Below are 72,089 nucleotides of genomic sequence, written 5' to 3'. Positions count from 1 at the left end.
GCTGTTTAAAGGGGGAGGGAGCATTAGAAAACCCCTAACTCACTCAAAAGTGACTTTTAGAAATTGGTTGCCTTTTAATGCAGTTTCTGAAAAATCCAAATATTTAATGTATGTGTGTGTGAATGTGTATATAATTCCTCTTGCACTGTAATTGATGGAATATAGTTGCATACACATTCTAAATTCCTATTTTTACATGGATTTTTTGACCTGTAATGAGAATCTACAGGACTCTCATAATGACATATAGCCATGGATGCTTTTCTTGCCCTTCCACTTGCCTCACAGCTGATTTGGAAATCTGAAAGGGCAGAGAAGGAAAAATTATAATCTTCCTGAAAGCTGCATCGGGTATAATATGTGGTGTGACTGTGAGAGACGCCATCTCCTTCCTGCACTCCCACTATTTAAATGACACTCATGGGGCTGGTGAAGTCGTGGTATGTTCCAGGAGATCAGGAAAGGAAGAAGGCCAGATTGCCAGCCTGCCTGGAATGGGGAGGTGATCAGAGAAAGGACCAGGCCTTGCTCCTGATGCATGGAAAGAGTGATCTGTCTGGGGTAAACATGTCCTCCTCCAGTCATCACCCTTTCAGTTTTCCCTTCCTTCAGCACCCAGAAGAATATCAGGATTGCTCTTTCCTGCTCCCTTTGGCAGCCCAGATCTCCCCCATTATGAAACAGTCCAGTTCCCCACTTCAAAGGTTTGTGAGTCCTGTGTCTTCCCTCCACATGTGTATGTCTATGTGTTACCCAGCGCGTGAGTGTTTGCATCCTTCCCCCAACATTTGTGTGTATGTTGTCCCCAGCTGCATATGGCTGTCTCTATAACTTGTAGTGTATATGGCTGGAAAGACCAATAATTGACTACATGTATAATTATAAAAGATGAAGTATGTCTGGTCCCAAACACTCATCTGTATATGGACCTGAAAGCCCAAGAAACAGTTGGGATTCATGGAAGGTAAATTCTAAGCAAACACCATTCGTGACATGGCACAACTTCATTGCCTATAACCAGGCACATCAGGTAAGTCATGAGCCTTAACTGGATTCTTGGAATTTAGAACAACATAAGAGAGCATTCATGCTGGTCTTTAAAGTATTAGTGAAAAAATGGAAGTTAACTATACTTTGTTTATATAAGTGAGCTTCATAAACCCTCTTTATCTATTCTCTCTTTTTCAGAGGAAAGAAATTTGTACTATTCACCTCCCTGTCTATGAAAAGAGCCATGCAACGCATCACAGGAACAATTTACTGCACAGTATTTTTGAGCTAGCCAAAGATAGTGGGTGCTCCTGTGGCCATTCCTAAAATAGCCCTCCTGCAAACATACAAAACATCCCGTTCATCTTATGATAAATATTTCACCTGTATTACGAACCAATCTGTTGAGTTTGTTTAAGCCTTCAGAGATCTTATGTAAACCTGATGCTGATCACTCTTCTGATCATGAGGTGTGGAGAACAGATGTAACTTTTAGATGATTAGCTCCTTTTGATGGACGTGCATCCTGCTTGCTACATTTTACTTTATTATTTCCACACCTTTTTGTTGGCAGATCAGCCTACAAAAGACCAGCCAAGTTATTTGGAGTCTATGAATTCTATTCACACAGAGAGGTTACCATAGAAATGAAAGACAGAGCTCATTTACACATTTCGGCAGAGCATCTTCTGACAACTGTGGTTGACATATTTGATAGCAAAATTTCTGAAAGGTCTTTCTTCCAGAGAAAGTAAATCAAACATAGCTCTAGGTAAAGGCAGGAAATGATCACCTAGCTTCTATCTTTCGTCAGCTACCCTCACCAGCTCCTTAACTACATTAGAGGCTGAAATTGGATATCATATTCACATCACTGTCCAGGATCCTGAGATATCAGGTACCTTCCCCACATGTAGGCATCTTTTTTAAAGCCCAGCAAAATTTTGTGGTACCTAATAATTGTCATCTACAAAAGTTTGTGCTACTTCTTGCTTTTAGATTGATTACCCTTTAAGGTGCCACGGGACTGTTTGTTGCTTTTGGTGTAATAGGGAGAAATGGTGTAATGGGGAAAGTTGCGCAACGTAAAGAAATGCTCATTTGTTTTGTACAATTCCCCGTTCAACTGCACTCAATGTTCTTGTCTATATACATCAAAGAACAATGGCAAGAACTTGCAGAAAGTGAGAGAGATGAACATTAACTTGAAGCCCGGAGAATCTGAGAGAACCATCATCTGTTTATCCATCTAAATACAGACCAAAACTTAAAATCACAAGCACAATAACAATACAAAGCAGGCACCAGAAAACTCATCACAGTAGATAAAAATAGATCACTTTAAAGAGAGAAACAGAGGAATAAAGATGCACAGCATGAAGCCTTTTTAAAACAAGATGCAGAGGAGTAAAACTGACTGAGCTACAACAGTAATGGAACCTCAAAATGCTTTAAAAGAGCTTCATAAATAAAGAAAAGGTATTTTCTTGGTGTCAAAATTGCATTAAGGTAGGCACCTTTTCTGAAAGACTTTTTTGGAAGGTTATTGTGCACTGGAAGCCATGACTGAAAGGGCCTTTCCACTCACAGCCAGCAGCCATACCTTAATAGGGACACTTGTAGAAGGGCTTTAATGATGAATTCGTATTTTAGAATGGTTCATGTGGAAGGAGAAATTACTCAGGTTTTATGGGCCAAAGCCCTGAATGGTTTTAAAGGTCAAACTGAAGTTAAACCAGACCCATAAATGTACTGGGAACCAGTGTAGATGCAGAAACATTGATTAATATATTTGTTGCATTATAGTCCACTTCCCCCAATCCTATGCATGAGATCTTTTCCCTTTCCATTTGATCATCCCAGCAACCCTGTGAGTCGTTGACTGGTCCAAACTCATCCAGTGAGCTTCATGGTCAAGTCCCATCTTGAATCTTGGTTTACTCAATTCTAGTCCAACATTCTCATTAACTCTTAATCATGTGATGCATTTATTTCCCAGTTAGCAGTCTAACAATTCTATTGTTACCAGGATTTTTTTAAGCAGTCCCATATACAAGGCTCTGCATTAGTCTGCAATGCACACATAGCTCAGTCAAGGTTGCTAATGCTGGCAGATTGGCATAAGGTGTTTTGCACCACAAAGGCCACTCATTTCCCTAGGGCAAAGATGGACCATTGAGCACAAGGGTGGCCAAAAAACTGACTTTATTGTCTAGAGTCCTCTGTTAGAGGACATTCTCATCTTTGAAGGTGTTCTTGAAGGGCTTTCTGGTTCAAGTCAGATTTAAGGCTAAAGAACTAAAAGAAGTGAATGTAGGGCAGTGTTTTGAATTTTCTCATCCAGAGCTAGTGTCTGATAGCAGACTCAGCAGGCTCGCAGGTGGATGCTGTTGTCATTGTGGTTGTCGTTGTTGTTATTTTATTATTTACATTTCTATGCCACCCACATGTCTCAACAGTACTGAGAGTGAAAGGGACCTTGGAGTTGTTGTAGACAATAAGCTAAACATGAGCCAGCAGTGTAATGCAGCCTCAGAAAAGGCAAACACGGTTCTGGGATGCAGAAACAGAGACATCACTTACAGAAATAGAGAAGTACTCACTCCCCTCTACTCTGTAATATTCAGACCTCGCCTGGAATACAGTGTTCAGTTTTGAGCACTCAGGTTTAAAAAGGCTGCTGATAATCTGGAGAGAATTCAGAAGAGGTCAACAAAGATGATACAGACCCTGGAAAATAAGTCTTATGAGATGCTGAAAGAACTGGGCCTGTTCAGCCTTGAGAGAATTACAAGGTGACATGATAGTACTCTGCAGCTACCTCAAAGGCTGTCACAAAAAGAAGGAAAAGACTTATTCTCACTAATCCCAGATTGTAAGACATGGAACAATGAACTTAAAGTACAGAACATCAGGTGCAGGCTAGACACAAGAAAGAATTTCCTAACTGTGGGAGCAGTACAACAGTGGAACAGGCTGCCAGAAGCGGTTGCCAGAAGCAAGCCTCCACACTAGAGGCATTCAAGAAGCAATTGGACAGTTATCTGATTGGGATGGTGTAACTGGCATCCAGGGGTTGGACTCAGTGGCCTTTCTGGCCACTCCCAACCCAACTATTCTGTGATTCTGTGATTATCCAAACATGGTGAATGGAGTTGGAGTGAATTGTGCAAAGTGACCTTTTATTTCCCTGGGGTAAAGGAAAGAAAAATATCAGTTTTTCTAATTGATATATCTTCTAAGAACATTTAGTTCAGCTCTAGTTATTCTTCAGGGCTCTGCAGCTGTCTCAGAATTTTCCAAACATTAGATTTCTGAGGGTGATTGTTGACATATCTGTTGGGAATGAATGGGACAGTTATTCTTGGTCTGTGTAACAAGGTCAGGCAGATTCAGACGTGTTAGCTGAGGAGGGGCCCTGAGATTCAGAATTCTCAGATGTTGAAATCAAAGGTGTGGAGGGGCTTATCTCAAGGGCACACCTCTCCAGTTGTTCAGGTGGATGTTAGGATTCATAGCTGCAGGGACAGTGTGAGAGAAGAACTCCTACAGCCAGCCAAACCAGGCATGTCTCTTGACCCCCTGACTGACTAGAGGGCTGATGGACAGAGAAGAGAACTGCCTGTCTCCCAAAAGGACACTCCAGAGGGAGGGGCTCCTCAAAAAGAGGATACCTGGAAGTAGTTGCTAGATTGGATTCAAAGGACCACAAAGTGCATGCTCAGGAACTGGTCCTGAGTCAATGCTCGTCGTCCAGTTTTTTTAACATTCCCGTCCCCTATGAAAGAAGCATCTCTATTTCCATCTCATTCTCAGAGCATTTGATGATTTCTTTTGAATTGCTTTGGATGCTGCTTTTCAGCTTACTTAATCCCTTTGAGGTGACCAATGGTGTTATGTCTGGTTTTGTTCTGCTTTTCCGTTCTATGATGCAGCTCTTCATTTATTCTGCAGCTTCTAAGGTCATCTGCATGTCCTGATCTGAAAATCCCTATGGGAAGAATGTGCTTAGTGCTCCTTGGCCACCTTAAAAATAAGGTAAGCACAAGAGCCCTACACTCAGCCCAAGAGAACATCTCCAAAATTTTCTTCTCTTTCAAAACTTCTTTAAAAAAAATCATTTATTTTCTATCCAGTTGAAAGATAATGGCTGGAAAAGGTGGGAGAAATTTTCAGCACAGCATAATTTATTCTTTGAATGCTGTTCACCCCTTCACTCTGTTTCTGTGATGTATCTTTTCCCTTCAATAAAAGCCAAAGCTTGTATGCCTCTCTGCAAAGTAGAACAGATTATCACAATAGCAGCAATGGACCTGCATTAATGCAAATAGCAGAGTGGTGCATTTTTAATAATTCACAAAGCCCTTTGCAAGGGTCACCTCTATAATTTTCTTCTTTTCCCAAAGCTAAAAGTAGATTTCCTACGCTATAAAGCAGAAATATGATGGTTTATCCCAAACTCTTCAAAGACTGGACACAAAATTTTACAGTGCAGTGGTGAGGATTTGCATATCAGTTCTCTAAATGAAAAGTCTGCATTTATTTGATGTAAATATTGCACAGTAAATGACACACTTGCTTTGTCACACTGTCAGTATGTGTTCTAGTTTTACACACAGCAATTACCATCAAATTCAAAACCTTTCAAATTCACTCAGTATTGTTGTTGGAGTGATGTCTTTAGTCAAGTCGAGATTCCAGAGTTCATGGAAGAATGCAGTATTCAATGTTGCATTAAGAATGTTGGAATAATAACCCATTCAGCAATGGAGGCCTGTTCTGAAAACCATATGAAGGACTGCAAAGGGTGAAATAAACAGTATTTTCTTCATGCAAATCAAATGTAAGCCTCTTTCCCTCCGCATATGCTAAAATCCATGTGAATTAAAATGTTTTAATAAATAAATAAATAAATAAATAAAATTAAGCATAGTCATTGAATGTTGTCATCACCACAGTTTTCTCTTTAACAAATAAACACAGAAACATTAATTTGATTAATTAATTTGACCATTTTGTTAAAAGCAACTTCCTTATGGATGCAGTGAAATAGTATGCTCTACTAGATAGGTTTAGCTATAGAAAAGTGGCAACACATTAGGCTGGGAAAGGTGACATTATCATTATGTAATTTATATTTCTCAGAATGCCGTCTGCCAGTAAGGAATAAGGCAGGGGCACCAAACAGCAATTTCTAATTATGCTAACCACTAGCACCAGGTGCAAGTATCTCCCTTGTTATAGCAGCTTCACTGGCTACCAGTTTCCAGACTAAATTATAAGAGCAGCTATGATCTATAAATCCCTATATGGCTGAAGAGCAGGCTTCCCAAAGGATCCTCTTCTTCTTTATGACATCTTCAGAAGTTCTTGACATCCTCAGAAGAAGCCCTTCAGAGGTACAGTTCATGATGACCACAGACAGGGTCTTTTTGGTGGCAGCTCCCAGGCTGTGGAATTCTCTTCCAAAGTGGGCTGTTCTTGTTCCCTCTCTGCTGCTTTTCCACTGGCAGACAAATGCTGCTTTTGAAAAGCAAAGCTTTTGACAAAGTGCCACATGACATCCTGATTAGCAAACTAGCTAAAAGTGGGCTACAGAAACAGAATTCAGTCCTAGGCCCAGGGCCTTTTTATATGGGAACTTTTTCTCCCCACCACACACCCCAAGTTTTTATAATAGTGTGTATTGTGCATTGTATTTTAATCGATTGTTGTAAACTGACCAGAGAGTTTTGGCTAAACAATCAAACCAACAAACATTGTCCCTTCCAGCTCTACTGTTTGATACTTTACTTAAGAAGTACTTTGGTCCAGGTATGTGAGTTGAATGTTCCTATTTTTTATAATCATATTTTTTTTTACATTGTAATGTGCTTTGTTATGTCTTAAAGTATTCTAAATTGTTTTTACCTTAAATCCCATTGGTTCAGTTGGATTATGGGTTAGACATCAAATAAATAAATAACGAATAAATAAACATGGCTGATGGAAAGTCAATGGAAAGTCAGTGAGTGAAAGATTCAGGGCATAAGTAGACAGAGTATTAAATTAATGACTAACAATTAAATAAAACCTTTAAAAATAGTATCAAGCGTGAGTGTGTTGATTGGCTGCTAGTAGCATTGCAGCATATGGGGCAGGAAGGTTTAAGCCTTTTTTCCCCTCCAGTGGCCATCTTAGGGAAACTCACCCCCACAATGGCAATTAGCACTTGGAAAAAATCTCCCATTGGCGTCAATGGTAAGCATGTTCCTAATGCAAATGGAGGAACAGCTGGTGAGGAAGGGCTTAACCACCTTCATGAGCCTCAGCTAAAACCCCTTACCTCATATTTCTGAAGCATTATTGTTAATCACACCATTGATGCCCCATGCCCTTAGTTTCAGTAGGAGAGTAAGGGGGATTCACAAGGATCCTCTCATATAAACCTCATTCACCCTCGTTCCTTCATATTCTTCTCATTGGAGAGTGAAATTAGGCTCACTTTGGTTGCTAGGCTGGAATTCCTGACTTACCGAGCAGTTTCTGACCTAGACTATATGTCATATACTATTGTAATTGGAGAACCATTCATTTCAGCATTGCGAGGATCTTTGTGGACTTTGTGAAGGTAGTTTTTAGTGGCTTGTAATTAGACTGAACCTTCCCAGGCATGCCAAACACATGGTGAATAGTATCACTTATTTAAGTATGCTGCAATGACTGGCTCTATTGTTCTGTGGATATAGTCTGGGCCCAAGTCCAGAGTGTAATATTTAATTTCTCCTATCAAATGTCATTATAATATCTATACTCCACACATCACAATACTAATCGTTTGTGTAGGGGTATACCAAAGCACATATGATGAAAACATGTTTGCTTTTCAGTGAATTCTTATTTTCTCATTTTGGTTCATTGCAGGCTATAAACTACAGTACTTCATCAACCACACATCACAAATGGGTGATGTGGGAATTTCACAACACTCAACTATGAAGTGCGTTGCATCAGCAAATTCTTCTTTTTTCTACTTCAGTCTATAAAGTTATATTCTGCTGCTATCCTTCACACACAGTTGACACACTAGGAATGTGTCATTCTGCTTTTCAATTTACAAGCTACCCAAACATTGCATTCTATGGAAAGAAAAGAGTTTCTCCTCTGACTTCTCACAGAGATATATTGGTATACATTTTCAAGGAAGAATTGTTTGGGTGGTATCTGGTGCAGACATCTGTTGACTGGGGATGAACAAAAGTAATTGTCTTCCAGGACTGCTTGAAACAATGATAACAATAGGAATAGTGCCTCTCTTGGAACTGGGACAGGGTAAGATTGAAAAGGTCCCCTTGCTTTCTAAAGTCCTCCCCCCCACCTCTCTCTCTCACGCACACACACACAGAAACACAGAGAGAGCGGAGGGGCATGCTCAAAACAGTTATAATTGTATGGAAAAGACTAAACTGATATACTTCACACATTTTGCAGGAAAATTCACAACACTAACCTGCAGTAAAATGCAATCACAGTCCCATGATGCTGGCTGTGTGTACTAAAAGAACCAGTGTTGGCTCCAGGTTTCTGAAGGCTGTGGCGTAAGAATCCCATCCTGGGTCCTCCCTTGGTGGCTTTACCTTCTTGCTGCTGTTGGCCCCAGTTTCTATTGCTGCTCCTCCAGGGACCTGGGTTCTAGTTCCCGCTGGACAGGAAGCTCACTGGGTGACTTCAGGTCATCACTGACTCAAAATCTAACCCATCGCACATGTTGGTTGTGAGGATGAAACGGAGAAGAGGACCATGCAAGTCACTTCAGGTTCCTTACATAAAAAAAGGTAGGATATAAATACAGTGAAGAAATCCTCCTTTCTCAGGAAGTGGCAAGGAGTCATGGAGCAGCAACATCTGCTGTTGCTTGGGCCAGAGCGACATGCAGGCACAAAAGCTGGCTGCCATGATGATGAAGAGGAGCAGGTCCAGGTGGCTCTTGGCAGTGATGGAGCACAGCCACTCAACAGGTTCCTGGCCAGGCCAGTCTGGAAACGAACCAGTGCTGCAATCTTCTGTAGAACTTCCTGAGGACAGAAAGTACCAGAGGGTATAACATTTTCTTCCAAAGGTAAACAGGAAGAAAAGGCAACTGGGTGAGGAAATACTTGACCTTTCCTTTGCATTCTTATGCAAAGGGCAGTGGTTTATCTACCAGTGAGAACCTCCAACTCTCTAGAATGGCAAGGACCACCATGCGGGGAAGCTTCTGCAGTTTTTTACAGGGAAACACCAGCAGAATATAATATTTCCAACTACCATGGCTGCTTGTTTTAAGTGGATTCCTAGCAAGCAAAATCATGATACCTTAGCACATTCATGCAACTAAACACGGGATGCTAAAGGAGCGATGTGGGATCATGGCAGGAGTTCCTACTCATGATATCTGGATTTACTGACTCTTCTGAGAAGAATTTGCAGGTTTGTGATACACACACACACACACACAGGTTCTTTGGCAAAGATTGATGAACCAGAGGATGATATGGGCAAGACCAGTGCTGCACACTGTCCAGACATGCAACATGTTCTGTGGCCTTGTGAACAAGACTGTTTTATTTCCTATTACTGCATGTTTCCAGTGATTTTACTTCTTGTGGCTACCTGGACAGAGTGGGGTCAAATTGATGATCTCCTTACCTATACATTTTACAAGGCTGAAGAGAGGATTCCACTAAAGTTAGGGGTAAATGCTGGCTGGGCCTGTGAATTTCAGTAAAGGGCTTGAAGCTCTTCCCCAGTAACTTTAGCACTAGAAGGAAGGGATTAATTTTAAAGAATTAATGCTGGACGTGGAAATTAGGATAAGGGTATGTTAAAAGATTAGAACCACATGGAGGAAGGTTATACATTAGAAACAAATTATTTGTAGCTTTCAGAGAAAGGACATTAAAATAAAACCCTCTACTCAAATTTTAGTAATTTACAGTGCAGTGAAGTTTCCAAGAACATTTTAGTATGCTAAAGTCTTTAAAAAAGTGGTTGGATCTGGAGAATTAAGTCTCCCTGAATTGCAAAACAGGGCAAGAGGAAGGAAGGTAACAATCCATAGAGGAACATATTTCAGTTTTGAATTTTTAATGGGCTCATTATAACATAAAAGCTGTGGAGAAAGAAACCATTTTAAAGTAAATTAAACTACCTTGACAATATCAATTGAACTTTGGCAGTTCAGTCAAGCGATCCAATAATAAAGGCTTTGAATAAAAAGCGATAAAAACAGAGGACATGTTTATAAATATATGTGTCATTTGGGTTATGGGATCATTTTGCCTTCTGGGGAATTAACATGTCATGTTCACCTGAATGTGTCATAGATCATCCATTATGAAACCATTCTTATGATTTTATGCAGTCCTTGATCTTTTGTCAAGAACACAATGAGAAAAATAATTGTTCACTTAACCAGTACATTTAGAACTGGAGAGTATAATACATGGAATGCTTCTGGAGCATTCCGGTCATCCTCATTGCCCATAATGCATTTCTGGACAAGTTGCATCCTTAAGTGATAGCAGCTGGGGTGGGGTGTAGGTGTAGCAATTGATCCTTTTTAAGATGTTCCTGAAAAAATTGCAATACAATAACAACTATAATGCTGCTTTTGATAATTTGTAGTTTTTTTCATTTGTTTGAATCCCCATTTAAATGTATTTATTTACTTGCTACACTTCTGTACCACCCAATAATCAAAGTTTTCTGGGTACTATACATATAAATATTACAATAATAAAATTTTAAAATAAAACAACCATAAGATCTCAAGCAAATTTAAACAACTGCAGAATAAGAGCTGTATAAAAATAACTCCAGAAGACAATGGCACTTTTAGGATCTAAAAAGCAAAGCACTTTTATGACACTAGTATCTACTCTGGCTTATACTCTGGGAATATGATTGAAGGATACTATAAAATACCAGCAACAAACAAATGTAAAAATGTAACCCTATTTGTGCCAGTAGATTAAGCAGATAAATAAGGCTAATGCTCACACTCTTACTTGGGAATTTAAAGCACTTTAATGGTATTTAGTTGCAAAATAATGCTTTTAATTGCAGTATCCTAAGTGGTATCTTTGACTAAATTTGCTATTATCGAATAAAGAAATTATGTTGTGGCTTTGCCCTTTTCATTTTATTCTGGAAAATGTTAAACTTTTGCTTTTTAAAAAGCTTTCCTGATTTTTTATTTTATTTTACTTTTTAATGTTGGCCTTCTGCCTGCTAATGAACTACAATTATTGGGAACCTAGCAGCTTCTCATGGATTACATTAAGATGCAAATGCTTGATTTACTGACTAAATTACAAGGAATGATGGATTAACCCTCCTGGACTTTATGAAGGTAATTATTAAAAACATGGTGTGTGTGTGTTTAAATGCCTTTTCAAATATTTCCCTTGCTGTAGTTAAATGATATAATGAAGGCATGCTTGGTAGAAGAGGTCAACAGCTATGGAACATGATATAATAAAGTAGTGAGGCATAAGGACCCAACAGGCATTGGCTGGACACTATTTTACAACACAGTAATGGAAGGTGAGAGCAACCAGCTGGAAAAGTGTTAATACCAAGATATCGGTAGTTACCTCCAATCATTCTTCCTGCCTCAGGCATGGAATTTGGGGTGGGAGTCCAGACCATCATGCCTTTGGATATACCTGCAGTCTTGTCTCTTTCTTTTGAGTCGTTCCAGACTCCTTGCCAAAGGACCCCAGGGCAGGTGAATGCAGAAGAGACCCTCTATTTTCTTCCGAGGTGGCACAGAATAATTCCTTCTCCTCTTTCCAGGCCTGGTCTTCTGCTACATCCCATAACTTAATAGTCTGCTCTGGGTGAGCTCCAGCTGGCCTAGCCTAACCTCACTGACTGGAAAGCCCTCTGAGGCAGCCTTCCCATTCACCTTTATCCTCATACCTGGCTGGTTAGGAATTCACAGCCAGAGCATGTGGATGATGTGACTCAATGAGTCCTGGAATTCTCTTAAACATGGATGGAGCATGCGAGAAGTTGGTTGTTTCTATACTGTGCAGCCACGTAGCAAGGTGAGCCCCTCACTCCCACTCATTCACAACTGAAGTAAAACATAATACTGGTTAAAAACACCCTGACAAAATAAGAACGTACTACAGCAGCTGGCTTCTTAGATACATTTGCCTCAGTCTAAGTTTATATGCTCTGATTACATGGCAAATATTTGCCTGTACCTGTATGCACATGTATCCTTGGCATGTGCATAGTACATATACCTACATGTGCTTGTACAGATTCAAAACAAAATTCCAGTTTTAGAGTACTTGATGCACTAAGAAGCCATTGCCTTGAGTAGTCAAATGATGTTTTCCATTCAGTTCTTCATCTTTTGTCCATGTATATATTTGTGAAAAATCCCAAGGAAAGGGGACATTGATGTGATTGTCTTAGCTCTCCCCATGCTTGTATAAAGATTCATTGTTTGAATGGCTGCTTGAATGTGGGGGCTGAATGGCTGTAATTTATCTACTTGAATGCTGGAAAAGGGAAATTCGAGTAATCTCTGTTGTGCTGCTGATCCGCATTAACGTGTACTTACTTTTTACAAATGGAGGACCAGAACAGGCAAGGTTGTTTTTAGGGTAAAGAATTGCATAGATCTTCTTTGGCTTAAAAAAATTCCCAGAACAAGCTTTCCAATTAATTCAGTCCAATTTCCTATTAAGCTGTGTACTGTAGATAGACATATTGGTCCTTTTATAAGCTTCATTATAATGTTTATCATTTATTTGTTCATTACAATTTTTTGCTTCTCTCAGCATTTGAAATGCACAGAGATGTTTCTTTTAATCTAGGGATATTAAATTTTGAATTACATTTACAGGAAGAGTCGGCGGAACTTCTAAAGACTACGGGAGTTTTGCTCCCAAGAATACATATTGCTGATAATCTTTAAATTCATTGAAGGTGCCTGACTATAGGGTGTAATAAAATCAATTGTAGAAAAGGAAATTGACTGCAGCATTACACAGAAATGTTTGTGCTTTAAAAAACCTAGATTGTATTGTTTTGCTCGGGGCAAGAGCTGCTTTAGATGTGCTAGTTCTGGGCTGCATCAGCTTGAATAATTTGCTGTGAACCTAACACTGCTAGTGATGCTTTTGACTTTTGAAGAAGCTTGTACTTCTCCAAGACAAAACCAAAACTACTTGCTCGCTGCAAGATCCTTGGGTTCCTCTTCAAAGTGTATCCATGGCCTGTTATAAGCACTTCGAGAACAACTTCAGTTACAGTATGACCCTCTTTAGGACATGCATTAATCTCTCTGTGTTCAGAATGTAACATTATGTCCATGAATGGCCAAAAGTGCTGCTTGGTATGGGATGGTCGAAAATGAGGCTGAACCAAGGTATCTGCAGCCTTGCTAATTCTGGTCTGACATTACTTCAAGTATCTTGGACCTTTTCATTGTCTTTATCTCTACTTGAGCTCATATGCAGGCTCATAAAAACAGGGTCAGATAAAACCATGGCCTGAGCTTGATGTTGCCCGTGTACGGTGAAGATGCCAAGGTGTTGCTAATCAACACTTGTGTAAATGTTGTGTAAGGATTGCACAAGTGGGGTGGGCTAAAAATCTAATAAACAAATAAATAAACGGCAAACATTTTCTTTCTTGTATTCTTTCTTGTAAGATGTATTGGCATATCTATGTGGTAATAACATGGATTTAAAAAAAAGCAATGGTGATCCTGTATCAAATGATAACACAGGCAACAGTAAGTGATAAAATGTGAAAGTCATTAATAGGCATGGTGGATTTATCAGAGGAAAGAAGACTGGTGTGATTCATACTGGCTTATGGGCAGGCACCTTTTTGAATATTCAAGCTGTGGCAGGTGGTTGCTGTGACAAATCTTGTGGTGAAAGGGTCTTAAGCAAGGCTTAACAACCTTCCATAACTCTGAACAAGCCCTGACCACTGGGATATGCTTCAAACTGCCATGGCTTAAACAAGCTAGAGTGGGCTACACTAATAATCCAGACCCAGTCAATAAAGTACTGAAGTGGAACAGATTCAAATAGTCCGCCCTTTTCTATTTAAAAGTCAGTATCAACCAAACATTTGGTTGTCCATCTTCATAAAAGTACCTGAAACCAAGTAAAAGAATAGTGACATTACTAAGCTAATTAACTGAAGTTATACTAAACAAAACTGCTAAGTCATAGCATAAGATTTTTGAGTAGCATGGGAGAAAAGATGGAACCCTGAGGGACTTTAAACACAATGTCATGAGGTGAAACAGAAGTTCTAACCCTCCAGAAATGACCTGAGCTACTGTAACACCAATTCTTAAGATTCATCCCAAGAAGATATCCTAGAAGGATATTAAAGTACTGAAAACTGCTGAGAGATTCTGGAGAACTGACTGGATTTCATTCTTCCTGTATATACTACTACTCATTAATTGACAAAACCTTATCAGCCTTATACAAATTGCAAGCTCTGTTTTGCAAGATGTTATCCAATACTTCTTGCTTTTTCCTTTCAAATATCCAAACAAGGGAGTTTGCTTCCCAGGCCACTACTCCACTTGAATCCATCACCATCACACTTTTATACCACTCATACCCAAAGCTCTCAGGGGAGTTTACAACAATAATCATAGAATGATACACTCAAGTCACCCATCCAAATTCTAACCAGACCTGACCCCGTTTTGCTTCCTTTCCAGCACTGTAGCAAGCAACATTTTAGATTTGCGATAGCAGGTGTAGTAGGATTGGCATCAAGGCTGTTGGAATAATAGAGTGGATACCCAACATAAGTATTCCCTCCTGCCACTTTGGAACATTTAACAAAATCAGCACAGTGTCTAAACTGAAAACAGGCCAACCTATATTCAAATTGTACATGTTCATTGGTCTGTTAGGTCTACAGAACCATATGAACAGGACATTGTAAGCTGTTATTCCTCAGTTGGCTGCTGTCACCTAATGAAAATTAAATGCTTCTAAATTCTCTTTAGGACAGTTGACATATGTGGTTCAAACTGTTGAAAGCTACAGGAGTTAAAGCTGCTTTATCTGAGCTTGGTAGTTTCCTATATCTTGTTAATCTTGAATTAAGATGTATTCTATTAAGGTGTGTTTAAAGAAAACAATGAAAACTGTGAAAATTAATAAGCTGCTACAGGTATTTATTTCAATAGAGTTGAGAATTAGTATGTTCCAAGCTCTTTTTAAACTATGAAGAATACTCTGTCTGAGGCTCCATATACGTAAGCGGTTTATTGAAACCTCTCAAAATAAGGAAAATAAATGTCTGTTTCTGTGTAAAGTAATGAAAAGGTTACCATCTGGTCCCATCAACCTTAACTCAAAACATATTCAGACAAGTTATTTCAATTATATGCTACTTTTGGATACAGAACTCCTATTGAGGAAATGCTGGGATCAGGTGCCAGTGGGAACAATAAGCAAACTATGCCATTAAGAACACCAGTTCATAAAACAGAAATAAATTTTGCCTAGAGATTTTTATTTCTTTCCTTTTCTTCATTTTTGTCTTCATCTTTCACACTGTAATATTCAATTGTGTGTTGCGCTGTACCACTTTGCAGAATCTGTGCTATCCTTTTCTCATGATAGACTTCCGGCCTTTATTCATATGGCTCAAGCAAAAATAGCTGTTGGTGAATAGAACATAATATCACAAAACCACTATTCATATTTTGTTCCACCAGCAGTTATTGTGTCTGAAAGCAATATATTAATTCTAATCTGACCATTTATGCCTACCCTGAAAATAAGACAACACATCAAAGACATTTGGAGTTATATTTAGACTTTATCCTACAGCTTTTTGCTCCATTCCTTAAAACTATAGGGTTCTTTTAAATGTTTTCATGCAAATTGTCAAGAGAAACACCACTATAGGTGACTTAGATTCCCCAGAATTGCCACAACCCCTGAAGCAACTGATTTTTCCCCTGGACAATTCCCCCCCGCCCCCACTGCCTCCTGCAGAAGCAAAGTCTGATGCTACAGAATGCATGTAATTGGAACATGGAATGTGAGAGGTATTGAGGCCAGCTGGAAACTGTGAAGCAAGGAATGGCTAAAGTTCACTGAACATGATGTGAGTTAGGCAATATGCTTACCATCAGGTCTAGCTCTTGGCTCTGGTCTTCCTGTGATACCATATGCATGTCTGGCTTCTTGGACAGTTTTTCTTGGTTGTCGCTGCCTGCTTGTATAAACTTCTTCCAGCAAGATCTGAGGGCACACCACAATCACTTTCTCCTCGCACCTGGTCTTAATCAGCCATGTATGCTATTTTCCAGTTAAAGAATAGCTTCATATTCAAGACTCACATTCATTCTAAAACATCCCATACCAGTCTGCACAGTGACTCACATATCAACTATCAGATCTTAACTGTCATTTCCCAACTTCTCTTTTCCAGCTAGCTAGAAATCCTAGCCAATACTTGATCCAGGACCCTTCTAACAATATCCAGAGTGACTCTCTCTCTCTCTTTCACTCTCTCTCTCTCACTCTTCATAGGCATCTGCCAGTAACAAAACAAGGTCTTAGGCATGCACTTCTGAGGAAGCTGTTAGCAATGAATGCATAGAGTGGCTTTATATTTTCAATCATATACAACTCCTGCTATCGTCATATACCAAATATACATAATGGGCAACATCCAATGAGATCTCAATAAGCCAATGCTTGTGCACTGTCTATAACACTTGCTAGGAAGCCGTCTCACCAGTAAGCAGTATGTGCATTGCACTAAGGTCTTAGGATTGGTAAGAACAATGGATGACATTGCATGAGGTTCACCTCTGATGTGTCATCTTCCACGCTCAGCACCACGGGTGAATTTCACAAGAGGGATGCTAAACCTGGACAATTAATTGTACCGAAAACTACCACCTGAAATTATATTTCTATTGGGAATGACCTTATGAGAATATATATTGCTCATAGGAAATGTACCAGCTTTGCTGGACAGTCCCTTCTTGGACATTAGGCGAGATAACACTGGTTGGGTCTCACAAAAACCTTCAAAGAGTTTCTCAGTGCTGCCTGTCTACAAAACAAGTGCTATAATTTAAGGTCTAACCTCTAACCTGCTCCCTAATTCAGGCATACACATGTCTCTGGTTGTCCAATGCTGGACAATAAATAAGGAAGTTATGGCACACCATTGAAAATAGAGGATTCTGAGGCTTGGTTTTAATCACAGCTATCCCTGATTGATGGAGTTTCCTTTGTAATTTGTTCTACTGCTAGACTATTCTCATGATAAGTTAATAGCAGAACAAGTAACCATGGGAAGTAATGGAGTCCCTCAGAGGAAGTTTCACTGACTAGGCTACATTAACATCTGTAAAGTACTTGTGTTCCTTCCCAAAGCCAGTGAGTTATTCAGTCTTAGACTCCAAGGATTTATAACATCTTTTGGTTTGGGGGACATGAGCATTTGTATTGCAGCTATTAGTTATGGCTGTTTCCTGGAATCAATTGTATGGAGCTGCTCTTTCTGAATTTTCTCTGTCTCATATTATCCTTGCTATTCCAATTATTAATGGATGTTTCTGAGATAATCCAATATCTGCTGTAGCCTTGCTTCTGTGACTTGTTCTAAAAACATCAGTGCAAGTTGAACATTAAACAAAAATTGTATGGTAGAATTAATGACTTGTCAATCTCTTGATTTGAAGGTGGATATTAGATCCTTTAATGTTGAGCTCTGAAGCTGTGTCCTCACTATGTCCAAATACATGAAATTCACTTTGAATACCTGTCTAGGCTATGCCACTGCAAATGGATTTTTTAAAAGAGATTCAGTGTGGCACACTGGTTACAGTTCCGGACTGAGACTTGGGAAAGCCAGATTCTAGTTCCCACTTGGCCATGGAATTCATTGGATGGCTTCTGAGGTAGACACTGACTCTCAGCCTTACCTACCTCACAGGCTGTTGTGATGATGAAATGGAGAAGGTGGAGGATCATGAAAACTATATTGGCTTCTTTGCAAGAAGAAAAAGGTAGACTAAAATTTTAATAATAACATAGGGAAGAAGGAAGCTAAAGTGTTAGCATGTCGACAAGGATTGTTTGAGGTTCTTCTGAGGGTATGGGTGCAGTCCTAAAATACAATAACAACATTACACATTATGTCAGTACATAAAAAATACAGGTTTTAAGGATTCTGAAATCATGAGTAACTCCATTATAAAAAATGTTTGCTGGTGTTTTTCCACCATCATTATCATTATTATTATCACTACCATTTTTAATTTCATTTCTATACCACCTGTAGCTGAAGCTTTCTGGGTGGTTTACAGCAAAGTATAAAAAAAAATGCAACAGATAAAAAATAAGAATTAAAATTAATTTAAAATGACATAAAAGAACATCAAAAGACAATAAAAATACAACCAAAAAGGCCTGCCCAAGGGTAAAAGAAAGGCTAATTGGCTAACCTGGCTAATTGTTCCAGGCCCCTGAGTGACCTGGGAGGCCTTTAAGGCCTCCTCAAAGAGATCTGTCTTAACCTGGCACTGAAAAGATGGCATATTTGGTGCCAGGTGGGCTGCAGTGTGGAGATTGTTCCAAAGACGGGAGAGGCTCTCCTACAGAAAAGGCGCTCCTCCTACTTCTCAGAGAGAAGTGAGAGGTTGGCACTTGGAAAAAGGCTGAGCGTAGACAGGGGTTGGGGAGACGGGTATTTCAGCCTCAAGCTGTGTAGGGCTTTTTAGGGTAAGTCCAGCACCTTGGATTGGGATTGGAAGTATACAGGCAGCCAGTTCAGCCAGGCCAGAACTGTTCTCATATGGTCAAACCTGCAGGTCCTAGTTATTAATCTGGCTACTGCATTCTGCACCAGATGCAGCTTGTGGTCTGCCTTCCCACCGAGAGTGCATTGTAGTAATCTAATTTAGAGATCACCAGAGCATAGGTTACTGAAGCCAGGTTATCCCTGTCCAGTGGAGGTGCACCACCCAAAGTTCATAGGAAGTACTCTGAGTCACTGATGCCACCTAAGCCTCAAGCGACATCGGCTCTTCAGGAATGCAGGCTGTCCTATATTAAAGCAACTGGAAGCCCTGAGCTATTTACACTTAATAGCATCTGATCATGAGAAATACATTTCATACTCTTCATTATCTAATGAATGCAAATAGAACATTACTGGACATTTAGCGCTGATAACAAGATTCTTTATACATTTATAACATTTAATACATTTATAAAAATATGGAATTAATGAAGCTGTTACCGAACATTCATAAGGGAATCATAGCTATGTTATAACATTACACAATGTACAAAACCAGAACCATTTCTTTTGAGCTTTCTTGAATGTAAACATCAATTTTATCATTAAAATCAGTAAGTTGCAATTTATCATTTTCTAAGCAGAGAATGCTTATATCAGGCCATCTATCTTGGGACATTGTTGACTGCAGATCATTCATTATCCATTTTTAGTCTAGAACAGTATCTGTCACCAGTACAGTTAGTAACCTCTAAACACAGGAGCAATCTGAAAACTGTTTCCACATTTGAAAAAGCTGCCCAATTTTCTCCTGGGATATTACTTGATACATATCTCGATGCTTGAAATTTTCTTCTTCAGGGTGAGCTTGTTTGACATACAGGTAGAAGCGCAAGAGCTCATCGACTAGACTAAGGTCAACATCCTTTGGACACTCTTGCACCAACATCTTGATGTCATTATAAATCTGTTCCTGGCTTGCTTGCAGGTTCACCAAAAATGAAAAATTGCCAGCCACATTCCTATATACTGTTGCTCTTCTGTCTAGGTTGGCTTCAAAAACATCCATGACAGGAATAAATGACTTTACCCTAACTTGTCTCTTGGAGATAAGGCTTTGGGTGGTGTCCCATAATTGTGTTTTTTTTTTAAGGTACTCTCTGACTTCTTTTGACAGCTTTGTATTCTATATCTGTTAGAGTAAATTTTGCCTGATGTTAAATTTCATCAAAATTAGCCTGAATGTTTGATATGAACTGCAATAGTGAGCTGTAAATATTTGCACATTTACTCAATGAAATATGAGAGCTTTGGAATGGTTTGCTAACTTTATGAAATTGGTCTAGGATGAAAGGTTAAGCATGAAAATGAATTCAAATTCTTCTTTTTTTGCAGAGGATTATGTATTTTGCCAAAAAATGTGCTGAATCCAGACACGAGTCAACTGCAATTCATCCAACTAGATTCAGGGAACATCCAGCGCATGGAATAAACTTTGCAAACTTGTTACTTTCCAGAATCTTTTGTGTAATGCTGCTGTATTTTCCAGCCATATTGGCTGCATTGCCATATAATTGTCCTCTGCATTTACTGAAACTATTTCAAGTTCACTGAAGTAGTTCAGCATCAGTTCAGCCATACCTTCACCAGTGTGATCTTTCAGTTCCAAAAAACTCAGAAAGTGTTCAACTGGTAATTCATCACTAGGAGAGACTTATCTCACAATGACAGTAAGTTTATTTATTTATTTATTAAAACATTTTTATGCCACCCCATTTGCCGAAGCCTCGGGGCGGCTTACAACACTAAGTTAAAATAAATACAATATAAATCAAAAATATAAACATTAAATTAAAATAGATAAACATAGGAAATATCAGGGGTTAAATCAAATGATAAACTGCCTGTTTGATGTCACTCAGTACTGCTTCTCAAACTTTATTAGCCATCAGCTGGATAACCTCTTCACATATGGTTTTGGATAAGTATGATGGCTGACCAAAGCTTTTCCCTCCATATTGATTTATGTGAACACACAGGAAGGGATCAAATTTAGCAAATAATTCAAACAATCCAAGAAACCAAATGTTTAATCATCTCTCCTAAATGCCAAGACATGCTCTGCCAAAAGGTAAATCATTGCAATAATTTGTCGAAGTACATGCCTCCAGTAATCCTGCTCTGCTTTGATTTGCTATTCAGGCTTTGATATGAGCACTTGACCATACTTTCTTGTTAAGAACATTAGCATAATTTTTAGGCTTTCTGTGGGTTGGAACAAGGGAAGTGTGATGCCAATCATCAAATTCAGAAGCAGCTAAAGCAGTGCCTTATAGTAGACTTCCTTTTCTGGGATAATACACTAGCCAATTTTGAGGACAGGTTTCTCCACTTATATGGGTGGAAAGGAATCAATTCTTTGAACAAAACTGGGCTTAGTTTTTGTATGTTTGCTTCAAATGGTAAAAGGTCCATCCCCATGCTGACATTCTGCTGGTCTTTCTCATTCCAGAATGATATTTCCTTGTAATCCAATGCAGTCCATAAACTTGCATCATTATTGCCTCTGAAATCACTAGTAGTATGAAGAGTTGGTATTTTTGTGTCTTCAGTGCTAGGGTTTTATCTGAAATAATTTGCTTTGCTTTTAAGACAGGAATGAGCTTGAATTGCTTCTTTTGGTACAACTAACTCAACTTCTCCAGAAGTTTCTGTACTTGTAGTGTTAGGTACTGGCAACAGTTCTCCATGAAATTCTTAGAAGGTTGTGTTATATATATTTATAAACTGGTTGTTCTTCAGTCTGCTCAGACTGGTAAGTGTAGTCTACTTGATTTTCTTCTGTTTGTAAATGCAAATGTTCTGTATTTGAGGAATTATGTAGGGCTTTTTCTGCCTGCTATTCAAAGCAATATGATATGATTGGCTATAAATGCTTGAGTATTTCCTTCTGTTGTTTTGGTTCTTTCATTTAATAGCATATTGCTTATTCATTATTTTCACAAAAAGTCAAAATCAAATATTATTGTGATTCACAATGATAAAAAATAAGCCTCACTTGTTCTAGAAGAGCATGCTATAATAATAGACTGTGATCTGAATATTTGTATTGTTGTCTGCAGATGGTTCAGATGGGACTAAGTCGTAGATTTGTGCCTGGTGTGCCAATAATCACACCAGGGGTAGAAATTTAAAAAGCTTTATTTTCACAAAAAGGAAAATTAACTGGCATGTATGGATTAGACATCCAATCTGTGCATCTATAGTGGATCTGTAGTTTAGTTTCACTAATGTGCCACCTGTCTGTATCCACAGAACTCAGACAGGCATAGAAGGAGCCATGCTTTGACCCTACCCATTTGTCTCACCTTCCATGCTTACATTCTATTTATAGTGTAGACCTAACTCTTGGGATTTGTAATGAGTTAGATCGTAACAATTTCACATAAAGTGATAGTGCTACAGTGTTCCCACATGCTCACACTGAAGATAATGAATTCATTGGTACCAGGCTAGGAACACAGAAACCCAAGAAAGCATCAAATTAAGATACCCTGATGACTCCTCAGATTAAAAATAGATTTAAATCTAAGGTTCATTCTCACCAGTAATAAGAATTCTTCTCACCCAGAAAGTTTTGTTGTTCCAATGAAGCAGCCAATGTTCACAAATATAGCTTTCCATGACTACTGTAATCTGGAGTTAAACAAAAAATTTTCTGCAATGGTTACTGGGGCTATTTTACTTCTCTTGGGGAAAAAAGCCCTCCATTTTGTTACTGAGTCCAGTTCAAAGTGTGATGGTCATGTGTAACCCCATCAGAGCTTGAGACCAGGGTTCCGGATAGAACGCCTGCTTCTCGTCAACCTGGCCGTGCCTGCAATTATCTTTGGAGGCTCCATCAGAACAGAGGTAGGTGGTGAATGAGAAGATGACCTTCTGTGCTATGACATTCTAGTTACGGAACTCGCTGCCCAAGGATTTCATACCTGTGTTCACATTAAAGTGCTTTTGGGACCATGAGAACACTTTCTTATTTTCTTGAGATGTTACTGTCTAAGAAGCATAAATTTTGCATTTGTCCTATTGATTTTTAATAGAGTTTTGATAGAACTTCTGTGTTATTATTCTTTATATTTATGGGTGTTATAGAAATCTTACAAATAATTATCGTTATTTTCCACATTAGCTAGTGTAAAAGAGCTAGTGCTAGTTTGGAGGAATAGGCAGTTCTATAGTAATTGTAGCAGATGGACAATGAGTTAAAAACATACAAGTAAACACACCTGTTCACTGACACTGAATGCAAAAAATGCCTGATGTTAAATGTGAATATAAATTTACTTTCTGTATAGATGTAGAAACTGTTTTTCTTTTTACCTCAGAATTGCTTGGCAGTAATTTACATGTGCATGAAAATAGTGTAGAGCAAAATGTGAAAACACTATATAAGAACATAAGAAGAGCTGTGCTGGATCAGACCAAGGGCCTAAACAATGGAGGTGTGCAATGATCCAGTGATTCGGCCCAGTCCCCTGTTCAGCACCTTTGAAAATGGACTCCTTTGTCTTAGAATAATTCAGAGACTTCCTTTCAATTTGGCTCAGGTACTGAACCTGAGTTGAGCTTCAGAAAGCTGGGCCTTATGCCTCCTTCTGGTTCTCATGGCAAATTGAAAACATACAAACACAGCTTTTTCACTTGGTCACAGCTGGATTATTTTGCACACATGCTAGAGAATTATAGTTACCTAATTCAGGAAAATATTTATGTATTAATTTATTAAATATGCTATTTAAAACATTTTTATCCCACCATAAATGCAGAATGGATCTCTAGATGGCTTGCAAAGGGACAAAATCGTAACAGCACTTAAATAAAACATATTCTTCAATATAGAAAAATATGCAGTAAAAACCCCATTCAGCCATTGAAATCGTGGGTGAATAAAAAGGTTTTGGCCTGACACCAAAATGAATAGAGCGTCAGTGTTTTGTTGGGGTTTTCTGCTATCTGCCTTTATTTTAGATATTAATGTTTTCATGCATGTGCAATATTTTAGCTATTTATGCAAGTGCACACACATGCATGCACAGATAGGGAACTATCATTAATGGTTTTAATATTATTATAAAACTGAATAATAAATGCAGGGATAGTTGTCGTTTTTGAGGAAGTCATGCCTGCTCAATAGTAGCAAGAAATTTTGCCCAAGAAAAAACTTAACATTTCTTGAGTCACCCAAACAGTATATAATTATCTCACTATATCTCATGTGGATCATTTTTCAGAAAATGATAGAGTCAAAATAAGACAGAGCCTAGTAAAAAACCTGAAAAGTTTTAGGATCATCAAACCACATTCAGCATTTTAAAGGAATGAAACTAAAAGTCACTATTTTAGGTTACAAAATCCACACATCTCCAAATACAATACAAATAACAAAGTGTCATTTGCCTCTGATTTCAGTTCTGGTGGCTTTGAAGTGAAACCCACTTCATCTCAGGAAACACCAGAATCAGATCAAAGTGACCCAGTTCTCTGGCTTCATCTAAGTTTGTTACACATACATAGATCTAGTCCAACATTCTGTCTTTGTAGTGGCCAACAGGATGTTCATGAGAAGTCCATAGGCAGCACATGAGGAGAATTTAACATTCTCCTGCCAAAGGTACTAAAGATATATACAGAATCATATTAAAGTATTTCTGGAAAATTCCAATATAAACTTGAGAAAATAGTTTACATTCATAAAGTCAACAGTGCTGTGATTGCCATTGCCACAAACGATGACAATGTTCTTTGTCATCAAAAATTAATCTTCAGTGAGGATGAATCCTCACCACCACCCTGCTTACACAAAGGAGTTACGTGGAAGAAAGCAGGAAGGAATTAAGATTAGCTCTTCGGTGTGTAAATACTCTGTTCCCTTGATCAAAAGCTTCATTTCGGTTACTCTAGAATGCAGGAGGGGATTAAAAAAAAGATATTCGGGAAATATAAAGGAAGAGCATAAGTAAGCACACTCAGAGAATGGCAAGTCAGATGGCTGCATCTCTTTCATCGCTATATCCAGGACTCTCTCTTCTCAGTGATAAAATGTTCAGTTTAGTTGAAATTAACATAATTCTCCCCTTGATGCATTTATGGCAGCATTCATAGATATTAGCTGATCCTGCATGCAATAAATATCCCTTTAAGAAAAGTTTTAATTTGAAAATAGTTTTCCAGTGATGTTTGGGTTTATGCATTAAACAGAAGATAGTATAGAGGTGAAAGCTATTTTAGTGAATAAGTTACAATAAATTGAGCAAAAAGTCCTTCTGCAGGCCTTGCTAGAAATATTTTCAGTTTAGATTATTCCAAAATGAATTTGGCCTATTTGAAAAAGCATATTATAAATAAAATAAAATAGTAAACATGACTGTATGGAACACAATTCTTTCCTGTGTTCAAGTAGGGTAGAACTAGTTATGTTCCATATAAAGGATGAAGCTGAAGTTCCTTTGTCTTTAATGGGTGAATATATTTGCTTGTGGCAAAATGAAGAAATGATATAACACATGTCTATCGAGTGTTTCTTTTGGGATTGGGCACTTCATTAAATGTATCTTTTTTGAGTTATTGGATTTTATCCCCTGCAGCCAACTTTTGTAGATATATATGTTTCAGATTGTCCTCAAGGTTTTATTAAAATCCATTTTCATTAAGAGGAAAAAATTCAGCTAAAGGAAAATAGAAAGCCTCTTGCTTTTTCTTTTAAAAATCAATTCTAGACATCATGCAAGTTTGCAAGGTGTTGAAGAGTAACTTTAAAATGGTCTATATTGTCCACTTGAAGTGTAATGACATTGCACTGGAAACCAGGGCCAAGATCATCCACGCTATTGTATTCTCAGTCACAATATATGGGGGTGAAAGCTGGGCACTGAAGAAAGCTGACAGGAAGAACATTGATGCATTTAAAACATGGTGCTGGAAGAGAGCTTTGTGAATACCCTGGACTGACAGAAAGGTGAACAAGTAAGTCCTAGATCAAATCAAGCCAGAGCTTTTCCTAGAAGCAAAAGTGACAGATCTGAGGCTGACGTGAGAATTCAAAACTCCCTGGAGAAAACTCCCTGCTAGGGAAAGATAATGGCAGAAGAAGACAAGGAAGACCAAATATGAGATGGACTGATTCCATGAAGGAAGCCACAGCCTTGAACTTAGAAAAGCTGAGCAAGGCCATCATAGAGGTATCATAAGTTGGAGATTACTTGATAGCATTTTATTTATTTATTTATTTGATTTTTTTTTTTTGACTCACCCTATTAGCTACACAGCTTCCTGGGCGGGTTACAACAATAAAAACCATATAAGAACAATATAAAACAGTATAAAAGCACCACAATAAAAACAGCAACAAATGTGCAACCACCAGAAACTCCTGATTTCATAAAAGATATCTCCTTCTGTTAAAATACCATTAAACAGCAATGTAAGAATTAAAATACCAGTGGAATAAAAACATCGTTGCCTGGAGCTGAGAAGAGTATAAAGATGGGGGGCACTCCTGAAAGGGGCCTCCTTCTTGTGGCCACACTCCTTATATCCTGAAGATGGGCTCCTTCAGAAGGGACTTGGATGCAGATCAAAGGGGCTGGGTAGGCTCATATGGGAAAAGGCACCAGTCAATCCCCTCACCATGATCAAATCATGGATGAGTGAGGTCTTATTCTGGTCCAACCTGGCATTCAGCAACAGCACTACCATACCTGAGGGCAGCCTGGTAAGGATGCCTGGAATCAGCAGGTCTGGAGAGTGAGCAGAAGAGGGGATAGCAGTCAAACCCCTAACTCTTCTTCTTCTTTGTTGGCATGCCACTCTTCCAGACTAACAAAACAAATATTGTACTCTGCCTAGTTTTCATGCTTTCACTGAGCATGTAAACAATGGCAGACTCATCTAATTTCTTCAGGTGGTGAGAGGTTCTGGTGCAGTGTTTGCCCAGTTTGGTCTTCTTTAGAAAGAGAACACTAGAGGCCTATGATGTTTTGCAATATTTGAGTAAGGATGTGTGGATCAGCTAAGCTAATCTTGCTGAGAGTCTCTGAAATGCTACTTCAAATACTGTTCTGAATGTTATTTCTATATCAGTTTGAGAGCTCTTTTGTTTCTTTTCACTCAAAAAGTATACATGTCTTCAGGTACATTTTCTCAAATATACACACAAATTGTACATATGTTTGAAATATACATGCTTCGTTCTATTGATTAACATATATTTCTGCACTTTTTTTTGGCTCTCTCCATTATTCTGCAAGTTTGGTAGAGTCTTAGATTGGAGATTGTGTACAGGTTTTGAAATATCTGAATTCAGGTAAATTCTGATCATATTGAAATTGAAACAAATTGATCATACCTTCCTACACTGAAGTTTACTTACACACATAGAAGTTGCCCAAAGCACAGTTTAACACTCCGACAGATAGTCAAAACTAACACCACAATATTAGGTGTCCAGAGAGAGGCAGCGGACTCCCCAAAATGCAGTGAACTCTCAGCCCTCTGTCTCTCTGTGTCTCTTAGTACCTCTGAAAATTTTGTTCTGTTGTTCAAAATACTTCATGTCCAGCTAGGAATGATGGGGGTGGTGAGGAAGGCAGGCTGCCTTTCAGGTATTGCCTACACATTCAGAAGATTTATGGAAGATTACCTAGCAATTAGTTTGCATGAAAATACAGCACCAAAATATGCCTGGGCCATGTCCAGAATTCTGGCCGGGTGTGGCCATAGAGTAACTCACAGTGATAGCCATATTCACAGAAATTTGAAAGCAGAAATGATGTTTTGTAAAGTGGCTGACAATTCTGTGGCATTCCAATTTTCTCCCCTTTCCCATGCAACCAGCTCTCACTCTTACTAGACAACTTCTGAAGGGTTGGGAGCATATTTTCCATCGAAAATTATAATCAGACTCTGTTCTTAATTTTCCCAAAGGGAACGGCTCTGCTACTCTTTTATATCATGATATTTCTCCCACCATCCCTCCCCTGTAAAAAAGTTCAGGTGGTGGACATGTGCAACAGGGACTTTTCTGTGGTAGCACCCTCTGTCCCTAAGGTGGCAAGACTAGTCCATCTAAGGTTGCTTTATGTGGACAGTGGAAACATTGCTAACATACAATATTGTGGTAGCAGAAACCAATGCTGTAGTTCACCCACACCTTCTTTGTTTCTTTTGCGACATTCATTTCTCAGGGACAGAGAATTAAAATAAAAGAAAAAAAATCAATTGGAGTTGATAGATACTTTCTTCTTCTTTTACTCCTTTTTCCCACTGCCCAGTAGGGCAGGCTGACATTTTGCATGAAAAATGACTGGGAAGAATGCAGTTCTGTGGACTCAGAACAAATCAGGGCCACACATTTCTGTCGCGGTTGTTAGGTGCTGCCAAGTCATCTCTAACTTATGGCAACCGCAGGAACGAAAGCCCTCCAAAATGTCCTGTCCACAAGAGCTCCACTCAGCTTTTTATGTCTACACACATCTGCAGGATAGTAAGTAAAGTTACCAGACACTGTTGCATGAAGTGTGCATTCTCATTTAGTTTGGCTGCTATAGCTGATAGGACTGAGCATTCTTCCCCTTCTGATACTGAGGTTTTAGTTTAATTCTTTTGCTATTTGGCAGTACATAGGCAAACTACAGGGGGCAGGGGAGTTATAGCCAAAAGGCAGCGCACAATGCTTTTATATAAATGTGAAGAAACAAGGAGTTCATATGAATGTCCATATTTGCCTGCTCTGCAGTTTTTTCTAGGAAGCACTGTGTGTGTGTCATGGGCACACTTACAGCACATTGTGACAGAGCCGGCATTTATGTACTGTCAAACCACTATAGGCTTGGTTGGTGAGGTTTGTTTTTGCAAAATGATAGGTTGCTTTGTTACTGAAGCTTATTTGGATAGGTACACTGTTAGAAAATTGCAGGTTGATTATATGTTAACATGTTCTCCTCATTTAAATGTCCTGAATATCACACATTTCATGAGACATTCATCATCTATCTATCTGCTTAAAAAGAAACGTCCATGGAATTTTCATCACAACTTTCTTTTCTATGAAAGACTTACTGTTTTATGGCACATAATCCAATGTACAATCTGTATGTGCTTAATTGCACAAATCCATCATAATTTGGACTTCGCTACATGAGGCATTTATTCATTCATGAGTGTTTGTAAGGCCTTTTCATGATGTCATCAACATCCACTGGTTGCCCCACACTTTTTAGGAGCTTCTCCTGGTTTTTCTCTTAAAGAGGAAAATGCAGCATTTTTTTAGCATTCCTTTGAATTCACCACCAAAACACACATGGACTTTCTCCAAGTGGCATGTTCCTATGTCCCTTGGGACGAGGGAATGCTAGTGGTGTGGTTGTGATGGGAGGGTTGCCTGGTGATGCCACGGTTTGCATGTTTTGATGTGTACCCTTCTGTTGCTGCCGCTCCATGTGTTCTTCAACAGGCTGTGGTTGTTCTTTCCTTTCCTTGCTCTTTCTTTCAATATGGTTGCAGCAATAGGGGCGATTTGGTGGCACTTGGAGATTTGCCATTGTTTTCTTGCTTCTCTGTTTGTCGTCCATACAGCTTCTCTCTTGCTCTGATTTGCCAATGACCCCTCCGCTCTGAAAAAACAAGGTTTGAGTCTCCTTTCAAGCCTTCCTGATGGCCTCTTTTGTCTTCTTGCTCAAAAACCTACTAGCTCAACTGCACAGCCACGTTGAAGTAAATCAGATGATCTTCAGTGGCCTTACTCATTAATCACACTGACTTCAGGAAAGCTAACTTATCAGGGGGAGTTTTCAGGGGAGATATCTGTACTTGCTTGCTTTTGGGTGGAGGACATTTACCATCAGCAAGTGATGCAATGCAAACACATAAAGGTGCATCTGGACAGCAACCTGCAGCTGAGAAATGACACTGAATATTGACATACTGCCATAGCAATCTTACATAATAACAAGAGGGAGGGAGGGAGGGAGGGATATTTCCCAGTATATTAGGTAGGCAGATTCTCTCCATGAAGGAACAAGGGGAACCCGCACAGGAGATGTTGTTCGACATTCATGCATTGTGGAATTCAAGAGTGCTGGGCTGTGTTTTCAAATGTGCGCTGGACTGCAGCTGTCCTCAGCTCAGCTCAAGTCCTCAGCATGGCTCAAGAGGAAGTGGTGGGGGGTTCAAGTGTCGTGCACCAAGTTTTCCATCCTTCACACATTTCAGGCAACGGAATGACCCCAGGTATGATGCAGAAGACAACGTCACGGGACAGGGCTGGCATCAGATCCTTGTGCAGAGAAACCCTTCGTTGCTACTTCTCCTTTGGCAGTTGCTTTCACTGAACTGCAAGCTGGCTTTCAAACTCTGAGAAATTCAAAAGGTGATTTGGCCTCGATGTACATGTTGATTTTGCATTGCTATTTATATTTAATACAGCCCTTGGATTTAACTGTTTGAGCAGAGGTAGGAAATCACAAAGTATTTGCCATTCTTTCTGAGACATCTGAATGTCATGCTTTCCTTTTGCTGGGCAATCCTTTTTTGCTGTTGCATAACCTATACATTTACCAGCCTCATATATAAAGACTCACCTATAATCAATCCTTTGCCCAATACCTATAAAACTGAACTTCCTTGACTGCTTCACTGTGGCAGAATCATTTGATTTGTCTGATATAATCTAAAAGCTGATGTTTGCAAGGGTAGGAAATGAAACATTTAAACCCTATCCAGTATGATGGGGCTCTGAAATATAACAACCAGTCTGACTGTCACGAGAAATGTATTTTGATGTAATTTAAGGGGAAGAATCAGTAGATTTGTATTTGTCACTCTTTTAGAATACTTTAGTATCACCAAGATTCTAGAATGAATACTGCCAGTCTTTAACTTGACTGAAAATAATGCACTATTTCAAAATAGCCTGATTCATAGAACTCTAGTAGAGACAGGCCTTTCTTTACTCCAGTTCTGTGCCATTCATATTGAGGGGCATGCTCCCAACCCAGCTTGGACTGAATTCATCTATGTGGATCAGAAAAGACTAGCTTCTGCTGTTGTCATGCGGATAATTTGAAGCTCTGGTCCCACAACTACATACATTGAGACCATACAAGAGGGAGCATACTGATGGCTATTGTAGCAGTTTGCACTACGCTGGCACAAAGACCCAATTCACACCAGTGGCTTCCAGTATTAATAGCGACTTCTAACGCAAGTGCATAGAGGCCACATGTGTGAAGTGGCTTACTAGGTCACTGCAAATCTCCTGGAAAAGCAAGGACATTTTTCACAGGGAGAACACCATAAGGTCGTACAGACAATCACCACAAACGCATATTGTGAAACCTAAATCCATTGTTGAAATGGTATTTTATGTGATAGAGTGGGGTAGGAGAGGTCACCTATAGCTAAGCTGAAATTCCTTTCATCTCCCACAGAGCTGAATGGCTCTTGACTGTCTGTTCTGCTTGTAAGTTCAAGTTCACATATTTGAAGGGCAGAATACATCTGTGATTCCTCTGTTCTGGAAACATGCTTTGTTTTATAGAAAATGCAGGGTGGGGGGAGTTCTCTGCCTTCCAATGACCTGTCTCAACAACTCTTCAATCTGTGACTTAAATCATTTTCTTCCATGACTCATAAGAAACCCCAAGAGCAAAAGGACCACCCGCTCATCAAGGCATCCAAAACTCCCATGCAAAGAGCCTTTCTAGTCTTATGAAGCTGGTATCCTTGTGTGTGTATGTGGGGCGGGAGGGGGGGTGTACAAATTCCTAGAATGAGAAGCATGAAATTAGCAGGAAACTGATGTAAATGGGTATGGTATGAGGACTGAGTTGAAATGACTTCTTTTATGTTACGTTTTTTCAATATTTACTTGCCATTCAATAACACAATTCTCTGGGTGATGAGCATGTAAAATGACTTACAAATACAACATGAACAATAACCGAACAAGCCATCTCTTTCTCAGATTTAGGCATTTTGGTTGAGAGAGCAGCTCTGATGTAATGCATGAAAGATGAAGTAAGGAAGTGACAACTTCTTGGACTTCTACAGGGATCAGAATAGGATTTTTACATATTTATTCTTGTCTTTAATTATGCTTGGCTTTATCATCAGATCTGCTGCTACTGCTCTCTTTCCTTCCAGAGGGACAACTCCAGAGACTTCTCTGAACTAGTCCTTAACCGTCAGGCCTGCCCGACAGGGTCACAAGGGAAACAGCTGTGATGATGGTCTATCAAATGACAGGGAAATTCATGAAACACTACAGTGCTTTAAGCCATGTTTGGATTGTCATGTTTATTAAATGTAATTGTTTTTGTAACCCCTGGGTGGGCAGCTGCTACTTTTCAGGGGGAAAATATCTCTCCACTACTTTACTTACTTAAATAGTCCTGACCCTGAATCAACCACAACCAATCAGGTTGGAGTCAAGACACTTATGCTGTGATTATAGAAAGGATATTGGATAGCATATACAAGAATGTGTGTTTGTGCGTAAACCATCTCATTTTTTACATTTCTTTCCCTCTAAGCCAACAAGCAAAAAACATATGAGTGCCAAAATAATATTGCACAGAGACTTCTTTGCACCTTAGGATAAGTGATGCCTAAATATAATGAAAATCACTGTTGTAAACAACATAAATTGGAGTTGAGATTGGGAGAAGTTTCCCCAAGGAACAAGCGTTTATTGCATATTTCAGTCAAACTGTATCCTAAAGTGTTCTAAAGAATGAAATAGCTACAACAGAATATGTAGTACATGTAATGAAAATGATGGATGGAAAATAGCTGCTATTCAGTGCCCTGCAGGTCCTTGGCACTGATCCTCAAAGCATTCTGACACCCCAGACAATGAAGGAATTGAAGGACCTTCACAATCAACAAATATTAAACACAAAGGTTTGCTATATGATCGGTTTTGAAGTATGAGTATCAACAGAGCAAACAAAAGCCTATCAGCATAGTATGTCTATCCATCCATGATGCCATGTGAAGAGGCATTGTATATACTGAGATATACGCACCATTTCATTAAGGTATAGTTCATATGAGGAAAAAAAAAGCCTGCGCATGTAGGCTCGCATGCAAATGGTATTTTTGGAACTACTTTTTGCTATAAGAAAATACCTTGGTATTAGGTTTTCAGAGTATTGTTTTCTCATTTTTAATAAATATAAGGCCCTTATTCAGGGCAGGCAGATTCCTTTATTGTTTTATTTTTTATGTACATCTTCAGCATTCCATGCTCTGAAACTATTCAAGACTAAAGTTAAATATTGTTAATTCATTGAGCATTATCTTCTTTTTGTTTCTTTACCAATTTTAGTGAGAAGAATTGTTAAGTTTGAGTTTTATTTGGAGAGCACAAAAAAGCAGGAGCCATTTTCATATATGTTCCCTTCCTAGGTTATACTCTGAAAAGCCATGAAGGTAATCACTAGAGGTAATCTGATGATGAAAGAGTAAATGAAAAATGCATGTATCTGTTTTAGAATGGTTAGTAAGGACAGAAGAAAGGGGAGGAAAGAAAAACATACTAATAATTATGTTAGTGAAGTTGAAGGTTAGTTTTGAAACCATGCGAAACAAAGAATCAATTGAAACCAAATTTGTCTGCCTTAGCTAGGAATGAAATAAGTCTTTGTAATATTTCATTTGGAAAAAAAAGACCCATCTCTCAGGTAACATGTTTTCTCTTTGGTTGTTCCCTTACATACTTTCCTTTTCTGGTTGCAGAATGCTACTCTTACTTAGTATCCCAGGAATATACTGAATATGTTGTGAGACAAAGCATAGTGGCACAATTAATACAGATATGATGACGGCCAATGATATCATGGTTATTTAGGTTAACTTCCTGATATGTTCATGAGAAACATATGTCAGTCAGTTGTCACCTTTGACCTCTTAAAATGTTTTCTTGACTGCAAGTTCTGAATTATTTTCTATGGCTCATTAGAAACCACGCACTAAGACAAACACGGTTTTCAAGGGAGGATTACCTCGTTCACCTAGAATCCCATGCAGGCATTTTGATTTCCTGTGGCTTCCAGGAGACTGAATGCTGTTTTGAAATGATCTGAGAGAACATGGTATTCAGCAGTTTAAGGGAGCAGAAACTGGAAGAGAAGAAAAATTAAGAACAGAGAAAACATGAGATTAAAAAGAAACAGTTCACTAGTACATCAAATCCTACCCTATGAAAAGACTAATCCTGATAGGCACTTTTGTGACATTACAAGAAGAAAAGCAATATCTTTTATTTCCAGCACATGCAACCTTTATCCTTATCGACCCCTTTGGCATACAACATTTCAGAGCTATTGCCTTTAGTTTCAGATATTTTGTATTTTGCTTTTTCTCTTCTTTTCTAGTGAAGTCTCAAGGATGTACCTTTGCTATAGTTTGATCTTTTATCTTCTTTGTGACCTCAGTCACAATGGTGAATAGGCTAGATAAGGAAGATGTGTCACCCATCATTTATGAAAGCCCCATTGTATTGTTTCCTGAAGCCATCCATTGCTATCCCAGATCTATCATCTATCTATCTATCATCTATCTATCTATCTATCTATCTATCTATCTATCTATCTATCTATGTATCTATCTATCTATCTATCTATCTATCTATCTATCTATCTATCTCTTCTGAAAATAATTCAATGTCTAGCCTATTTTCATCTGGTCATACTAAGGATCTTTTTGCACTTCATGACCAGTTTTTGTTAGTATATTTGTCCTATTTGGCATCATTATCAAGAATATTCTTCGCATTCTGATGTTGTAAATGCACATACCCATAGAGACCCTTTGGCCCCTTAGTTTCCATATCAGTAACACAGGAGATAAGGTGAAGTTAAAAAGAAGGAGGATGCAATGAGTCTGATCCAGAGGAGTTCCTTTATCAGAGGAAAGTGTTGTCTGAGCATCTCTCTCTGCTTTTCCAGTTCCAATAGATCAAATGAAAGGCTTCTAAAACACAGTCCTTTGTTGAGCTAGGTTGGCTTTGCAATACAAACTGAGAAATAACAAAATTGAATCTATCAAAGTAACAATCTCTCTGGTTGGTGGAGTTAGCTCTTGTCCATGTCAGGAGCTGATTCCAAACTGAATTCCCCAATTCCCTTTTTCTGCAAAAGGAGTTGGCTCTACCCTCAGGAAGGTTTGTGCTGCTTATGAGGCAGATTGCAGGAAAGCTAGACATTACTTAATTGGTCTGCTGATCTGGCTTGACCATGAGCCACTGGGATGATGAACTCACACTCTTTCCTCTCTGACTATCCTTGTTCTACAACATCTTCTCTCAAACTAGAGTTGCTCTGCTTCTCACCAGCCTCTTGGCTAAATATCACTTGTTAGCCTTTATACTTAGTTATGCAATCCAATTCCTGATTTCATCTGGTTCACCTTCAGAATCTGAGCTGTCTAGCTTGGGATGCTGTATTTTGAAAGCAAGAGGCCCAATGTATACAAGCATTACTTTCAGAGCAAGAACATACTTCTCCAGGGGAGAAAACTCCTCATCATACAACTTGATAAATCTTCCTTGAAACAAAGTATTGGGATTGATAATGTGAGATTCACTTCTGCTATGTATAGCACTGGTACAATCCCTGATTTTTGTATCTATGATCAGACAATGTATTGCCATGATCTTGACTATTCTGGTCCGTATGAAGGTGGCCCTGGAAGGTGAAGTGGACTCTGTTGTTACTGGCAGTGGTGGATTCCATATGATTGCTTGTCAAAACAAGAAAAGCACCAGAGTTAATGGATTTAATGGAAATATGTAAAACATGTGCTATCAATTGGTCATCAAAATTGTTAATGTTTGCCAGTTTATTTTCCAAATGAATAAAATACACTTCTGCACATATGTAAAGAACAGCTAATAGCCAATATTGCTCTGAAACAAATGTTGCACATTTGCTAAGAGTTTGGATTCAGGCACTGAAATACTCTATTTTAATTCAAACAGGTATATGTATTTAATAAGCTAAACAATTTCAACCTTTAAATTTGGCTGTGTTTTCTTTGGAAGCAACATTAGATTGCTATATTAACTCACTCCTGTTTAGATAGTTAATAACTTTTTTCTTACTTAGCCGACACCTAAAGAGCAGACATGCCTTTAGCACTGTAGCACTCTTCATGCTGCCTAATAGTCTATCCATTACCATTCTCATCCAGGTTTATGAAGCAAAATGCATTGTTTTATGTTGTGGTATTACTAATTAATGCCAAGAAATACTACATTTTATCCAGGATGTGACATTATTATCTTGATGATTTAACCTTGTCTACTTTTAGGTTTATATGCAGAGATTTGCATCATAGAATGGGAACATAAATGGAAAGAAACAGGGTTTCTTATTTTCTTCTTTTTATGTATAAAAAAGATGTGTTGCTATACAGAATGCTCATTAACTCCCTTGGAGAGTCAATATATGCCTCTGCAGTTGCTTGACTTAGAAGATCAGGCAATCATGTGAGGTGAGGCATAAGCATTCAGAAGCTACCCATTTAAATCAAACATTCGGGGTTATTAATCAGAATGCACTAGATACATACACAGAATCATAGAATAGCAGAGTTGGAAGGAGCCAGAAGGCCATCGGGTCCAACCCTATGCTCAGTGCAGGACACCAAGTTAAACCATCCCTCTCAGATGGTTTACATAAAACTCAATATTGCAGTAGATTGAATAAACAAAGAAAATATTGTTCTTAACTCATAAAACTTCTAAAGACACCACTTCATGAGGCAGCTCTTCTGTCATCCTCTGCACAGCTGAGGATCCATTTTAAAGAACAATAAGCAGATCAAATTCTAGAGATTTCTCTAATCATAGCTCCCTAAAAAGAACAGTATGGTCTTGAGCAAGCATGGCTGGCTAGCTCCACCTGAAGATAAGATTTTACTTTTGACAATGAGACAGTGGCCTGGTTTACTTCAGGATATTGGGTTGGACTGAAACAAAGGTCAAACCTTGTTGCAACATGCACAATTGCCTTTTCAGAAAGAAAAAGTATGACAGTCAAGCAGCTGGGGAATAAATTAGTCACATAGGCCAAAATTTATAGCTAGCTGAAAACCATAAACCTCAATATGCCTCCATCCCACATCCCAATATTAATGTACTGAAGATACTGAAAAACTTCTGCTATTTTTGAGACATTTAACCCAATAAATATGCTTTCTAAATGTTCATCACTGAAACAAATGCAGACTGAGGTATACTTCCCAAATGGTCTTCTTTTTATGAGAAATTCTCATTTTGCCCTATAAAAACATGTATTTAAGGATGAGAATTTCATTTCACTTTGTTTTCATACTAAGTATTTGCCAGAATGTACAAAGTACTCTGAACAAAAAGAACTTGACTCTTTAAAAGAAAAAAAAAATGCAGGTTAACCTGAAACTGACAGATTAAAAAAGTCTGGGTTTGAATCCCCGTGTATTCAGCCATGTTCGGGGTGACCAATTATGGTTGGTGTTTTTTTCTCACAAGTTCCTCCTGAACTAATATATGGCAGGCAAGCATGTCATGTTCTTCTCCAAGTTGGAAATAGCTGCACCAACTCAATTTGACTAATGTAAATGGGTTGAATAATAGTTTAGTTAATTTTTATAAGCATTTACCAACATTCACATGTTTTGTAGATTTGTAGATTTGGGCCGGGGGGGGCCGGGGTAAGCCATCCAGAGACTTTTAGTATTGGGACGGCATAGAAAAACTTTAATAATTAAATAATTAAACTTAAATAATTTAATAATAATTTAACAACAACAACAACAAACTAATAACAATAACAATTTATTAATAATTAATTAAATAATAATAAAACCTTAGATAATTTAATAATAATTAAATAAATAAATGAGATAATTTTAATGTGGGATAAAATGAAAGTGCTAGATGCCCTTATCTTTAAGTACCAGCTACACAGATTGCTGCAATTACATTGTGTACATCGTGATGGCAACAATCCATGTGGTCTAGACATTATGGCCAGAACAGGTATCATGAACATGAAAAGATGCCTATGGCAAATGTGACCTATTCTTGTAAATTTCCTGAATAGAATTTGTTGTTGTTGTTGTTCGGGAGTAACAAGAAAAGATGGTTTCTAATAAAAATACACCAGCTAGCATGTGAATAGTTTAATGATGCATAAAAATTCTGGACACAGAGCCTCTCTGTGACCTTACAAGCTCTTATTTGATGGTAATTTAGGCTGAGATCAATATGAATCATGTCTAAGTAAATACATTTAGGACTGAATGCCTAAGTCTTTGATATTGGCAATCCCTATTTTGAAAAAGGTCAAGTCAGGTTACAGAGTAAGTGAACATGAGATCTCTACACATCAGTAAGTAACTAATAATAGAAAAAGGCTAAGCATCAAATTCATTTTATCCTGTTGCAGCCACTTATAAGCTATTTTTCCTGGATTTAATTAAGATAAAACTAATAGGACCTATAGAACAAAAATATTTTACCATAAACAGAGGAAAGTGTTCTGTTTTTCATGGAAATCTTCAACAATATATATTTAATTAGTAGATTTTTTTAAATCACTTATGGGCAAAAACTTTTGAATACTGGGTCATAGTTATTTTACCGACATTTATATTAAATGGATAACAAGAAATGAACAGATTTCATCATTTTGTATCCAGAGAATAATACTTCACTTTAGCAAAACACTGCATGAGAAAATTAGATTTTTATTTTAACTATTCCATAGATTGTACTTAGCATCACTTAGTTCATGCAAAAAGTGAATTTTAGTTTTAGAAACAAAGACTATTTCAGAAATAATATATTCTGTTCAAAGAAATCGTAATGGAAGACACTGCCAGAATATGATTGTAGTACAAGCAGTTAGATGGTGAGACACCATTTCTCCATTTGTACTGAAAGGTTAAACTGAACATCTTGTGTTAAAGAAGGTATTTAGGTAGTTAGGCACCTGACAGAGATAGAGGTATATCCAGCTAATCTTTAGAATGTTCTGGGCCACTCGTGTGAAGACTAACACCTAGCATGAAGCAAATGTGATGGGCATTTGTTATTGATGTTGACAGTATATTCCAAATCAAAACTTATCAAGTGACCTTGAGTTTATTATCTATAGCCAAGCCAATTCAGGAGCAGTAGTTAGAAGTGCAGTATAAAAGAACCCAAGGCACACAGACTGAACCTTGATGTAGACCTGAACACACAGAATGTGCTATGCACATTGTCTTGTCTTCTGCTGTTCCAAGATGTTAAGGATATAAACACAGTTATTTCTCTAATTCCTCTTTCTCTCATGTGTTTATATTTTCATTTTCTGTACCACATAACTCAATAAAAGTTTGTACCTTTGCCCATCTGGTTTACTTACAGCTTCTGAATCCTCTAGTTAGAGAAAAAGAACCTCAGCTTTTTAGTAATATAGAAACCGGTCTTTCAGATACATGTGACTAGAGCAGCTTCCTCAACCTGGTGCCACCCAGATATTTTGGGCAGCAACTTCCAGCTTTTCTGTCTATTGGTCTTGCTGCCTCAGCTTGATGGAAACTGAAGTCCAAAACATCTGCAGGACCTCAAGTTAGAAAAAAGCTAGTCTAAAGTGTATCATCTGGCCAAGGATTCTAACTGAGGCAGTTCTACCAGTTCTTCTGGGCTGCTGTTTCAGAATTTCCCCAACATGGCTGTTTTCTCATGCTCTTTAAGGAAGCACGAGTATTTGATTGAAGCTCATGCTTAGTAGGGTCAGATTTTCCTTGGAGAGACTAGTCAAACTTTGCCAGTCTCAGGATGTTTCTCTAGCTCTTTCCTACCTCCCAGAGTTCTTGTAATTTTTGAAAGCATCTATTGCATGTCTATGTGGGACATCTCCATATGAGGCATTTACTTGAACTCATGATCCCAGAAGTTTCTGGGACCATTTCATTAGGTCATCATTTGCCAGGGTCTCCCCTAAATTTCTTAGGTATTTTTGCAGCTTTTTCAAAGGCATTTTTGTACAGTGCTGAATCGTTTTATGTAATGGGACATATAGGAAAATATAGAATGGCACAGATTCCCCCCCTCTCCCCAGAAGAGGACTGTTATGAAGCCTGCTGTAATCTTCCCATAAAGAAAATGGAAGAAGAGACTTTAGTAAAGTGCCAGGTATATGCCCATGTTCAGAAGCTCTTTATCTTGTAGTCCTTCCATTGTGCATTGGAACATTTTTTTCCCATTAGAAATCCCAGAGCATGAAATTCAGAAGGAAGGAAAATTGTGATTAATATCACAATTTTGTGTGGAATTCTATTGAGTTTGTTGGTTTGCATTTTTAAAGTTTACTTTGTGTGTTAAACATGTAATTGGAAGTAGTGCCCTTCCACAAATCTATAAAATCTTGCTTTAAAAAGACAGAATTGGAATGGGAAAAAATGAAGAAAAGAACAAGGCCAGTAGGGGAAAGAGTAATCAGTGCTTGAAATGTAAAAGTAAAGAAATGATTCAGATGACTGAGAAAATAGGCCTATATTATGCTGAACATCTGGGCACCCAGAAGAAAAAGAACTGAATGAGAGATTTTAAAAATAAAGGGAGATTCTTGTTTAGACAGATGTTTAGTATTGGAATAAGGAAATTAGCAAGAGAAAGATGTTTAAATAAACATATTAATTAGGTTAGATCTTACCTGACATAGAATCTGGACTCTTTTGCACAATATGCAGGGGAAAGCTGTACTGGAACCCCTTCTGTTTGTAAGGGAGCACAGTCCTGGTATTTATGCAGAGTGTGGTTATCAGAGTTGGGGCACATAGTAATGAATACAGTATAATGCAGAGAAGGGGCTTTTGTATCACATACAAAAGTAATTGCAGGAGAAGTCAGAGGAACTGAAAAGGACTTGAACTGGGGATGAATGCAGGTACTTTCCTTTGTTTCCTTTAAGTTTCCTTTGTTTTCATGTTTGTTTTTAGACAGGCAAAATCATGTAGAAACATAGTGCTTCTTGCTTTTGTCCTTCCTCTTCACAACAGGATCAGCACCTCCATTGTCCTCCAATGGAAAGCAAGCAAATGTCCTTGCAAGCATAAAAACATAGAAAAAAAGCAAGTCAGAAGGGGTCTCCCAGGCCATCTAATCTGACCCACAGCTCCAGCTGGCTCCACTCATGTAATCCCAACATGTGGTCATCCCTTCCTTTGCTAACTTTCCTACTTGTTGTGTATATTGAAGTCAATGTGATTTACTTGTGACTAAGGCCACTGAAGATAATCTGATTTCTGAGCAGACATGCATTTCAGTGAGCTTGGCAAGGAAAAAATCAGCTCGGCACAATCAGACAATAACAAAAGAAATTGCAATTATTATTATGATCATTATTTCAAAGGATGTGGTGAGGAAAAGCAGTATTATATTTGCAAGTCAGAGAGATGAAGAAAAGGGTGAGGCGACAAGGGCTGTGGGAAAGCAACTGAAGGATCTCCTCTGTTTTGCTGCTGATTTGTGGAAGCCCCAGTATAACACTTCCTCTTCCTCCACCAGCCCACTCAAGCCACTCATCCTGGCCCCGGATCAGTACCACAAGTTTAGCATACACCAGTGCACAGAAACAGACATACTGAACTGAAAGTGAACATATAAAATGAGTTGTGATATAACTGTTCTGAATAAATCCATAAATAATGGCAGAAATGCCATGAAGAGGACAGAATTGAGACATGTTAGTGAGCCAGGCATCCCAGTGCTGATCAAATTGCCCGGCTAGATTGCCCCCTAGTTTCAGATGTTGGTATAGAATATGCACTGTTATAAATATGGGTCAAGAACTACTGATCCATGCTATAATTTGAAATGACTGGTTCTGAGCTTTTTGCACTCTTAGATTCGAGCACGTTGCTGTTGTGCTTTCTATGAATGACCTGAGTTCGTTCTTTGGAGAGAAGAGTGAAAACACAGTAATTTATATCTTCTCAGTGCAGAGTCCTAATGCTCCTCAGCTATGGGTTGTTGATGCTTAAAGAGCCAGACTATTTCACAGCTCTCTTTGGCTGGTGTTGTAGCCTATAAATGAAAACACCTTTAGAATCCTACTTTTGATACTTGTTGAGAAAGTAAGAATTACTTTTGAGAAAGAAAAGAATTCACTTATCCTCTAAAAGTAAAGAGAAGGCTCTCAAAACACCATAACATAATGAAACTGCAACTACTGTTAAGCATAGTTAGCATGTTAGACTTATAAACAAGAAATCCAGGTTGAACAGGGAATGCATTTGGTGCCACCTGGGCACTAGGCATCATCTTCCTTGAGTGCAAAAGATGGAAGAGTTTCTCTTAGGTACGCTCTGAAGAATGTTCAGTTTTACTTTCCTCAGTTGTGTGTTTTGCACAGTTTCAGCTTATATTTTAGAAATATATTAAGGTGTGGCCCCATCTTTTATTTTGAAACTATCCAATTGTGCATTAGAGACACCTTGCAGCTATGAATATATGTTAATTCTGAATAAACAGGTGCATTGTTAGACACAGGCATAACAAATAATATAGGCATAACAAAAATATAGGTTCAAGTGCTGTGTGTTACTCATAGATCAGATTTACCTTTTTGTTTTGCTGGCATGAATGATGTGAAACACTTCAACCCAGTTTGCTTTTTCTGCCTACTGTGACCTCTTGGCTCCTCCTATTCTTAGGTGAAGGAGAAAGTACCCTATTCGAGGCATGAGAAGTCATTATAAAATGTATCTTCATCCATATTGAAAATATATTTGACAACATTAATTCCTGTCTCCCATTGAATTGCAGGTGTACTATTTTGGAAAGTTAAACACAGGCATGCAAACATTTATAACATGGCATAATGAAATTAAGTCTGCACATGGGATTCAGTCTGAACGCAAATTTTGTACCCACAGAGTGGCATTCAGATGTGTCTTAGAAGCTGTTGTGTGCATGTGCACAGTGGTTATCCCAAGCCATCACACATGATGGCTTTAGTGTGCTTTGAATACAGAATCAGCAATGACTAACTTAGGGCAGGGGTTTCCCTTTCCAGACAGGTTCATCATCCTCTAGATAGTCTTCAGTTCAAATGTTAGGCTAAGTTTTGAATGCTTTTCCTTTGCATTCAGATTGTCCCTTGTCTGAGTAGATAAGCTATTTATTACATCACCACTGTATGACTTCATAGGTTGCTCTTGTGATATGTTACAGAAGCCAACACAGGTAGTCTCCAGGTTATGGATGTCTAGGTTATGAACAACCCATACTTATAAATTCATAGACTTCCAGAAATCCTATATGAACATCTCTAGGGAAAAGTCATGAATATTGCTAGGGAACTATGCAATGCATTTTGCAATGCATCTCTCAGTAGTTCCTTAGAAATACAGTATTTACAGTTTTTCATCACGTTGAAGTAGGTTTGGCAAAGTTTGATGAGCAAGATCCTAACACAGAGAGGTTTACAAAGGTTTACCATGCAGTTACCAAGGCCCTCAGTTGTTACAAGGCCATTTATCATTTGAAAAAGAAAATGGTTGTACAAATAACTCTAGAGGCCTACTTTAAGAAAGTAACTCCAGTGGAACACCCTCCCTCCCCCCTCCCCCGCAGAAGCACAATCAAACCCTAACTCTCAAGCACCACATCCATCTCCATCATCTTCTTCATCATCAATTAAGATTGTTAATGTTTTGTGTTTAAGATGTTTTAATGAATATGGAAGTGCTTCTTAAGTGTTTTATATGAATATAAAGGTAAAATACATACATATACTAAGAGAAATATTTGACTTACTCATGCAATATGAGTTACATACAAATTCAACTTAAGGATGTTTTCAACGGAATTGGTTCTTAACTTGGGAACTATTTGTATGCATACGTAAACACTCAATCACGTCCTGAATACCACAGGTAAGATTAGGAAAAATATACATCCATGAAAATTTTCAATTTGACATGTTTGCAAAGAGTGAACATTATTATTATAACAAGAGCAGTTCTTCTTCTTCTACTACTACTGCTGCTACTGCTACTGCAAGAACCCTGCTTTCCATCCTTTATGTTTTGCCCTGGTATTTAATTTGTATCAGTAGTTTGTGGTTTAGTCTTTGCTACTCTTGTGAAGTGAGCATGTTGTGCTGTTACAGTTAGGAGTTATACATTTAATCTTTATTGCACCAAATCTGTGTCATCAAAATGCCTTTTCATTCTTTCAGTGTTTTCATGAAAAATTAATTCTACTGGGGATTTAAAATTCCCTATTCTGTTCTCAGCTGCTGCATTATTTGTCTACATATTGTTTTGTCCTATTTTTTATTATTATTGCTTGATTTCTCTTGCCATCCAGGAGTCTAAATGTAGCAATAAGAGCTGAACAAATAATGCCACCATTTTTGAAAAGCAGGAGGGAGGTGATCATTCTCTTTGCAAATGATGCCATAATAAATAATGAGATTCATTCAGTTAAATCCTTCCTTAGAACCTGCAGAGTAAAATTGGACTTCTTTAATGGCATTGTATAAAGGGGTAATTTTGTCTGCAGAATGGTGATTTGATTATCATACATTTCCCATAGGCTTCATAGCCGAATCAACTCAGAAAACAGTCGCTACCACCATCAGAATGTTAAAAATATTTCAGCAAATGTAGTTTTCTGTTGAGTTGATGGATACAAAGAGGAAATTCATGTATATAGATATATACGTGAGACTATCTGGGAAGATCTTTGAGGGGCAGGGTCAAGAAAAATACATAAATAAATTAGCAGGTTATAAATGTATTATAAAATGGTGGTGGTGGTGGTGATGATGCTATATAACCTACCTTTTCCCTCCTGTGAGGAACCCAAGGTCCATTTTCTCCATTTTATCTTTTCAAGAACCTTGTGTCATAGGTATGGATGCCTTTTCCCAATAACTCCACCCTTGCTTCCTGGTGCATTCTAACTAAGAACACTGTCACGTGCCCTTGGAAAAATCTTCAGATTCTAAGCAACTTCTGGTGACCTTGGATGTGAATGAGCAGGTCCTAGACTCCCAGGACAGAGGATCTTGAATCTTTCCCTTGAAGAGTAGAAAGCTCAGCTTCTGAGGGAGAGGCAAATTCTAGTCCACCACCCAGAGGCTGCCACCACCCGAGACTGCCAGGATCTTAAGATCCATGATCCATGTGGCCAACTGATTCAGTGCTGGCTTACTGAAGAGGGCTCTTTCTGAGTAAAGGATTATTCACAAGCCAAGCTCTCATGAGCATCAAGCAGCTGGCATGACACTCTTATGTGCTGCAGCTAAGCCTTGGCTGGTGCTGTGGTAACTCTGGCTAAATTGGTTTTCAGTTCTAACTTAAAGGTAGAAAGAATATCTGATTCCTAGTCTTCAGTAGCTTGCTTTTCCCTGAACTTAGCATGCATCCAAGCCTCTGTGCTACTCTGGACTCCTACTTGATTCTGGATTCCACTTGACACAATTTTTGGATTGTGCTTCTATTGAGTGGCTTCTCTGTGTTCGATCTTGTTTGTGCCTGATTGTCTATGTCTTTACCACTTCTGCCTTAGTTTCCCTTCTGGACAGAAAGCTTGTGCTTGATCATAGCCCTTTTAAAAGAATTCTATGTCAGATTTGTACCTGCATTTGTCCAACCTTGAGCCTGACCAGCTGGAATAGGGTAGAGATTCATACTCAGAAGCATCCTGCTATGCACAGTTGAATGACGATTTGTTTTACCTGCATTTTAATTGTCCTTTATTTCCTCTTTATGAACACTGTTGTGGGAATTTTTATGGAAAGGCAGTGTGGAAATTTCTATAATAAAAAACAAACAAAAAGCCCCTGTGTGTTGCATCAGGAATTGAAGACTGAATGAGCAGTCAAATGAACATGCTCTGATTCCACACTTGATAGTTTTACATGGAATCCACACTTCCATTTCAATGTGCAGAGAAACTCATATAGTCTAGAACTATTGAAGGTTGAATTAATGGTCCCACTTTCCTCTCAAGGTGCTGTTTGCACAGACTTCTGGCTCTCTTTAACCTAATAGTGCCTAGTGAGACCTGCCTACTCAAAAATAAGCCCCACTGAGTTCAATTTTGAGTTAAGAGAGTTTTACAGGATTGCAGCCTAAGTATATGAAAATTGGTTAGACTCAAACATGTTGAGATTCTCTAAATTCCACTTGAAGCTTGCTCTGATTCATGCCCCATATCAAATTGTGGGGTTTTGTTTGTTTGTACAGGAAGTTTGTGCATTTTTCTCCCATTGGTTAATGCTCATAAGTGTAAATTTTCAGAAGTATACATCTTTTATGTACATTTTACATATATGAAGTTTTGAATAGAGTTTGTGTTCCACAAATTGCATTGCAAAGTTGGTCACAATTATGTTTGGTTCCCTGAACAGTTCTGAGGGGGTTGGGTTAGGCAAAGTCAGGTAAAAATAAAATGCGCTGAATAAAATTTAATATATTCCTATTTCTGTTCAGTGAAATCCTAAACTTTTCTCCAGAGGGATGATCATGTTGTTCTGTTGCAAAATATTCAGCAAAGATTCTTACTGAGCACCTAACCAAGGACAATCCAATTCTTTACAGCAAACTGTTTTCTGGATTAAGGCTGCAATCCTATACACAGTCATTCAGGGGCTTACTTTTGAGTAGACACAAATAAAATTTCATTGTGCAGCTTGGAAGTCATTCCCATTGTGTTTGATGGGACTTACTCCCTAGTAAGTTTGTTTTGAATTACCGCTTCAAGCTTTCTACTTCGGAAACACACTATAGGATTGCTCTGTATGGGAAAACTTGTTATTGATTTATATTATTGTCTGCTCAGTATGGAAAGGCTAAGTGATGCATTATTAATTAATAACTGTATCCTATTCCCTACATTAGAAGTGTTAATATGCTTCTTGTTCACTTGGTGCGTTGGCTTGCTTGCTTTTTATATATTCACATTTTGTAGACATGGTTATACCCCATATATGGGAAGCAGAGAGACAACTCCATGATAATGTTGTCCAAGGAAACCCTTTCTGGGCTGTCTTCAAAGAAATGTCTTTGCAGCGATGTAAAAACCTTCAAAGTCACATTGCCACTTCCAAGGCATGACACGGCACACTTTAAAGGCAGGCATTCCCAGTGTAGTGCTTCTTATTTTAAAGGAAGGCTTTGAACTTTTAATCGGCTATATGAATAGAAAACCCTAAGTGACAAGGAGCCTTTATGGCAATGGCTGGCAAACTTTAAGAATGAAATAGAGGCCGAAAGGTCAGAGGAGGATAATTGGTGTCCTGTTTAAACCTTATGATTTAGACCTGGCTTTTACTAGCATGGGGCAAACTCATTTTCTTCCATTTAAATCCAGTTCAAATCTTACTGGCTCAGGCCTCTCATTTCATACTTAGATTGGATTCATATAACTTTTTTAGTTAAAAAAGAGAGAGAAAAAAATGCAATTCTAAAAAGTTAGCACTTGGAATGATACAAGAACTCAAGGAGAAGACATTCTCCAAATTCTCCAAATTTAAATTTTCAGCCTAAGCCTTATCTAAATTTGAAAAAAAAAAAAAAAACCCATTAAGAAACTCCAGTCTATTATATGACAAGTTCATTCTTCTTCCTCGCTACTTCTATATTTGATGCTGAATAAGTTGCAGTATAAGAAGAAAAGTACTCCACGGGCAGAGTAGTTAGAATACTGTTTAAAAATAGGAACATTGTGAGTTTAAGTGTGGACTTTATTAAAGTGTATAGAGACTCAGATTCAGGTGAGATGATCCTAACTGTACTTACAAGTATCTATTTTCACTTTTTCTTTATTTGGAAGTTCTTCTTTATTGGGGTCGTATAGTATCTACTAATTTAGAATATTCCAGCAAGGGCAGCATCACTGTTAGGCACAGTTGGGCACTTGATGAGGACCTACAAGAACCTGCTTAACTTGTTCAGCTTTGAAGTGTCTGATTGGCCCACAACTTAACCTGGTCTTGCTCAGATATGAATAGTAAGAATAGTTTTTATACAGAAGTTCCCAGTCAAACCATTTTAACTCCACACTGGGCTGGGAAAGACTCCTACCTTTTAGATGACCTTACTAGCATCTGTGGATCTCAAACTTGTCTTTTTCAGGGGGGAAAAAGGACCCTCTAGTTCCACGTATATTGGATGTCACAGTGACTCTTTAATAAGGCTTGATGGGTCACCTATGGGTGAAATACAGATGCCATGTATGAATGTATTCTTACTTGGGTAGGATCAACAGAAAAGTCTACAACTCTATGATTAAAAATCTAGACCCTAAACAAATGAGACCATGCCAAATTCTCCCTTAGAGAGGCACATTGCAGAAGAATATGTGTAGTGAGGGTCAAGATGCTGTTGGGAAAAGCTTATCCACCACTGCTTACCCACCATATTTTCACATGGCCCATCAAGACAAAGTACTTTGGGCAACTCACAAATTAAAGTTAAAACCATGAAGTGTAGAAATATGGTGGTTGAAGCCCCATCGGTGTGGGTGTTCAAGGATAAGCTGGACATGCACATGGTAGGCATGTCATGACCAGAACTGGCTGGAGCTGGGGGTCAGACTAGATGGCCCAGGATCCCCCTTCTGACTTGCTCTGTTTATATATTCCATGGAAACTAAAGTAATTAAAACAGTATTGAAACAATTTCAGTATTTATTTTATTTATTTATTAAAACATTTCTATGCCGCCCCTTGCCAAGGCCTCGGGGCGGCTTACAACATCAAATAAAATACAAAATACATTAAAACAATAACAATTAAAATATATACAGTAAAATAAAATAAGCTGCCCTGGCTGAATAAAATTCAATAATATTAACATTTAAAATGCTGCTTAAATAAAAAGGTCTTCGCCTGGCGCCGAAAAACAAATAACGACGGCGCCAGGCAGACCTCTCTGGGGAGCACATTCCATAACTTAGGCGCCACCACTGAGAAAGCCCTCCTCCGAGTAGCCACCCTCCTAATTTCCTTCACTGAGGGCTCCCAGAGGAGGGCCTCTCCCGCTGATCTCAAGGGGCGGCTGGGCATATATGGACGTAAGCGCTCCTTCAGGTAACCAGGACCCAAGCCGTTTAGGGCTTTATAGGTCATCACCAACACCTTGAATTGGGCCCGGACTTCAATGGGAAGCCAATGAAGCTGCCGGAGAACTGGAGTCATGTGAGCATAACGTCCAGTTCCCGTCAGCAGCCTGGCAGCTCTATTTTGAGCCAATTGAAGTATCCGGACTGTCTTCAAGGGTAGCCCCACGTAGAGCGCGTTACAGAAGTCAAGATGGGAAGTCACCAGTGCATGAGTCACTGTTGCGAGGCTGTCGTACTCCAGATAGGGGCGCAGCTGATGAATCAGCCGAAGCTGGAGGAAAGCGCTCCTCGCCGCTGCTGTTACCTGAGCTTCGAGTGAAAGCTCCGGGTCGAGGAGCACTCCCAAGCTGCGGACCTTGTCCCTGGGAGGGAGTGCAACCCCGTTCAGGACAAGGTTCAATTCACCTTCTCCGAAGCCCGAACCGCCAACCAACAGGACTTCCGTCTTGTCTGGATTGAGCTTCAGTTTATTGGCCCTCATCCAGCCCATTACCTCGGCCAGGCACCGGTTCCGTACAGCCACTGCCTCACCTGGATTGGTGGAAAACGAGAGGTAGAGCTGGGTATCATCAGCGTACTGGTGATTCCGCAGCCCACACCTCCTGATGACCTCTCCCAGCGGTTTCATGTAGATGTTAAACAGCAAGGGGGACAAAATGGACCCCTGCGGTACTCCATGGCATAGCTGCCTTGGTGCAGAGCCATAGTCCCCCAGCACCACCTTCTGGAATCGGCCGTTGAGATAGGAGCAGAACCACTGCAAAGCAGTGCCTCCGACCCCCAATCCCGCTAGCCTAACCAGAAGGATACCATGGTCGAGTAAGGGAAAATACTGCAAACAATGTGAGAAGAACTAAAATTAAAGAACTAAGATGAACCTGGTATCAAAAAGGCCATCACACAGGTGGTAGGCAAGACCTTTTGGGAAACCAGTGTGCCACCAGGGGAACAGTGTGTTCATCAGTGTGCATCTGCCTTCACCTTACTTGGAGCTTCTGAGTACAGCCTCAAGAGTTTGGTCAAGTATATATGGGATTCCCTCATTAAGAAATTACTCCTTAATCATAAGGGCCATCCCATTAAAACGTTTGGCAAGTCTTTCTGCCTTTCTGTGCAAGATTGTGAAACTGTACACAAAGAAATGTTAGAGAAAGCTTGAGCATCTTACCATGACCAAAGCAATTGCACTGAAGCTCTCTCCTCCAGCCTAATATCGCACAGTTGACTGGTTGGTGCAGAATGTGGAGGCAACAAAATGCACATCACCTTGATGGATGTGCTAATCAAAATACAGTTCATGCACACAGAAATACAGTGCAGAGGGACATATGGATACACCTGCAGATGAATACCCACTGCAGGGTGGTGGGTCCACGACACACAAGGGAGCAAGAGAGGGCACAGCCTGCCCACACAGATGTTCTGCATCTGCCTGACTGCAGAGAGAGGTGGTCCCATGTGTGAGTGCTGTACACAGGGGAGTGCAAATATATATGAAGCAAGAGTGGGCTGGGGAGGTGTGGGTGTGGATGGGGATGCTTAAATGCTTCAGGTAATGGGTCCAGTTTCAAATATAGCTTCATGCGATAGAGAGAGAAAATGTTCCATGACCCACTTTCACCACATGATGCAGCATTTTGTACACCTTATTCCCCCCCTTGCTAAGCTGATGTTCTAACCTCTTGTCATGGGAAGTTGCTCCGTTCTCTTGATCGTTTTGGTTGCCCCTGTTTGTACTTTTTCAAGTTTTACAGTATCACATTTTAAGTGTGACCAGAACCATACACAGTATTCCAAATGTAGTTGCATCAGACTTTGCAACATTTTGAAAATGTTAACTTTTTGAATCGAGCAGGCAAAATCTCACACATGATTAGTTGCATTTTAAAAATAAAATAAAACATAAAAATAGATAGCTAAGGCTGATTTCTCAGGAACCCACATCTGAACAATTACTCACAAAAGCAGCTTGAAAGTAGGTAGCTGGGACCCCACAGAGTGGAAGAATGTGATCTTGACTCCTTGCCAACAGCTCAAACAAACAGGAAAATTTCATAATGATAGGCATTTCTGTGGGCACTTTCCAGAGAAGAACTTGAAATTCATACTGACTAATCAAGCGTTGGAAGTGACCATTTGATCATATGTCTTTCTGCTTATTCTATGGAACATAAAGTTGAGTCATGAGCTGTGAGGGAGGGAAAAAATGCTTCTGACATGGAATAATGGTGCTTATGGAGATCTGACTCGCCTGGCCATGTGCTTTATTCAGAGGCATGTTCCTAAAATATGTTTCTAAAGCCATTTTACAACTGAAAACATGGTAATCTATTGATGATAAAATTAATAATATTTAAATTATTAAATTAAAAATAATACAATACTGATTTCAACAGAATACATTCAGTTGCATAATAAGAGGTTTAAAAGAATCAGGAACTCTCTAACAGCATGAAAACGAAAAGATAGCAGTGTGGGTTCTGTTATTATTTATTATATTTTATCCTGCCTTTTTCCCTTCCAAAGGAAGTTTGCATCATTCTCCTCCTGCTCTCAGTCTTACGCTCTCAACAACTCTGTGAGGCAGGTTGGACTGAGAATCTGTGGCTGGCTGAAGTCCTCCAGTGAGCTGAATGGGGAATGAACTCAGATCACCTGAGATCCTGAGATCTTAACTGCTATGTCACACTGGTTTTCTAAAACTCTAGTGTCTCTCTCTCTCTCTCTCTCTCTCTCTCTCTCTCTCTCTCTCTCTCTCTCTCTCTCTCTCTCTCATTCTAGATGAACATCGTTCAGGTGAGCATTCCAGACCACCACTGAAAAAGTTTGCCCATTTGTTGGCGGTCTCTGATTCTCTGCATAAGGAAATGTTTGAAGAAGGGCCTGAAATTTGGAAACATACTTACGGTGCAATGCTTTCTGCTAAGTACCAAGTTAATAGGTTGTAGAGAGCAGGAAGGTTAAAGTTGTCACAAATGTTTTGTCTAGTTAGGCCTTCACATAACTGGAAAAAAACCCTTTTTGGTGCCTTAAATCTCCTGCAGATTATATCAACAAATGTCCCATTGCAATTTTCATATAGAGTTTATATGAGTCTGGGGTTGGATGAATGCAGCTGTTGCTGTCACTTTGATGCTTACATTCAAAATCAGTGCCCAGCTGCTTAAGGCTGCTTGCAGCCATTGCGAGCTGTGTCAAAAGGATTAGCACGCACCCAGCATTCTTAAATCCTATTGTGGTGAAAATACAGCAAGACTGTCAAAATAAGGAACTGGGAGCAGGTGGGAAGAGTGCTAACACAGCAGGACATAGAAGAGCCACCAAATGGAACAGGGCAGACAGAATTGAGAAACTGAATTTGATAAAAATATTAGGAAATGTATACATCAGATCTTACTCCTAATTGCTGAAAAATAAAGGCTGGGAATAGTTCTGATGTAGATGGGCCACGGAAAATTTATTTTTGGATGAACAACAGAGTATGAAAATCTCAAAAAGGTAAAGTGGTAACTTTTGTCCTACTTCTTTTGGGGAGAAATGCAGATGTCTGAACCTGCCTGGTTTTGCTCAGGAGAAGATTCACCAGCAATGAATCTTGCTGTATGTTTCTTGAACTTCCACTTATAGTTCAGGGACATGTTATTTTGCTTTTGGAAGAAACAATTCTTTTTCAGCAGGTTCTGCCGGAGTGAAAGGCAAAGGTCCAGAGCCTTACTGCTGTATCCATGCATTTCATGGATTATCAAGTCAATCAAATCTTTAAAACCAAAACAAACTAACAAAACTGTGATGGAACCCAATAGACAAGAGGCCAGTAAATCTGTGCTTAATTTTGTCATGGCTATGCACATTTGCTACTCAATCCTATCTGGATCAGAATTCAGAAAAACCCCTACATTGAAGAAACATTTTCTCGAATGCATGGAGGAAACTGTGCTATTTACTTATTTTGTTTGTCTCTTCCAAATAATACGTTCTGCCTCTTTTAATGTATTCAGTTTAGAATATTCATTAAAGCACCTTTCTGCATCAAGGCGGTGCCACCAAATAAATGCTTTGCAAGCCAATGCAGACGTTTTTCCCTTGCTGCATCCAGGGCAAGACTTTGGGAAAGAATCCAGTGCCCCTCTCTGTACTGTGTGGGCCCCCAGCACATCAAATCTAGTTTGCCACATCTTGGCATAAGCAGAGTAATACACTTTCCCATAGAAAGAGTACAGCCTGCCTAAGTACATTAAGTCTGGAGACTAAAATCCCCCATTTGCACCTCTGGCTGTCCCTCTACTCATACTGCTGTCTAATCCTGTTGGGTTTGAAGTCTGGAGCACAGCTTTAGGTTGACCACCAAGAACAATGGTGTCTTTGAACAGCACGCCATTCGCTGGTCAGTCACCCAAATATGTCTGTTTTTCTTTTCCCTGACTTTTCGGTAACCTCCTCATCACAAGTTCTGGTTCAGATTGGCTGTGGCCTTAGGCAACTACATGTCTGGAATTTCCTCTTCCAGCTTGAAGCAACACAGCTTGAATTAATGTCCAGGAGGCTGTTGCACGGCGGGCCTTTAATCCAGGGGTTTATTCAGCTGCATAGTCACAACTGTGCTGATTTTTTTCAATAGGCTGTCTGGACTGTGTTTTAGATATACTTGCCAGGGTCTTGAGCATTATGTCTAAAAATTATTATAAAATCTGCACTACTGCTGTAGAATAGGTTGTATTTGCCACATTGTACATTCCTTTAGGTGCCATTGAGATGGTAGAATGTTAGACAACTTTCTAACTTAATTCATTAGTTAAATTCCCTGGAAGGAAAAGACTGCATGCCATCAGGAATAGTTGACTACTTACACAAGTTCCTATAGATAAGGGGTGCTGAACTTCAGGCTCAGGACCCAAATATGGCCCTTTAGCACCCACAACCAGCAATCTTTGGTGGCTTTCTGGCCTTTCTTTTTGCAGTGTTTTCCCTATTGTAAGAGGGTAACTTTCTTCTCCTGAAGCTTAGTTACTGGCAGTAATTACTTTACGCTAAAGTGTGTGGTTATTATTAGTATTTGAGGCCTTCTTTCTCTACAAATGTTATTTTCAGCTTGGTGTACCACTGATACTGCCCTTGGGCTGAAGGTGTTTCTGCACTCCTGCTGCAGAATCATAGAATAAAAGAGCTGGAAGGGTCCATGAAGGCCATCGAGTCCAAGCCCCTGCTGATGCAGGACACCAATTTACACCATCCCACTCAGGTGGCTGTCCAGTTTCCTTTTGAATGTCTCTAGTGTGGGAGAGCCCACCACCTCTATCGGCAGCTGGATCCACTGTTGCATTGCTCTGACAGTGAGGAAGCTTTTCCTGATGTCCAGCCTGAATCTGGGTTGTCACAACTTGAACTGATTATTTCGTGTCTACACTCTGCTATCAGAACACTTAATGAATGCTTTCAGGCAAAATTTTTATTTCATTGAAAAAGAAAAGTGTCAGGCTTTGTTTAAATGTTATTTGCTGTATTTTAAGGATAGTGATGTCAGGTGGCCTTAATCTTAATGAAAATTCAGAAGAAAAACCTGGAGTAACAAGGTAGTCCACTAACAATAGATTATATATGTGTGTGTTGCGGGGTTATGTATCTTCAGTATCTTATTTCCATCACCAAAGCCTCCTGCCAAAGAAAGTGAGGTGCCTGGATTTTTAGATTTGGCCCAGTTGTGGTGTGAGCTTCCTAGAAATTGCAGCCAGTTGAAGAACTTTTTCTTTAGTTGTTCAGTTTTGGTTTTAATTCTGCTCCTATTTTTAAAAAATGTTTCACTGCTGACAGGTTATAATATTTATTTATTTATTTATTTATTTATTTATAACATTTCTATGCCGCACCCATCACCAAAGCCTCGGGGCGGCTCACAAGGAAAACAAATAAACAAAGCATAGAACAATATTAAAAATTTGGAGTTCTCGGTGATAAGATAAACCATTAAATAAAACACAGATTAACAATTAAAATATTGTTTAAATAAAAAGGCCTTGGCCTGGCGCCGAAAAACAAATAACAACGGCGCCAGGCAGACCTCTCTGGGGAGCGCATTCCATAGGTGGGGTGCCACCGCAGAGAAGGCCCTCCTCCGAGTACTCACCCTCCCAATATCCATCACAGAGGGCTCCCGGAGAAGGGCCTCCCCTGCCGATCTCAGAGGGCGGGGGGGGGGGCATATACGGACGCAAGCGCTAACCAGGTCCCAAGCCGTTAAGGGCTTTATAGGTATCCTGTCATTTTATATATTTTGCTTTTGTTATCTTGTATTTTATGGTTTTAATTGTTCTGAACTTCCCATAGAGCTTTGGCTATTGGATGGTATAGAAATGTAATCAATAATAAATCTAGTGCTGAAATATTCTGGCAACCCAAGATTAAAAAAAATAAAACAAAAGTTTGAGAAGCAGAATAACAAGAGTTAGAACAACAATTCTCCACCATATTTTCATCTACAACAACTAATATCATATGTATATTAAAAACAGTTTCACTTTTATGAGCTCAATGGAATATAATTTTATTCTTGAATATTTCGCATACTTTTTGATTAGACAGTTTCTTACAGATGAGGTTTAATAATATATCTAAAAGAATGTCTTTAATCTTGTATGAAGAATCATATCTAAACAGTGCATTTTAGAAAAGTAGAGAAAGCCACACAAGGTAGCACTGCCAAATTATTTGCCTCTGAATAAAAATGAAATAAAATGCACACAGTGTATTTAAGTGCATTTCCTGCAAAGTGCCAATGAATGAGCTGTGCAGTAACAACCTCTTCAGAAGTACTGCTCACAACTAATCTGAATGTAACTAGCTATTAGTACGTAAATGTTACAGAAGAGTGTATTGAAGCCAGACAATATCTTACTAGAATGTACTATTCAAAATTCTTGTATTTCCCTTTCTCCCACAACCCAGCTGTTTCCTACAGAGACACAGGAACACCTTGCTCTACAAGAACTGTACATTATTGAGAGTGAAATCAGTGTTATTATACTATGATCCTTACAGCTTAACCAGTGAGTTGTTCTGGTAGAACTCTGCATCTACCAAATAAATAAACCATCATGGACTTGTTTTACCTGAAAGAAATACTTTGCGTTGTGATCAACACACATGCTAGATTCTTCATGGACCTATAGACATGATAAATTATCTGTATTTCTCTCTCTCTCTCTCTCTCTCTCTCTCTCTCTCTCGCTCTCGCTCTCGCTCTCGCTCTCTCTCTCTCTCTCTCTGTGTGTGTGTGTGTGTGAGGGGGGGAGAGGGAGAGAGGGAGACACCACAAGGGCCTTTTATTTCTTCAACTGCTGTCATGCTGTGATCTATAGATAAACAGCAAAGAAATAACAGGGACAGTAAGAAAGATTCTGGTCTCTTTGTGATGGGTACAGAGGAATTAAGGATGGACAAACAGTCCTTTTGTTTCTCTCAGGGTGAATTTGGTTAAATTCATTTACTTCTTTTCATCATGTTTATGAAGAGATATGCAAATGTTGGTAAGTTCGGATCATCACTAAACCAAAACTATTACAGTTGATAACTTTGTCTGAAAAAAGACACAAACCTCAGCTCTTGTGTGATATAAAAATGAATGAATAAATTAAAGAAATCTAATTATCAGAAATGATTGAATACACAGGGATTCAAACTCAGACTTCATGCACTAAAGCCTGGTCTGCATGGACAAGTATATAAGTTTCTCTAACATTTCTATAGTTAAAAATTTAATTTTATTTCTGTCCCATTTATGATGAAATTTGGGAAATTCTCACCTGTCCTAGAAGGGTGAAGTCAAACAAACACTAACAATCTTTGTGCAGTTTTCACCAGGCATAACTTGAGAATAAAAGTTAAGAATACCCATATTTATTTATTCATTTATTTAAAACTTTTGCATGCTGTCACCACATGCCTTGGCATCTTGCAACAGCTCACAATATATACAATTAAAAACAATAAAATAATCTTTATAAATAACAAATTCAATAAAAGATTTCATAAAAACAAAAAACTGAAAATGAAAAGAGCGACTGTTCAACAATAACATATTAGTTTTTAAAATAGCGATTAAATAAAAAGGTTTTAACCTGGCTCTGAAAAGAATATAAACTCGGTGCCAGGTGCACCTCTCGAGGGAGCACATTCTATCATCTGGGTGCCACCATAGAGAAGGCCCTGCTCTGGGTAGATGTTCTTTTTATTTCCTTTAAAGAGGGCTCCTGGAGCAGAGCCTCTCCCACATATTTTAAGGGGCATGAGGGCATGTAAAGGAAGAGGCGCTCCTTCAGGTATCCTGGTCCCAAGCCGTTCAGGGCTTTATAGGTTAAAACCAGCACCTTGAATTGGGCCCAGACTTCAACTGGAAGCCAGTGTAGCTGGTAGAGGACGGGCGTTATATGAGAATAAAGACTGGTCCACATCAGCAGCCTGGCAGCTCTCTTCTGTACCAGCTGAAGTATCCAGACTGTTTTCAAGGACAGCCGCACGTAGAGTGCATTACAGTAATCCAAGCGGGAGGATACCAGAGCTGAGGGATTTAATGTTGGAGCTTTCGAAGCAGTAGATATGAATACCTTGTTGCAGCCAAGAGGACCATGATGACAAACTGCAAAAGAAGAGAGTGGAGTGTCCACAGGACTGTACATTTGTGGGTGGCAGTGACTTTCTTTTAGTAAGTGTCCCTGAAAAATGTCCTAAAGTAACCTTCCCCAGCCTTGCCCCTGCAGTTGTGTTGGACAGCAGCTATCCTTATTCACAGCTGGCAGTGGCCATGCTGGGGATGATTGTAGTTTCAGTCCAACATTTCTGGATTATTGATCTTCTGCAAAATTAAATTTAATTGCCCTCAATGATCTCCTGCTATGTAAGTGCATTTCTTGAAAAATGCCAAAGAATGGGTTCTGCAATATAGCAACCTCTTTAAAATAGGTTAGCTTGCTTGCTTGCTTGATGCAAAGTCATGTCCGACCCATTGCAGCCCCATGGACAACATTCCTCCAGGCCTTCCTGTCCTGGAGTCCACTTAAGCTCACACCATCCAGCCACCTAATCCTTTGCTGTCCCCTTCTTCTTTTGCCATCTATTGTTCCCAGCATTAGGTTCTTCTCCAGTGAATCCTTCCTTCTCATTAGGTGGCCAAATTTGAATTTCATCTTCAGTATCTGGCCTTCTAAAGAGCAGTCAGGGTTGATCTTCTCTAAGACTGAATGGTTTGATCTCCTTGCAGTCCAAAGGCCTCGGTTAGCTAAGGTATCCTAAAAGAAGAGGAATGCCTGATAAATTTATTTTTTATCAGAAGTTACCCAGTTTACAGCTCCTGGACCAAAGACAGAGGCAATCTGCTGTCAAAGCATGCACATTTTCTGAGCTTGCAGCATGATTTGCAGACAAATATTGTCTCTGACAGCCAGAACACATGATAAAAAAATGTGTACAGAAACATGTTGCTCAACAGGAGGAGAAAGCATACATTGTGAAGATGTAGACAAAGGGTACATAAGGTTTTAAGAAAAAATGAGCTCACAATTTCATATGGACTCAAGATGGAATAAGCTTCAATATGAGCAATTGTTCAGGAAGCAACACACAAACAAACACAAGATAATACACACTGGGAATTTCTTTTCAGGAACATCTCCTGGACTTGCTTTTCAGGTTTTTGCAATCTACTGATGTCATCATTATCGATAAATCAGAGTAAGGCAGTGGAGTGTCATTCAAAGTCTTCCCAAAACCAACAAATTTGTAACCAAAAATATCAAAAGAGTTGGGCAGTATATAGTATTCGTGCATATTACTTTTATTTTCTGTACCATTATTATTCTACTGGCATGTGCACTTTTACTAAAAGTATCAAAACAGCTAGAAACACTTTTGAATGTTCACATGAAACAAACAATTGCTTCTGTTTAGCTTCTTTCAATGGACAGGAACTTGCAGCTGGAGAAGACAAGGATGGAATCTGGCCTCTGACATGCAGACCATTTGCTCTGCTAGGGAGCCCTGGCCTGCCCCTCAATTATCCAGTATATAGGTTCTGCATAACTTGTTTTCTACATGTGTATATGGTTGTACAGTTGTTACAAACAAGGAGATCCATATGAACCCACAAAATCTTATATATGTTGCCTATCCAACAAGTGCTCTGAAACCTCTTTTTGACCAGCTTTGGATAGGTTAATGTATGGGTAGGACCTCTCAGCTCTTTCTTGTTGCAAATGCACAGCTTCTTTTAATTTCTGTAAACAGGACCAGTCAAACACATGCACATCATGCACGGGCATGTCTGCAGTAGTGCTTATTTGTTTGTTGATTTTAACACATAATAATGGTATTAGTATCCACCAATTGGAAAGCATCTATGCATCTCCTAGTATGTTTTTATAGAACAGAGGAGGTGCTTTTTCAGACTCAAGTATAAAAATTCAGTCATTCTTCATCCAGCTATGTTGCCACATTTGCTTTGAATTCACACAACAATAAAAGTCATTCTTAGGGGAAAAAGAACCAAAATCTGTTAACTTTGACATGTGCATTAAACATCAAAGGTGTCCTTTAAAGAACTTTTATGGAATGAATATCTGGAAGTGTTACAAAGGCTTTCCACACTCCACTCAGGCTGTAGTCTAGGTCAAATTTAAAAACAGCAGTTCTTCAAAAGCATTGGGGAATAATTGGTTCTCTATTTATCTCCTTTAAAACATAAATTGAAAGGGCATGTAATTGATGAGCCAAAAAGGTGGTTGTCTTACAAGATTGTAAAATCACAAAGTTATGACTGACCCCTTAGAGTACAATGGTTTTTTTTTTCTCTGTTTTCACTGTGCTAGTTCCTATCAGCCTAGTTATTCAGGCCATTTCTTTGCTCAACTGTGTAGTATGTACTACACTAGAATAGCAAATTAGTAAACAAAATGACAATCTTTGACAAATTATGCATCCAATAAAACTGCTTGGAGTTAATTGCATTAATTATATTAATTGTTGTGGATTAATTTTTCTTCTTAAATATAAAGCGAGCATAGTAACATATTTCTACAGGTGCCCAAATCCTACTTTTCCATGTTCAGAGACTAAATCCTTCAGACACACATGACTTGTTTCCTTTGTTACTTTGATTATATTTTTAATAACTTGGGACCAGGATACCTAAAGGAATGCCTTCTTCCCTATTTGCCCTCCCGCCCCCTGAGATCGGCAGCAGAAGCCCTCCTCCGGGAACCCTCTGTGAAAGATGTTAGGAGCCAGAGTACCCAAAGGAGGGCCTTCTCTGTGGTGGCGCTCCGTCTATGGAATACGCTTCCCAGAGAGGTCCGCCTGGTGCCGTCATTATATGTTTTTCAGCGCCAGGTTAAGACGTTTTTATTTAATCAGTATTTTAATAAGTTTTAATATTTAATTTTATCACCATATTTTAATTGCAGCCAGAGTGGGTCATTAATTAATTTATGTTTTGTTAGGTATTTGTATTTTATCTGTGTAAGCTATCCTGAGGCTCTTGCAAAGGACTGCATACAAGTATCTTAAATAAATAAATAAATAAATATTTATGTATTTATTTGGAAGGGCAGCTGTGTGTCTTTTACCATTGGCTGTGGCAGTGGCATGTTTTAGTACATTTTAGCAAAACATAAGATCAAAGTCTGAGTAACTTTGGAAACTTTGGTCTAGACAGTACAATGTCTTTTTTAAGTTATCCAGGATGAAATATAATGACAGGGATGGATTTTTTTCCCAAGAATGGAGGTTTCATTGATAGATAAAGTAGGATAAAGAGGCAGTTGTGAGACATATTACTGAAGACTTGTCCAAAAAAGAAAGGGAGACAAAAATGAATATGGCTAGAGAGAGATCAAGTGATACTCCAACACTTGAAGGTAGGGATAAGGCAGTGGAATCTGGAAAGCTTGAGGAAGACAGATAAAATCAGAGAAATGTAGAAGAATTGCAGCTTTATGCATCTTTCCTTATGATTTTTTTGAAAACATCCAAATCAAAGGGCCTCTGCATCTCCATGAATCTGGACAAAGGCAAAAAGAACATCTGGACATGACTGAAGTGGACATAGGACTATGGGATGCTGGGACACAAGGACAGAGGAGGTCCAAGAGCCAGGGGAATTTGGAAGCACACAAGCAATCTAAGTGCCTTCAAGTGTCCAAGATGAATAAATCTTACAAAAACAAAACCCAACAAAACTAAGGATGAAAAATGGAAATAACCATTATTTAAGATGTTCAAGAGGGGTGGATGGCCTGTGCTTTCCAAAATCGAGAGAAGCCTGACTTTAGGTAGGCATGTTGCAGCACTGATTAGAAGGTCACACAAGCGTTCACAAGTGCTAAGCTGCTGTTTTCGGTGCTACCTTCAATTGGAGAGAAGATTTCAAAGAATCAATTTTTTTCCCCCGTGGGCTATGTCTGTATGGTTAGAAGGGTGTACATGTAGGCTGCAGTCCCATGACCCTTCTTTTTAAAGTTTGTTTTCTTGCTTCTGAGGAGTACATTAATTCAGTGGAAGTACACCTTGAATAAGCAAAGGCTTCCTGTGTGTGTTTGTGCATATGATTGTGTCACGAGCCCCATCACTAAGGTCCTCTTGTTGTAAACACTCAAAAACAATTTTTCAAGTGCTCTCTATGATTAAATTGAAATAACTCATGCAAACAAACCAGCAAAATTCACGGCAGTTGGGGTTTTAGTATAAATCATTTAAAGATGCATTTGTCAAAACAGAACTGAGGAGTATCTCGTTTCAAGCATCTCCTTGCTAACTTGACTGAAATGTTCCTTTCATAGTTATTTATCATATAGGGACATCAATAATCCATTGCATTGCCTCAGGGTTTATTTGAATGTGGGCACATATTGGATTTTAAATGCCTTAAAGAGCAATCCTATCATCCTGGATTGCATCCATTTCAAGTGTGGGCAGTTGTAAGCAAATGTATGGTTTGAACTGCACACTTCAGAAAAGTGTGTATTTGGACATGTAACTCTGCTCATGTTCATGTTTAGGATTTGGGAAGTGTGAATTCAAATGACTTTTTCACCCACCCTGAATTACAACTGGCAGGCATCTTAATAATACAGACATGTTTCATTTACTAAGCATTACTCCAAAACACTTCAATCTATGACAGTGGAAGCAACTTGTTCTCTTCCTGCAACCCCAGCTCCAAAGTATGGCATATAAGTGTGTGTGTGTTACCATTTTTGATTTGCTTATTTATTTGTTAGCATCTCTAGCCAACCAACAAAGTTGGAATAATTTAGCCTTTCCCAAGGAGTCGTACCAGTGGCCTACTGGACTTTCTGTTTTAGGAAAGTGTAAATTAACTGAAATTCTGCCAACACTCAGCAGGACAGCAGCATAAATCTCCTTTCCCTACCCACACACTTTCTCATTATTTCCCTACATGACTATGAGTGTTTCTAACAGGGCTGTGATTTTCTTATACTCTAAATGGGCAACCACAAGCTGCTAAGCAACTGTCAGAATGGCATCGTGTTCCTGGCTGGCTTGCTCTCTGAAGCCTCAAGGACTTCCCATTATGCTGAGAAACTGCTTTGAAATGAACTATGTTTACTACCAAGGGCCTATGAAAAGGTATTTCCATTGGCATATGCATATGTGAATGAAGCATGAAACAGAACAGGAAAGGGCACTTCTACATGACTGAAGCTTCCTTCTTGCATTAATCACATGAATGGGGACTCCATGCATTAAAGGAGAAGGGGGACTACATTGCCAATCCCACTGCTGTGATGCTAATGGACAAGCTCTTAATGTCCAAGTGTTAAGAATGAAAATCCACAGTGGGGAAGACACATGCAGGCATCTCTGAGTGAGCAAGTCCACACCTAAGCCTCAGTTCCATAATTTGTTAGGGCTCACACATTTTGACTCCTACAGACAGCTCACATGTAGCGAGCTAGTTCTCACAATGCACTAGCCCTGGTCTAATTAAGCCACAATGCGTTATTTTCATCCATCATTACCCTAGGCCATGATCTCACTGGATCCTTGGATGAGCAGCAAAACACCCTTTTTGCTTTTGGATGGTGCTAGAAGAGTCACAGTAGTAGCATTCATTCCATGCCCTTTTCTTGCCAAGTCTTTGCTTTCCCATATGCAATGCTGCCACCTACTAGCAAACCTCCTTGTACAAATGCATCCCAAAAAGCATTTGTAGGCTTTCTATTGCATTTTAGACAACATTAAAAAAACTAAATAGATTTCATAATACCTTTTACTAACAGCTTTTGCTGCACACACAAGCACTTCCTTCGGTCAGTGAGGGAAAGCTCTGAATGTTTCTTCATGGTAGCACATAAACCTTAGCCACTGATTACATGTGGCTAAGGCTCCAAATGAAGACAGCTATAGCCCCTCTTATTGTTCATGCTTCATGGCACAACGCTGCTTCTAAGCAAATTCCCAGGATGTGAGTTCCTGGTGCTGTGCATTGATGGTGACGGCATTATTCTCAGTCCTGGATCATTCTTAGTCCAGGTGGGGTTCCCCATGAACAGCACTTCTCCTCTCAGTTTGAAGACATGTGAAGAATGCAGCTCACAGTGGTAACATCTGCTCCAACGTGTTCTTCATCCTCCAGAAGAGTGTAAAGCGAATGCCACCCAAACATTCCCTCCACTGGGAGGAAATGTCCTGTGTAAAAGATTCCTTTTTTCTCCTTTGGACATTCTTGTAGTGCAGTGTAGTACCATAAGCATACTGGGGAAAGTACAGAAAAGGTTGGGGAAAGTTCAGAAATGAGAAATTAAAGTGGAGTGACTTCCCTATGAGGAAAGCTGAGATATTTAGTTTTTAAAAGGCAAGTAAGAAGAGACATGTTAGAGGTATATGGAATTATGTATGGTTTGGGCATGGTAGAAAGGGAGACACTTCTCTTTCTCTCTCATAACCCTAGAACCTGGGGTCATCCCATGAATCAGTGAAAGATTCAAGATGGATAAAAGGAAGTACTTCTTCACATAGCCCTTAACTGAAGTATAGAATTCTTTTCCATGAGATTTAGTGAAGGTTATGAATTTGGACAGCTTTTTTTAAAAAATTGGAGAAATTCATGGAGGAAAAGTCGTCCATCAAAGGCGACTAGTCCTGATGGCTAGATACTACCCCATATCAAGGGCAGTATGCCTATGTATACCAGTAGCTGGGGGACCTAAGTGTGAGTGTGCAGTTGCACAGATATCCTACTTGTGGGATTCGGTGGCTGGCTGGCTTGCCACTGAATCAACAGAATGCTGGACGAGGTGGACCAATGGTCTGATCCAGCCCACTCTTATGTTCTTAAGAACCAAGCTTGAAATGTGAAAGCATCATTGTTCGACATAAGAGGGTGCACGGGGACCCCATTAATCATTAGACGATGGCTGACAGAGAATCTGTCTGTGACTAGCTTATTTGCTGCATGTGAATTCCAAATGATAATTGTGTCATAGCTTCTTCAGGAAACACTAGCATAACACTTCCACGAATCTGCACCTACAGTTTTCTGCAAAATTATACTGTTGGAGCAATTTTGGTTGTGCAACTCAAGTCCCTACGCTCTGATGCAAGAATGCTTATGTGGAATGAATCCTGCCATGATCCTCCCTACCACACACAAACACAAGGAAATCCATGCTCATGGGAGCTGTGGATTTTTCTTTTCTCATCCCCCACCTTCACAAAACCTGTCAGATATAACTCATTCAGCACTCTCACCATCTCTCTCAAAATTTCACAGGCTGTTACTTTCCAAATTCTGAAGGTGGTACTGAGTAGGAGGTAGCCCAAGTTGAATGCTGGTGTGCAGAGGGTCAGCACTAACCAGATTTTTTTACTGGCACCACTCAGTGCATTGCCATATTTTCCCTGTGGAATATTGGGCCAATTTAGTCAGCAGTGGAATCAAATGTTTTCATGACATCTGGACACTTTCATGGAAACAGGCACCATTCCAATTGTCTAGATCAAGAATCAAGGCCCACATGGCTTCTGCTTGTGGAAAGGTCCAGCAGGATATCAGGCACAAGTCCATGCTCAAGTGCTCAGACATAGCAACAGTTTCAGAGACCACCCCTGTTTGATATATTGCAGTGGGCATTCTCTACTTTCTCCAATTTATGCTTTGCATGCCATAAGAAGTCATGACCTGTCCATTCCTTTACATTCACTGAAGACGAGCACCAGGGTTTACTATACTATCTCAAACGCCACTTGAAAAGTCCCTACCCAGTGTTATGATAAATGAAGATGCACTGTAGGTTTGAGTACAGGGCTGCCATGAGTCTAGCATTTTGTACCCTTCTCAAACTTGGCAATTTGAGATGCGTACTATTGTCAATGGCAGGTGGAGCATTTTCTGTAGAAGAGGGGTAGGTAAATGCTAGAGGAATAGGGAGAAGAGATAACATAAGGATATAGGAAAAGCCATGTGGTGTCAGACTGGTGGTCCACCTAGTCCAGCATTCTGTTCACATAGTGGCACACCAGCTACCCTTGGGTCCCACAAGAAAGAAGGGCAAAACAGTTGCTCCTGTTCAGCAACTCGTGTATGCAGGTATGCCACCTCTGAGAGTGGGGACAGCACATAGCTAGCAAGGTGAGTAGCCACTGATAGCTTTCTTCTCTGTGATCTTGTCCAGTGCCCTTTTAAAGCTTTCCTAGTTGATGGTCATCACGACTTCCTGTGGCTGTGAATTCCATAGTTTACCTATGCATTACGTGAAGTTCTTTCTAATAGTTGTCCTGAAGCTCCCACCAATGCACTTCTTGCGATGACCCTAGGCTTTATTATTATGGGATAGGGAGAAAAATGTCACCCTCTCCACTTGATCTGTACCATGCATACTTTTAAATGCCTCTGTCATGTCTCCTCTCACTCGTCTGTTTTTTTAAGCTAATCAGTCTGGATTGTTCTAGCTGCTTCTCACTGGGAGGTGCTCCAGCCCTTTGAACATTTTCAATGCCCTTTTCTGCACTTTTTCCAACTTGTTAATGTCCTTATAAGGTAGCCAGAACTGTACACAATATTCTAAGCCTGGTTGCACCAACGGTTTGTATAAGGGGAGAACTACCTTGCCAGTTTTATTTTTAATTCCATTCCAAATTATTCTGAGCATAGAGTTAGCCTTTTCATTGCAGCTGTGCACTGGGTTGACATTTTCATCAAACCGTCCACCACCACCTCAGCTCCCATCAGCCTATACTTGAAGCTGAGATGTTTTGCCTCAGTATGTATTACCATATTTTCCTGTGTATAAGATGCTACTTTTTCTTAAAAACATTTACCTGAAAATGGAGGTGCGTCTTATACACAGGGAGGGTGGTGTTGCGGGGGCGGGGGGGAGACTGGCATGATTGTGCGTGCATGGGGGGGCGGCAAGGCAGTGCACGTGGGTGGAGGAGGTGGCGAGGCGGTGTGTGCAGCAGCAGCTTGCTTGCTGGAGATCGGTAGGAAAAGTGAGGAGGCGCCCTATACATGAGGGCATCTTATAGATGGAAAAATGTGGTACTTTAAATTTGCTTGACATCTCGCAATCAAGGAATAAATCCCTTTGGAATTCCTCACAGTTCCTTTTGGTTTTAACCATCCAAATAATGGATAAGATTAGCAAAATTTAGCCACTGTACTGCTTACTCCTAATTCCAGATCATTTATGAATAGATTGAAAAGCACTGGTGATAATACAGAACTCTGTGGGACTCCACTGGTTACATCATTCTATTTGGACAAATTACTGTTTATTCCCACTCAGTGTCTTCTTTTCTTTAAGCAGATTCGATCCATAAGAGGACCCCCCCCCCCCCCACTCTCTTTAATTTCAAGGCTGCTAAGTTTGCTCAGGAGCCTTTGTTGACAGTTCCTTGGGACTGCAAACTCTGACCTCTGACCTCATTCATTTGCCAGCAAACCAAGCACCATTGGAAAGCTGTGCCATTGGAACAAGGACATCACAAAGTCTAGTATCCAACTCATACAAATTCTATTCGTATGAATGATGTTCTACTAGCAGAAACTAGGATCTGAATTATGTGCAAGTTTGTGTGAGCACGGATGTTCATTATGGCTACACCATAATGTAGTGTAGCCATCCTGTTGTGCAATGCATTGTCCACAACTCTTGTGCAACATACTATGCAATGCTTCAGGCAACATAATTACTTGTACAGCCACACTTGTGTAATGTGAAGATTCAGTGGAACTCTGATAGCTCTTTCTGAGATTCTGGGATGATCTACCCCAGATGTAGCCTATCCCTTGGCCAGAGAATGAATACCTCCAGAGATCTTGCTTTATTTTTCCTTGTCAGAATGAACAACTGTATGAACTAGTGCCTGAGGTTTGCATTTTACTTCCCTCCCTCTCAGCCTCTATTTGTGTCATGCCTTTCAGATTGTTAGCCTGGAGGCAAGGACTGCCTTTTTATTAATTTGGGAAACTGCTCTGAGAAACTTTGACTGAAGAGCAGGGTAAAAATGCTGAAAATAAACACATAATCAGGAACATTTTTTTCCACCTTTCACTCTATTTAAAACTTATTTGGAGCTTCCCTGTTGGGTGAAAAAGAATGTGCTGCAATCAATGGGCTAGTCCAACAACACGGCAATCTTTAGCATGTTGGCTTAGAAGTGTAGCTCCACATTCTTGGCAATTGAGGTAAGTGGGCATAGAATTGCTGCATTACTGTCAGAAGTCGCTTCCTCATCAGCAGCACCTGCACATATTCTCCATGGCCTGGCTTGATCGTGGAAGCTCAACATGGACTGAAACAATGAAGTTTGAAGGAATCCATAAACGGTCAGGCTAGAATGCTGCATAAGTGTGCCCAGTTTAGGAACCCTAATAAACTATTCCAATTACTTTTGAAAACGTTACCTTAGCTGCCTTTGCAGACTGCAGTGTAAGAAACCAAATCTTACTTTCAAGTCAGGCTATGGAAAGTATACATTATGAATGCAGCATAAACATTTCAAGTAGCACTGTTGAGAGTTCCAATGCTGGTGCAGCTGAAGCTCTGATCTCTCCTGTCATCTCCCTGTATGTTCTCAAAAGCTGACATATGCCCCCCTCCATTTTTTTTTTTTAATCTCAGGTTGTAGGCTAGAGACTGGGGGTGGGTGGGAGAGAGAAACACAGTCTGCTTTCAATCCGTGTCCTGCTGCCAAATCACTTTGGTGGCTCATCTGAAGCAAAATGAAAGTATGTAGTATTCTTTATCTGCTACTGAAAGATGCACCCAACTGAAGGGAAAGCGATTATATGAGCAGTGTTCCTTCAAGTCAGAAAATGGTGATGATGGTGGTTTGTTCTTCCAATGTTTATTTATGGGATTATATGCATATTTGTCCTGGGACTTTGATGATACAGTAAATCCTAGCTTCCCAAATGTGTCAAGAAAGATAAGCTTTAGCGCATAAGATTAGAAGGGTATAACAGAACTTATTACAACTCGGCACAAAATTTCAGTCTAAAATTTCATTTTAATTTGTCTCAAGGGAAGATTTAAATCAAATCTACAAACGATTCTATTAAAGGCTAAATGCAAAGAGATGAAAAAGGCTTTCTCAAACCCATGACTTCTTGTGGCAGAATGAGCAGTAAGTCTTGTATTTGGGATGCAGCTTTGGAAGATGGACTATGAAAATAAAGCCACAGTCTCTCAGGAAAAGGTGCTCCATGGGCATGCAGACAATCAGGTCAACTGAATGTGAGTAAGGGAAGGAAGTCAGACTATAGGAGCCTTCCCTGTGCTATAGAAATGCAAGCACTTGCATAAACAGATCCCACATGTACCCATTGTGTGCGTTCTTGTCCTTGCAGGATCAGTTTTTATTGCAAGTACATACATGAAGCTTTCGAATCACCTATGGAACATCCTCTTATGAAGTTCAGGGGGTGCAAATACCTCAAGACAGAATATCTAGAGAACTCAATCTCACTTGGAATCTACTCCAGGCAACAACCTATGAAGTAAGTGCAGAACCTCATGTCTGGGGCCCATATCCACACCTCCAGGATTTCCCACACTGTCTATCTGGGACCAACTTTCCCAGATGGTCCTCCTGGCTGATGCTGTTGTCAGCATTCACTGACAGTTTAATGGTTTCCTCCTTTTGTGTAGATATTTTCTCATTTGAAGAGGCTGAAACACTCTCCCTAAGACTCAGTTACTAGCAGGAAACCCTTAAACTAAGAAGCATTTTAATATTATTTTCCTCATCCCCTTTTCCTTGGTTCTGCCCTTTTCATTTTCAGCCCTGCTCATCCCTGAAATATCTCCCCTGAGATCTTTTCTCAAATTGAATTCCATCCTTGAATTGAAAGAGATTCTGCACGGCTGTTATAGGGTGAGCTGCATGTGGAATGCTGGCAAGCCTGCTCTAGATCTCAGAAAGGAGAGCAGACCAGCCTTTTCACCTGTAAAGCAGAAGCTTCAAGAGTTACCATTTTACAGCCTCCTTGCCCAAAGTGTCTTTTGTCCATGGAATGACACAAGAATTCATGCAACAGCGTTACGCAAAAGGCTCTTGCCAAGCTGCAAAATGAATCAATTTTGCAAAATGCCCATGCAAAGTCATATCTTCTGGAGCATCTTTCCCTGCCATTCCAGTCCTGAAATTCTGGTTGGCAAGGGACCACCACTAATAAAGAAGAACAACTGTGACTACAGGATGATAAAGTTCCTAGATTCTCTCCCCCTGTAACAACCAATGTGATTGATGCAAGTTACCATGGTTGAGAAAGGAACATGAATTCATTCCAGGTGTTGTTATTTCTAGGTTTTGAAGAGAATGTACAAATCACCTGGCCTTTCTAGGGTCCATTCTGTGCTGATGAAATGGGAATGTTTCTGAGATCTATGGCATGTAAGCCGGGCATTTAAGTGCAAAGTTCTGAGTAAAGGGCTAAGGTGTTGTAATTAACTGACTTAAACTGAGTGTTTCATTCTTACCTTAAGACAGCACAAAGAAGAAAGGTATCATAGATCAAGCAAAACAGAGCACACACATTTCGGCATAGGGCAGTCCTGTCAGGACCTGGAAGCAATGCTATATATAAGAGAAACTGTTAAAAATCAATCTGTGGAAATTCTTCTGGCATGTTAAAGGAGTACATCTGCAATGTTTTCACCACTTGCAGTAGGGCCCACTGAACTCCATGAGACTGACTTCTGAGTAGACATATAGGTGTGCTGTGATGCAAGCATTAGGGTGCAATCCAATGACTCTGTGCTCAGTGCATGGAAGTCTCCAGACTGGGAGGCTTATGGACCTTCAGTGCATGGAATGGGGTGTGGAACTGGCATCACCTTGGAGAGGCAGCCAGTATGGTTCTGGCTTTGAGAGGACCAGGGCATGGGCTCCATTTTTAAGTCCCAGTAGTCTGGGGAAACAATTGCCCAAGTCTGCTATCCCTTTTGCTCCCAACACCAGAGGGCCATTGCATCCAACTCTTTATTCAATGTAGCACTCCAGGTTAAACCATCCCTGTCAGATGGCTGTCCAGTTGCATCCTGAATACTTCTAGTGTGGGAGAACCAACAACCTCCTGCAGTAATTGGTTCCATTGTCATACTGCACTCACAGTCAGGAAATCCCCCCCCCCCCCCCGTATCTGACTGGAACCAATTCTTCTTGGTTCTGGCTTCTTGTAACTTTAGCCCCTTATCCCATGTCCTGCACTCTGGAATGATCAAGAAGAGATCCTGTCCTTTCTCTTTGTGGCAGCCTTTCAAGTACTTGTTGACTGCTATCATCCCTCCTCTCCCCCTACCCCCACAAGACTAAACATGCCCAGTTCTTTCAAGTTTTCTCACAGGGCTTTGTTTCCAGTCCCTGGTCCATCCTTGTTGCCTTCCCCTGAAGCCTTTAAAGCTTGTCTGCATCTTTCTTATAGTGTGGTGCCCTGAACTAGACAAAGTACTCCAGATGAGGCCTAACCAATGCTGAGTAAAGGGGAACTCATACTTCACAGAATTTTGAATGATACTTATATTAATGCAGCCTAAAATAGCATTTGCCCTTTTCGCAGCCACATCACACTGTTGACTCATATTCCACTTGTGATATACAACAACCCCAAGATCTTTCTCACTTGCAGAAATGTTGAGCCAAGTTCTCCCCATCTTGTAACAATGCATTTGGTTTCTTTTTCCTGGGTGCAGAACTTGGCATTTGTTCCTATTGAATTTCCTTCCGTTGTTTTCAACCCAGCACTTCAACCTATCAAGATCATCTTGAATCTTCTTGCTGTCTTCCATGGTATTAACTGTCCCACCCACTTTGGTGTCATATGCAAATCTGATATTGTTCCCTGTACTTCCTCATCCAAATCATCAATAAAAATGTTGAAAAGCAATTAAAATATTGAAAAGCACTAGGCCCAGGACTGAACCCTGTGATTCCTCAAATTTTACCCCTCCACAGTTTGAGGAGGTGCCATTGATGACCACTTTGGGTCCAATTGTGTATCAAGTTGTGGATACACCTGATAGTTGTTCCATCTAGTCCACTTTTTTCTAAGTAGACTACTGTGGGGCCAAATCTTTGCTGAAGTTAAGTTAGATTATCTCCACAGCATTCCCACAGTCCAGGAAGGTTATGCAACCAAAAAATTTAAATCAGATTAGCCTGGCAGGATTTGTTCTTGAGAAATCCATCTTGGCTTCTAGTAATCACTGCATTGTTTTTAGGGTGTTTGCAGACTGCTTCAAAATTTCCCCAAGAAAATTTCCCAAATTTTCCCAAGGGTCTGTTCCCAGGTTCTTTTTTCTTTCCTTTCTTGAAGAGAGGTAAAACATCAACATCATCCTTTCTCCAGTCACATGGCACTTCCCTTTTGCAAGGGTGGGGGACCTATTAAGTTGGCCTGCCCCAGAGATTGATGGATCTGGATGGTTTCCTGAAGGCTCTGGGGGAGTAACCTGCTGATATGATTGCCACTCCTGTCAAAGTCCAATTTTTTGCCTTGTTGAATACAGAGGTGACTTAGGCAGCTGACATGATTGTGCCTAATCACCCTCTTCAGCCTTGCAGAGCCTGACCAGCTCCATGGTATCCTTCTGGGCTTAGGACAACGAAGCAAGAGGGGAGA

The sequence above is a fragment of the Varanus komodoensis genome, unplaced genomic scaffold (genome assembly GCF_004798865.1).
Source record: "Varanus komodoensis strain SLA01 unplaced genomic scaffold, ASM479886v1 scaffold5, whole genome shotgun sequence".
Classification (NCBI taxonomy): Eukaryota; Metazoa; Chordata; class Lepidosauria; order Squamata; family Varanidae; genus Varanus; species Varanus komodoensis.
The sequence above is the reverse complement of the archived record's forward strand: the minus strand, read 5'-3'. Positions refer to the sequence as shown.